Source organism: Miscanthus floridulus, chromosome 4 (genome assembly GCF_019320115.1).
Source record: "Miscanthus floridulus cultivar M001 chromosome 4, ASM1932011v1, whole genome shotgun sequence".
Lineage (NCBI taxonomy): Eukaryota > Viridiplantae > Streptophyta > Magnoliopsida > Poales > Poaceae > Miscanthus > Miscanthus floridulus.
Genome location: NC_089583.1, coordinates 113,542,091 through 113,612,836, shown reverse-complemented (window position 1 = coordinate 113,612,836; position 70,746 = coordinate 113,542,091). Strand labels below are relative to the sequence as shown.

Here is a 70,746-nt window from a genome sequence, read left to right as displayed (position 1 = left end):
TTTCAGGTTAACGGAGGCGGGCAACGCAACCGCCTTGTCGGATACCATAAAAAGGGGCACCCTAAGCAAGAACCGAAAATATTGCTTAGACCTTACAAATATCAAAGCCGAAGGATAACCACGAGGCCTCGACCGATTCTCCGATTCGCCCCGCCGAGGCCGTCTCGCCGAGCCCCCTCGCCGAGGCCGATTCTCCGATTTGCCCCGCCGAGGCCCTCTCGCCGAGGCCGATTCCCCGATTCGCCCCGCCGAGGCCCTCTCGCCGAGGCCGATTCTCCGATTCGCCCCGCCGAGGCCGATTCGCCCCGCCGAGGCCCTCTCGCCGAGGCCGATTCTCCGATTCGCCCCGCCGAGGCCCTCTCGCCGAGGCCGATTCGCCTCACCGAGGCCCTCTCGCCGAGGCCGATTCTCCGATTCGTCTCGCCGAGGCCGATTCTCCGATTCGCCCCGCCGAGGCCCTCTCGCCGAGGCCCTCTCGCCGAGGCCGATTCGCCCCGCCGAGGCCCCCTCGCCGAGGCCGATTCGCCCCGCCGAGGCCCTCTCGCCGAGGCCGATTCCCCGATTCGCCCCGCCGAGGCCCTCTCGCCGAGGCCGATTCGCCCCGCCGAGGCCATCTCGCCGAGGCCGATTCTCCGATTCGCCCCGTCGAGGCCCTCTCGCCGAGGCCGATTCCCCGATTCGCCCCGCCGAGGCCCTCTCGCCGAGGCCGATTCCCCGATTCGCCCCACCGAGGCCATCTCGCCGAGGCCCTCTCGCCGAGGCCGATTCTCCGATTCGCCCTGTCGAGGCCCTCTCGCCGAGGCCGATTCGCCTCGCCGAGGCCATCTCGCCGAGGCCGATTCTCCGATTCGCCCCATCGAGGCCCTCTCGCCGAGGCCGATTCCCTGATTCGCCCCGCCGAGGCCGTCTCGCCGAGGCCCTCTCGCCGAGGCCGTCCCTCTGGCAGGCTGTCCCATCCATTTAATGCGCCTGAATGCACCCACTACGTCAGCCACGACCAGCAGGGTACAGCAACAGGAGCGATGGGACAACGGTCAAGTCTCCTTTTTACCATCCCTTACTGACGGTGCAGGGGTTACCATGCCCTGCGGCCACATGCCCTGCACTTTTCCACCTAAACCAGGTACGATGCTGACCACCGAGGCCCCCGCATCATACTCAGGTCACCTCCCAGGCCTCTGCACAGTCAGCCACAAACACCTGCCAGGCCTCAGCACGCCACCAAGTCAAAAATTCACAAGGCACAGCATGTCACCTACAGCGGAGGCCATGCTGACTAGACGTCAACGAGGACCCCTACGACTTCAACAGCCTCGGGCATGGCCGGCACGACGCACCAGTGATCAAGTACCAATTGCCATTCCTGACACTGTGCTGCTACAGGAATATGCCACAGTACTAGATCTTCCTTCTAAGGCTCCACGTGTAGCTCTCTCATGTATTCCTGGCTCCCTCCTTACAGCTATAAAAGGGGGCAGCCAGGGCCATTTCTGGGGGCCGACTCCGAGGCGCACGCACCGCTCCACGCCGAGACCTGGGACTAACTCCCTCTCTCACCTAGTGTAAGGAAAATGAACCCTAAGCCCATTTACTTTAGATTTTAGTGTTTGATGACCAACACAACCAAATTAGACTAATGAATTTGCAAGTGTTTGTTTTATAGTCCAACAGGGTGCAAGACATGACTTGGACGAAGGCGACGTGATGATCCGATGATCAACACCTTAAGGAAGACCTTAGGAGCACAAGAAAAGACCCAAGATATCAAGCAAAGTCCAAGCATGAAGATAGGAACCAAGCCGTACGCAAGATCACGAAGAAACGAGCTCGTAGAGGCGACCGGACGCTGGACCGGACGCGGGAAGCGTGACCGGACGCTGGACTGGTGGCTCGGTAGATAGGCGACTGGAAGCGAGGACCGGACACAGGCGGCAACCGACCGGACGCAGAAACACAGCGTCCGATCGAGTACAGAGAGGTTCTAGGCGCGTGAAACTACGACCGGACGCGTCCGGTGGCAGGCGATCGGACGCTGGCAGCGTCCGATCGGTAGTTCGTGGCTGCAACGGTCGAGACGACCGGACGCGTCCGGTCAGGATGATCTCAGCGTCCGGTCAGTAGCAGAATTGCGGGAGTTCGACCTCAACGGCTACTTTCTCAGTGGGGCTTATAAATACAACCCCCAACCGGCCATTTGAGACGTGTGGAGCTGAGGAAACATACCAAGAGTGTTGATACACCATTTAAGTGATCTCCACATGCATAGTGCTTAGTGTTTTATTAGGTGATTAGCATAAGTGCTTTGCGAAGTGCTTAGGTTGATTAGACCACCGCTTATGCGCTTGCTCTAGGTGTTTGCCTAGTGTTTAAGTGAGGTTTGCATACCTCTTGCCACCCCCGTGCTTGCGAGCATAAGTGTTGTACATCTGAGAGGCTTGAAGTCTTGCAAGATCACACCAACCATGTTTGTGGTGTGGCCACCACCATGTACCGGAGGGAACAAGGCCTGCGGCGTTTTGGCCGGAAGCTTGATAGTGAAGACGGCGGGGAGCATCCGGGAGAGGCTTGCCGAGAGGCACATCGGAGACCCACTTGCGCGTGGGGAAGGCCCGAAGCTATCCACGGAGTTATCCAACCGGGAGCTTGGCCCTTGCGAGGGATTCCTTGTGAGGGGCTCCAACGAGGACTAGGGGGAAGCTTACGCGCTTCTCGATACCTCGGTAAAAATACCAGAGTCGTCGACGGGAGTTTGCATATCTCTACCTTGCTCTTTAGCTTCTGCATTTACATTGTTTACATTACTTATTTTGCAGTAGAGATAGCTACACACTAGCAAAACTATAATTGCACATCTAGATAGCTTATCTATTGCATAGGTTTTGCTAGGGTTAGAAAAAGAGGCCATAGTGTAGAGTTAGAATTTTAAGTTGCCTAATTCACCACCACCCCTCTTAGGCGTTATGGTCCCTTCAATTGTTATCAAAGCCGGTTGGCTCATATTTGGACCTTTGGCTTAACCGCTGTTAGGCCGACGCTTTTTTAGAGTGGTTGGGATAGATATCGCTAGGCCTCTATACTTTGACGGCACTAACTTCCCATACTATAAAGCTAGAATGGCTTACCACCTTGAGGCGGTTGATTTAGGTGTATGGAGAGTCACTCGTGAGGGGATTAAACCCATTAAGAATCCCAAAAAGGCCCACAAAGAGTGACGAAAAAGAAATGCATTTTAATGCTAGAGCTAAGAATTGCTTGTTTGAATCTTTTAGCATGGATGTTTTTAACCAAGTGTTTACTTTAAATACCGCTCATGAAATTTGGTTAAAACTCCAAGAGCTCCATGACGGCACAAGTAATGTCCGTGAGCAAAAACATTGTCTAGCTAAGCAAAATTATGATTCTTTTGCTATGAATGATGATGAGCTTGTTCGTGATATGTATTCTCGATTGAATCTAATTATCAATGAGCTCCATTCAATAGGATTATTAAAGCTAGATGATGCGGACATCGTGAGGAAGATCATCTCCGTTCTACCACAAAAGAAATATGCAAGTATCATCACCATTCTTCACAACATGAAGAACTTGAGCAACATGACCCCGGGCATTGTCATTGGCAAGCTAGTGGCATTTGAAATGTCATGTAAGATGGGTCAAAGAGAAGCATCTTCATCAAGCAAAGGCAAAGCTCTCGCTTGTAGCGAGAAGAAAAAGATGAAGGGCAAGAAAGTTGAGTCAAGCTCAAGCTCAAGCTCCCCAAGTGAAGAAGATGATGATGATGATGATGATGATGATGATGATGATGATGATGAACAAGAATCAAGTGATGATGATCAATCTTCCTCCTCCACCTCTGACCTTGATGAAGAATCAATCAAACTTATCAAAAAGGTGGAAAAGATGATCGTAAGGCTCAATGTCAAGGGTGTGCCCATCCAAATTCAAGACCTCGTTTTCACTAATCAAAGAAACGAGCAAAGAAAGAGGGGATGCTATGGATGCGGCGAGTTGGGGCACTTTGTGGAAGTTTGTCCAAACAAGCCCACACCCAAGGCAAAGAAGAAGGTGTGCAAGAACAAAGCCCTCACATCAATAAGGTCATGGGATGATTCTTCAAGTAAAGAAGATCATCACAAGAGGCGAGGGCGCAAGCACTCATCATCAAGCTCTTCTCGTGTGTGCCTTATGGCACGAGGTAATGAAAGCTCATCCTCTAGTGAGAGCGATAGTGATGATGATTTGCCTTCTTATAATATAATTGTGCAACAAAATCTTAAATATGCTAAAGTTTGCACTAGTCAACAAAAGAAGCTCAAAAATTTAAAAGAAGAGCTAGGTAGTTCACAAGAAGCATACAAAAATTTGCTTGAACAATATGAAAACTTTACAAATCTCAATGTTGAACTATCTACTAAAATTGAGCAACTTGAGGCTAGTGCAACAACAAATGCATGCACAATCAAAGATAAGCAACTTGAAAAGAAAAATGAAAAATTAAAAGAAAAGTTAGCTAGCTCACAAAATGATTATCAAAGTTTGCTTGCTAAAATGGAAATCATGGGCAAATATTGTGATGAGCTAACAAATAAAGTTGCTAATCTTGAGGCCATAAAAAATACCCCCACCAAGGCATCTAAAAGAAATGACATAATTAAAAAGGATGCCTCTACTTCTTGCAATGATTTATGTTTAGACTCACCTTTGTGCAACCAAGTTTGTGTTGAGAAAGTTGTTGTAGATACATGCACACAAGAGGTTGCAAAGGAGAATGAGCAACTCAAGCAAGAAGTAGTTCGCCTCACCAAGGACTTGACTCAAGTGAAAGGCAAAGCGAAGCAAACCCAACTTCATCAAGATAACACCGTCAAGGGAGTGAAGAAGCTTGATGAAGGACAAACTGTGGTTTGTTACGTGTGCCACAAAGAAGGCCACAAGTCCTATGAGTGCAAGGTAAAGAATGGGGAGGAGCAAAGAAGAAGGAGAAAAAGCAAACAAGCAAGCTCTCCAACACCTACACCAACAAGGTGGACAAGAAGGCCTCCACACCTTATCTCTTGAAGAAGAAGAAAAATGACAAGGTGGTGGCCATCAAGGTGAACAAGCAAGCCAACAATGGGGTCAAACGTTTTTGGGTGCCAAAGAAAATCATTTCCAACATGAAAAGCACCAAGAAGGTTTGGATCCCGAAAGGGAAGTAAGGAGTCCGCTGGATGTTGGGGAATTTGGAGACTTGGCAAAAGTATGGTTGCATTTCATGGGGTGCATCTTGATGGACATAGTCATTGCCAAGTAGGTTAGTGAATACTATGGACCCAAATTCCCCTTCCCATGTTAGGTAACTAGATGTCATTACTTTCTATTAGTATTCATTTCAATTGGTATTATCCTTCAATTGATATACTCTTAAAGCATCTAGTTATCTTTCATGCCTATGTTTGCATTTACATGCTTAAATCCTTTGTCATGCATTCAATAGGTACATCATATGGTAGGCTTGCTCGGTTTCATTATCAATCCTTGGAGCAAACCTACATGGTTTAAAAATTGTTTAGAAACACGGCACATAGCTTGTTTTACTATCATTTATCTAATATGTGCCAAAGTCCAATTTGTACATAATCTCTCCCAAATATCATCTTTCAAGTGGTATTTTGATACTTAAATCAATGTGCACAAATTTTACAAGTATTCAACACTTGTGTGCACAAATTTAGGGGGAGCTTATTCTACAACTTGGATGCTTTGAGACTAACACTTGTTCAAATGGTATCAATTTTTTTTTCAAACCTATCACATGTGTAGTAGTCTCATTGTAAGGAAATTGGAGTCCCCGGAGTTAAGCATCTTTCTTCAATTGGCATCATCATGTTGTTTACTTTTCTTCTTTATATGCTTTCTCCATGCATTATATAGATTAAACTCTCTTATACAATAAATTACTAATTATGCATATGCTTTGCTTTCTACCATATGTATGCATACATTCAGGGGGAGCTTAGTCTATATAATATATGAGGGTTAAATTTTGTGATCCTTCCCTCCCTTGTTGCTACTAATGTCTTCCTTTTCGGTGTTTGATGCCAAAGGGGGAGAATTTGAAGGACCAAAGGCAAGCATCAAGTTGATGTCTACAGGTGGTAATGGTCCGAGAAAGGGAGAAAAGTGAATTATGGATTAGTCTAAGTAATGGGAGATTTTTTTTAGAAAGATAGGCTTTAATCCATAACATCACATGGGGACATTTGCAAGGGCAAGACATGGCTTTTAAGTAAAGTTTTATTTGGTATCTGTCAATTAGTACCATATAACCTTGCCCTTTGCGTTGCATCCTAGCAAGTAGGTAGTTTTTAAAATTTCAAAATCTCTATCATTTGCTTGCTTTGGTCGTATTGTCATCAATCACCAAAAAGGAGGAGATTGTAAGGAAAATGGACCCTAAGCTCATTTACTTTGGATTTTAGTGTTTGATGACCAACACAACCAAATTGGACTAATAAATTTGCAAGTGTTTGTTTTGTAGTCCAACAGGGTGCAAGACATGACTTGGACGAAGGCGACGTGATGATCCGATGATCAACACCTTAAGGAAGACCTTAGGAGCACAAGAAAAGACCCAAGATATCAAGCAAAGTCCAAGCATAAAGATAGGAACCAAGCCGTACGCAAGATCACGAAGAAACGAGCTCGTAGAGGCGACCGGACGCTGGACCGGACACTGGAAGCGCGACCGGACGCTGGACCGGTGGCTCGGTAGACAGGCGACCGGACGCGAGGACCGGACGCGGGCGGCAACCGACCGGACGTAGAAACACAGCGTCCGATCGAGTACAGAGAGGTTCCAGGCGCGCGAAACTACGACCGGACGCGTCCGGTGGCAAGCGACCGGACGCTGGCAGCGTCCGATCGGTAGTTCGTGGCTGCAACGGTCGAGACGACCGGACGCGTCCGGTCAGGACGATCTCAGCGTCCGGTCAGTAGCAGAATTGCGGGAGTTCGACCCCAACGGCTACTTTCTCAGTGGGGCTTATAAATACAACCCCAACCGGCCATTTGAGACGTGTGGAGCTGAGGAAACATACCAAGAGTGTTGATACATCATTTGAGTGATCTCCACATGCATAGTGCTTAGTGTTTTATTAGGTGATTAGCATAAGTGCTTTGCGAAGTGCTTAGATTGATTAGACCACCGCTTATGCGCTTGCTCTAGGTGTTTGCCTAGTGTTTAAGTGAAGTTTGCATACCTCTTGCCACCCCCGTGCTTGCGAGCACAAGTGTTGTACATCGGAGGGGCTTGAAGTCTTGCGAGATCACACCAACCGTGTTTGTGGTGTGGCCGCCACCGTGTACCGGAGGGAACAAGGCCCACGGCGTTTCGGCCGGAAGCTTGATAGTGAAGACGACGGGGAGCATCCGGGAGAGGCTTACCGAGAGGCACATCGGAGACCCACTTGCGCGTGGGGAAGGCCCGAAGCTATCCACGGAGTTACTCGACCGGGAGCTTGGCCCTTGCGAGGGATTCCTTGTGAGGGGCTCCAACGAGGACTAGGGGGAAGCTTGCACGCTTCTCGATACCTCGGTAAAAATACCAGAGTCGTTGATGGGAGTTTGCATATCTCTATCTTGCTCTTTAGCTTCCGCATTTACATTGTTTACATTACTTATTTTACAGTAGAGATAGCTACACACTAGCAAAACCATAGTTACACATCTAGATAGCTTATCTATTGCATAGGTTTTGCTAGGGTTAGAAAAAGAGGCCATAGTGTAGAGTTAGAATTTTAAGTTGCCTAATTCACCCCCCTCTTAGGCGTCATGATCCCTTCACTTAGCTTGTAACCCCCTACTACAAGCACTTCGGTGCAAGGAATACGAGATCGATCTCTCGGACTGGACGTAGGGCATCGATTGCCTGAACCAGTATAAACCTTGTCTCTTTGCATCACCATCCGGGATTAGGAGCACGTAGTTCAAATTCACTGGTTGGTTGAGGACCCCTCGGTCCGAAACACCGACACGCCTCCATCGAAAGGCCTCAGTAAATCATGAACAACCGGGACGGTTAATATGCCTGCCTAGGTTAATCAATAAAAAACACCAGCGAGCCCATCGGTGAGGCCCGTTGAGCCCATTCGCGCGTGCGCCGCCACTGCTTGACATGCCCGAGCCCAATTCGGCGCTCCCGAACGCGAGCCTGCCGTGTCGTTGCCGCCGGAGTGCTAGATCGAGGGCGCCGCGCCGCCGGAGGGAGGAGAGAGAGGGAGAGGAGAGTGAGGGGCGCTGTGAGGGAGAGGAGCGTCGCGCTCGGCAGGGGAGGGGCGCTGTGAGGCTAGGGTTAACCCTAAGTCTGAGTTATATATGAGCCTGATAGAAGGGTAGAGTTGGGCTTTGCCAGGGCTCGAAGTTGGGCCAGTATTTTCAGAGGTGGGCCTTATAGTGTGCTCGCCTCTGAAAATAGATTTACGAAAAATAGAATATTTTTTGAGGCAGTTATCTAAAAACGACCATCTCAATAAATCTATTTTTGGAGGCCGGTATTTCCTAACCGCCTCTGTAAATAAAACAACAATCTCTGTAAGTCTATTTTGCGTGAGGTCATTTTTTGTGCCTCCATAAATAAAAATGACCGCCTCAGTTAATCGCTGAATATTTTACGAGTCTGTTGGATTTTGTGTTGGGTGGTGCCTCATAAAATCATTTTTGTAGTAGTGTCGACTTCTCTGTTTAAGGGAGGTAGGCGAAAGAACAGAATGGCGGAGGAGAAGGTGGGTGCACGCGGGGCGTGGGCTAAACACCCCCACCGATCAACGGTCCACGTTGCGTCAGCATGCCGAATCCACGATGGACGCCACACATACAACCACGTCACCTAACGGGTCAAGTATAGACCTGTTGGATGCCCGATGAGACTCAAACAAACTTCAGGGACTCAGAAATTAAAAATTGAGACTTTGGGGACCTAACTGACACTTAAAGACAAGTTTACGTACCTGGAGCGAATTTCACTCTTAAAAAACGTTAGGATGAGCCCCATCTCTATGGGCACTCCCAAGAAAATGAACCCATAAATCCCAAGAATAATGACATTTCAATGTATTTCACTGCATGCACAATTTTAACTGCCCCTTGAGCTCACGTCATGTATACTAGAAGATTTTTGGTTGTTTAGCCCACTAAACTCATTGCCACAAAGAACATTCCTAACCTTGTTTCGCCTCAGAGAAACTCTAATCTTACACATAAACTCCTATTCAGGGGCAGCTCTAACATGCATGGGGCGAGGATGGGGGCTCGTGCCCCTACCCTTGCGCTCCATGTTAGAGCAAATATAATAAAGCAATGTAAACAGGTTTTATGCTGAGGTGGAGAGAACAGGAAAAAGAAGAGAAGCAAAGCAGAACGGCTGAGCTCTAAGAAATTTTACAAGAGAAAGGAGTTAGCCATGTGTTGATTATTATGAAGTATATATGCTCTAGTAACCAACTAGTACTATAAATGTGTCTGATAAATAGACCGTAAATGTACATACAATGAACAGTGAGCTGTATTATTAGCCATACCGTTGCTGCTCCTGTTATGTTGTATTGAATAAATGACGTCAACCTATACAACATATATATTCTCAATCTAACACATCAGCAAAGGTTAGACTAGTAACACTATCTATCTGCCACGTCACCGAGAGAGCAATTAGATTGGAACCAAAGAGTAAACTGAACTCAAATTCGACAAGAACCTCGCCCTCATTTGTGACCTTGAAACCGAAGCCCCCGAATTGACACGTTCTAGAAACTCTTTTTTTTAAAAATATGATCACATGTAATGTAAAGAACATGCACATACTAATGACAGTCATCTGCAGGTGAGCGACAGGTTACCCTCGTGATGGGAGAGATACAGGTTAGGTTCGCCATCTTTTTCCATGAAGAGCTCAAATGTCACACGACGACCCGTTACCAACTGCTATAGTCACATATTTGATATATGCATGGTCGAGCTGATCGAGCTTCCCATGCACCTCTTCTTTTTCCCCGATTAGTTTTCTGTGTTAATTAGCAGATAAACACGCTGGCAGGTACAACCACAGGGTTATAAGATATCATTTAGGCCCTTATAGTATCTGTCATTTTCAGCTAAACATTCTAGATCAATGGCCCTAGCTTGATACGAGAACAAGCATAGGAGACAAAAAAATGTATCTAGTAGCTAGGGCTCTTGATTTTGTTGAACGAAAATCCTTGTGATTTAATATGGATCATTCATGCTCTCCGACGTGAGCACATATTCTGCATCAGGTTTCTTTATGTTGAGAAATGGGAATTGGATAATATTAATTAGTGATGACTATTCGATATCCCCTGTAGGCTGTAGATCTGCAGTTCTGTTGGGATGATACATCAATCTTACTACGCATACGTGTTACAAATGCTGGTAATTAGTCGGCGCGGGCATCTCTTAGTTGTTCTGTTGTATTTCAGTCTGTCGGCTACAAGCAAGCAAGGTTCTACAATTGATAGCTAGCCCGATTACTTGGACAACTATATATCTTCAGCTTGATTTGGTCGACCATCACATACACTGAACTGAATACACACAATTTCTTTTGTTTTTTGAATGGGGATACTCACTTCTTCAATAGACAGCTTACTTGACATTTGAATTTGAACCCAACAAAAGATGTCTCCTAGCACAATTTTTTCTTTTAGACTAGTTCCACAGCAATTTATTTTATCCTGGGGATTGAATCATAATTGATCTTCTTTTTTTGTCAAAAGCAGAGGCTTTATGTTTTAAATATAGGCATTTAAGTAACCTAACTCCATTAGCAACAACATCCTTTGGCATATAGTCATTACTAATTGTTAGTGTAAACTTTTCATGTCAACGCATGCTTTTGTGCCTTGATTATCTTTTCACGACGACATCGATCGATTGAGCAGCATCTGCTCCCAACTTCCTATACACTGCATGTCAACAACAACCTCATGTAGGTCATGGTAGGTGTGCCTTGAGTTCTAGACTTCATAGACAAGAGGTGGCAACCAAATACAAGGTTATTAACACCGATAATGGTTGTTAGCTCTCCATTGTGAATGACAAAAATTCTGCGGAGTGATATCCAAGTAACACTCCTTTTCCCTTTCACGAAAAAAGGCAGACATAAAGGAAAGAAAATATAAACTTTAGCTCGGTTCGCAAAACTAAGACTGAATCTAGCTTCTTAACAAAATACACGTGAAGTCGTGTTCTAAAAAATTGATAATGATGCCACCCGGGCGTCCGTGCGGCCAGACGCGTCTTCCCACTCGCTATGCTCGCTCCCTCTCGTCCGCACCCAGCCGTCCGCCTCCACCGCGCAGCCCGCTCCCACTATGCTGCGCCGCTGCCCCGTCGCGCGCGCCCGCCTCCACCAGCCGATGACGACCGCGAGCCGGCGACCACGCTCCTCGGCACCTCCCAACCGTCTTCTCCACACTCCTGCTCCCTCCCTGGCCGCCGCCGCCGGCCTCCTCCCCCCCCACACCGGCGGCGCCCTCACTCACCCCAGCGCGCGTCCTCCCCAACTCAGGCGTCCTCCTCCCCCACGCGCGTCGCACAAGCCGTGCACCCCGCTGCCTCCCTCTCCCTCCTCCTGCTCCGACGTGGTGGCGGCCCCGGTGCAAGCACGAGCTCCGATCCACGCAGCCACCCCCGCACGACCCCGTTCCTCTTCTTCGGCTGGCCACCCCCCCCCCGGCCTCAGCTCCGGTGCTGCGATGGGCGTGACCCCGACTGTGGCCCCGGCGCGGGCGCGGGTGTGCGGCCCTGCTCCAGCCCCGAGAGCCCCCAATGCCCGTAGATCTGGTGGCCATGGCACTTTCCGCGCCAGGCCCCCCATGTTGCAATTGTATGTTTCAATTGTTTCAGACATTTTAGAGGTATGTTGCGGTTGAATCATATGGATGTTGCAAAAGTAGATCGGGGATGTTGCATATGTTGCAATTGTTTTTAGAGGCATGTTGCAATAGTTTATTTCGAGTGTTTCAGATATTTTAGAGGTATGTTTTATCTGTTTTTCTGGAAGCATGGTTCAATCATGTTTATCTGGATGTTGCACATGTTTCACACATATGTTGCATGTGTTTTATTTGGATGTTGCGTATGGTTGCAATATTTTTTCAAGTGTGTTTTAGGTGTGTTTTTCAAGTGTTTCAGAAGTATGTTTCAAGTATTTCAACTGCATTCAGACGTATGTTGCAACCGTTATTTTTGGATGTTTCAAAAGTAGATCTGGTGTTGCATCTCTCCTCCTCCCACCTTCTGCTACATCTCGTGGTTGGGATCAGGGGCACAGGCGCGTGGTGACGTGGGCGCGGCGGCCGGGGTCTCCTGTTGCGCGGGCACAGCGGACACAATTCTATTTTGATTTTACGTGAGGGGTCGGCGGGTTTGCGAACGGGAGCCATGTACAGACACAGGCGTAGGGCCGAATGTCCGGGCGCTAGGCTTGCCGGAAAAAAAAGAGTCAAGCTAGATATTTTTTGCTCGTTTTTCGACAAGCAAGCTTGTGGTGGGTCGAAAAAGTGATAGTGCAGCTTAATACTTTTTCTGTTGTTGCTTCTCTACGATGCATGGCTTTCACGTGGATTTCTTGGCATCTTGTCGCCGACTCTCGATCGGCTACGGTTTTCAACCCTCTGCCATTTGTTTTTGTGCCTTGTCCCATAGTTGGTCTGGAATTTGCAAGGGGACGATGGACCCATGTTTGTTTGGCATTTCCCTTGGCCATGGTCCACTTTCCAGATGTGTTGTGTGGCACGAACTTGAGCCGCGTTGACACATACAGGCTTATGGAAAAAAAATTATGCCAGCATAGATGAGTTGAGCTTGACATGACTCATGCCACACAATAATAAAAAGATATGCTACAAGTGATCCCATTTAGTATTATAGCACTGACTCGATATTTTTATTAGGGATTTTCAGTCCGAAGTACTCGCTCAGTCCCAAGTTATAAATCATTTCAACTTTTTTTAGAGAGTCAAAACATCTTAAGTTTGATCAAAATTATAGAGAAAATTATAAATATTTATGACATAAAATAGGTATACTGTAAAAATATAATTACCGATGAATCTAATGATACTTATTTGGTATCATAAATATTATTATTTTATTATATAAATTTGGTTAAACTTAAGATGCGTCGACTCTTCAACAAAATTAGAATGACTTATAGTTTGGCATGGAGGGAGTACAACACAAATAGTTGGATTAACCAGTGATGTGTGTGCATCCGGCTCCGGCACGCAGGTGTGTCGCCGTGGCCTAAATGTTTATTAGGTCAAAGAAAAAGATGGAGCAAGGGAGAGCAACCTCATGCCGGACTCCACAGCTATATACATGCTGCCTTGTCATATGTCACAGTCCTACAATTTTGTAAAGTGCTAGTGCTATTCTTATTTTCCGCTGTACCTGTAATAAATACCAGGACAAACATTGTACGAGTTCAAATTCTTTGGAACACAAAATAAACAAACACTCTAGGAGTTCAAATTCTTTGGAGCCCAAAATAAACTAATGTAGAAGCAGCCCATTTAAAGGTTCATGTTTTTTTTTAAACATATAAGGGGAAATTGGTTCTGGAGCATCGAAAGATCGTGACTTCCATAAAATACCACAGAAAGACATCGGTCCCGTAAAATACCACTGAAAGATGCACACGTGAACTGAAAGTACCATTCTGTTAGATTTGAGCGTTAGGTCCGTTAACTTAGACCAAAATACTCCCAAATCGGTACAAGAGCTCTAAAAACATAATAACCAAGCCCCAAACCGGTACAGGAGCTCTAAAAACATAAGAATGAAGTACATGGCATGAACTGACAGCATTTCAACACATACAAGTCACCATATGCACTAAATATTGACCAAGCACATGAAAAATATTCTGGACTAACTGGTGTGCCTGGTGGTCTTTGGTCAGTTGGTGTAGAAACAGAAGCTGCCATCCTTCTTGTTGTTGGTCCTGGACTAACTGGTGCTTGGATGGCTAAGGAAGTAGAGGGGCTAGCTGTAGCTGTACCAGGTGATTGAGTGACTAAAGAAGTAGAGGTTATTCCTGTATCATTCTTTGAAGTACCACCTCCTTCCTTTCTTTTCCTACATAACAGCAATGTAATCAAATCATTTTGCATGTAGGGTAATTCAGCTAAAACATGAAACTTGAAGTTCAACTTACCTAGGTTCAACAGCAAGTTCAGTAGGGGGCTCAGAAGAAGTAGAGGTTCCTGTAGCATTCTTCTTGGACTTTTTGGAAGCATTCTTGCATTTTGAAGTACCACATCCTCCCTTTCTTTTACTACAGAACAGCAATGTAATCAAATCATTTTGCATGTGGAAAAAAAAGAAATCGATTATGTGGTACAGATCTCATTTTATCCTTTGATGATATGAGATAAACCGAACACATTGATGTTTTGACAATGTTATTTTGCTTCAACTTCACCTACAGACTTATATGTTTTCACAAAAACAAAATGGTAAGACCTGTCAATACTAAAATCGTGTAATATGTGAAGAATTCAGAATGTGTTGAATTGTTGAAATTGATTGCACTTTCATTGTTTTCCAGCCAGCCTTGCCGATGCACAGTTGCAGACTAGCGCTCTTTGTATAGTAAAATCTCTTCCCTCACTCTGCTTAACACAAAACCTGGCCGAATACCTTGGTACCAGTCTATTGTTTTCTACATCAATTGATATATGAACTGTTTTCATTAGCTTAATCGGCTACTATCAGGGTGAAGAGGACAGAAATTAAGTTTGAGGGAATCTAACTTAATGCAAGTGCCCAATATTCAAGCAAGACACATCTACTTGACATCCCTTTTCTACTGCAAGCTGCATGGCGGGCCCAAGATCAATGTTCAGTGCAAAAACCACCCTTACCTGGACGATCTAGTAGGGCGCGGCAAAGCCACGCCTCGGTTTCTAGTTGAAAGCCTTGCCAGTGTGATAAAATATTAGTTTCTGATATACTGTGAGTGCAGACTTATGGCTAAATTCCTTGATAGCTGAGATCGCATGATTCAAAATACATAGAATTGCTGCAACAAATTAGATATAGTCGCACACAAAGCTAAAAGCTTAGAAGTACCTTCGGATCAAGAAATAATTTCAATTTCCTGATACAGCTGCATCTCCTAAGGAGATGAAACATCATTGCCAGAAGAGCATGGTGATTCGCCATGAAATTAATAATAAGGGATTCACATATTGGAAGCTTATCCATTTCCTGCAGGAAGGTCACATATCCAGCTATTTCCTGCCATATGCACAATTTTCATTAAGTTTAATGAGAAGATGAAATCAGCAAATTATCAGTAGTTTTATTTGCAAAATTACCAATGTTTCAGCTCTAATTCTTGAAACAAAGTAATTAACATTGGCCCTATTGATGAATTATAAGAATAGAATGATAGAAAAGTTGCTCTTAACTCGTGTCTTCAGAATAGCTATTACGGTTCTTAAAGATAGGGAAGTAATGGCTTCAGGGCAAGCAGCAGGGGTTTTCACTAAGTTGTGTCCAAAATTATCAAGTTTTACATTGTGTTCAGCTTGGCTACCTTTTACAAAATTGTAAAATCTTTTCTCTAGTTTGCAGACATAACATTTAACATTGAATTTGTCATGAAATTTTGTGCATAAACAAATTACCCGATGAAGTGCGAGAGAAACTATCAGCCCCTTGGCAGAATCATATCTCTCCATCAATCCTGTGGATGATATGAGTATTCCAAGAAAGGTCGAGTGCATGATATATAGTGACTGAAGATGACGCCCGGACACAGCAAACTGGTGGAGGCTTTGAGCATTGGGGATTTGATCTCCAGCTTCCCGGTGTCCAAGACGCTGTAGTCGAGACACTCGAGAGATTCCGAAAAAATGGAGACGTCACAGACGGGGCCGAGATTAGACACAGAGATACCGAGCTTCTGCAGGCGCGGACACTGCGCACTGGAGGAGTAGTCACGGCCGGCGCAACACACAGTCGAGGAGGAGGAGGTGGTGGACGGCGCAGGCAGTGCGGCCTCTGCGTGACGAGTGGCCCACGGCGGACGGCGTGGCCTCCACACGGGGAGCGGCCTGCGCGCGAAGAGGAAGCCGCGGCGGCCGGCGTAGGAGGCCCTCGGAGCTCCCAGGCGGCCGGCGGACGGGCGGAGGCGGCGCGGCCTCCGCACGACGAACGGCCCGCGGCGGACGGCGCAGGCGGCACGGCCTGCGCGCGAGTACCAGCCCGCGGCGGACGGCGCAGCCTCCACACGGGGAGCGACCTACGCGCGGAGAGGAAGCCGCGGCGGCCGGCGCAGGAGGCCCTCGGAGCTCCCAGGCGGCCGGCGGACGGGCGGAGGCGGCGCTCCGCAGGCAGAACCGAGCGCGGCGCGGCTCTCACTTTCCCGTACGAGGATAAGGAAGGGTAAAAATGTCAGCTAACTTTTGGAGTTTAGATCAAATTAACGCTCCTAAGTGTAAAACCTGACGGAGTGCTATTTTCAGTTTACGGTGACAACTTTAGTGCTATTTTACGGAGCCAAACTCTTTCAATGGTATTTTACGGAGGACGTAACCTTTCGATGCTACAGAACCAATTTTCCCAACATATAAAGGCTCATGTTGCTTCTCCACCCAGAGCTAGGTTTATGATTACAATACATTATAGACGCCGCGCTTCTTTTTTCCACTCAGCGCCTTTGAGATTGGGAGCCAAATTCTCCAGAAGCTAATACTGTAGTGGTTAAAAATCTGAGCAAGCGATAACAGGCAGGCCTAACATGCCCCCCCCCCCCCCCCCTTTTTTTGAAGTGTTCTGTACGTGCTCCATTATCGAACATGGGTCATGGAATTGCCCTGTTCAATAACATGGGTCATGGAATTGTTCTGTTCGCTTGACTGATAAGCCACGACTGAAAGTAGTGTTGACTGATTTGTTGTGAAAGAAAATATTGTTCATTAGCTGAAAAAATACGGCTTATAAGCCAAGCGAACAGGACGATAGCATTTGCAAGTACCAATAGCAAATAACAGGCTTTGTCATCACTACATCATCTATCTGTTCTTTAAGAGTACCACAACAAAGCTCCAATCTATAACAATGATCTATATAATAGTGACGTTGTGAACATCAAGCTTTTATTGTATTTTTTGGTAATAGTACAATGCACATTTATACTTATATTACCACGGTATTATTTTTCCATTGCAACATACGGACATTCACCTAGTAAGACTAAAAAACAAACTTTGGTCCTAGCTTTTAAAAATTATTATGCGAAGTGTTTCTTATGATGAAAAGACAATGTGTGCAACATACACTCCTTAACATGTTATATGGTACACCATCCATTTCAAATTATAAGATATTTTGGTTTTTCTAGATACATTATATATATATATATATATAAACATAATGTATATTTAAGTAGCTTAGCCACTGGCGGAACCAGGGGGCAGCAGGGGCCTTCCTCCCCCCCCCCCAAGCACAGTGGATTTTTTAAAATGGCTATAAAACATCAATTGCATAGTAAAAAAAAGTTATTATTTCACTCTTTTTATGATAAATATTATGTTTTTCGTTATGAGTACTAAATATATATGTAAAAATGTTGATAAGCTATTGAGACATATACTTGTTGTACATATTTATCGTGTTTACGAGGTGTCATCGTATTGTCCGCCCCCCCATTGATCAAAAGTTCTGGTTCCACCACTGTACTAGAAAAGCCAAAACGTCTTTATATATATAGTAAGTACAATGTATCTAAGAAAGCAAAAACGTATTATAAGTTGGAACGAAGAGAATACTAAATATCTTCTTTTCTGAAATCAGTATGCCAAGAAATGTATTAAAAACCGTTGCGGCCTTGCCGTGCAGTGCCTGTATTATGTCGAAGTATTATAGTTGATACATAATTTATTTCATGTACAGAGTAATAATAATTGTATGCAGGTAGAAGTACGCTTTTTTAAGCTACTTGGCTTCGTTATTTTCGCTTAGGTGTCATGGTTTGCAACAAAACGTCCGTGAAACGATTATCGGTGGAAATTATGTTCACGTGAATATATACAAATGTTATTGTATGTATTTAAATTACCTGTGTAGCCCTACAACAATGGATGTTATTTATATATATTGTGTTAGTCATATAAGCAATTTTTATATGAAGTATATAATTTGCAAGTTTTTTTTGAATTTTGTAAATGCCCAACAACGTTCATAGACGTGGTTATTTAAGAGCACGAACACACGCATGGATTTTAACCGGTGGTAATAAACCTTTGGTTGATTTGGTTTCGCAAATATTATTATACAGATGCCAATTGAAATTTGGAGCATGAGTGTCTGAAGGTAAATGATAAAAATACTTCAATATGTGAAATGGATATAGATGGAGAAACTGAATTGTTAGTGTTGAATATTTGAAGCTGCACTAATGTGTGCGATATTACTACCTCCGTACGTAAAAGAATGCAATTATGGGATGCGTGTCGGTCAAAGAAGTTCAAGTTTGACCAAGTTTATAGCAAAAATTATTAGTATTTATGTCTCTAAATAAATTTATTATAAAATATATTCTATAACTAATCTAATGGTACTTACTTTGTATCATAAATGTTTACACTTTTTTATATAAATTTAGTCAAAGTTCAAACTATTTGACTTCTCAAAAAACGAGAATTGCATTCTTTTATGGACGGAAGGAGTATCACCCTGTTCGCTGATGCTAAAATTTGGCTTATGTTGATGCTTATGCTGAAATATTGTGAGAGAAAAATACTGTTCCATAGATGAAAAGTAGTTCTGAATAAACTCAAGCGAACATGGCCTATATATCTATTGCATAGTTCTATTTATGAGAAACAAAATAGAACTTGTTTTTATTTTATTTTATGAATTTTGTATGATTTTATATAGATTTTTAAACTTTTAGCTGATTAAAACCCGAATGAAAAAGGAAAACCTAATAGGACAAACGTTTTGCACCTAGGCCCATGTACTTTTCCTTATTCTCAACATGCTCTGATGTGCTGTCAATAATTGTTTTAATGAGTCAGGAGTTTAGCATTGGGAACCCGGAAAAGCTTCTATTCTCCTTTCCTCATCCACGAGCTCACAGCAGAGCGCAGCACGCACGCAGGGTGCGCAGCTCGGTTGTGACCGTGGCACGGCCGCCAGGGATGGCCGGGAACGCCACAGCAACGGCGCAGGCGGCGCCCGCACCCCGCTCGCGCTGGGGCCGCTGGCCACCTGCCCGCGTTATCGGGGTTCGACCTGGGCCGTCCACATGCCCGATCCGATGGCCGGGAACGGCGATCGACGTGGCCACACTCACTGGCTCGCTTTTGGTGCGTAAATCGTATTAAGAGAAGATGTGCGTAAATCCCTTTTGCCGCGTATCGTGCTCGTATACCCCCACCGAAACCGCAGTCGAGGCCACGAGGGTGCAAAACACAAACCCGTCAACTTCCCTTCTCCGATTCCCCAATCGGCCGACTTCCAATCCCTAACCCTAGTCCCATCGCCGCCGCGATGCTCCGCTCGCCGGGCAATTCGCCCCGCCGCCTCTCGCCGTCGCCGTCGCCGTCGCCGACACCCGCACCCTCCACCCCTCGCCCGCCCTCCCCGACCCCCTCCACCGCCTCCGCCCTCGCCACCGCCTCTTCGAAGCGCCGCCGGCCGGAGGTGCTCGACGAGGACACATACGTCGCCGCCATCGAGCGCATCATCGAGCGGGACTTCTTCCCGGACCTCCCCCGCCTCCGCGACCGCCTCGATTGGCTCCAGGCTGTGCGGTCCCGCGACCCGCTCATACTCCGCGATGCGCAGCTCAAGATCCTGGACCGCCGCCGCCGCCTCCAGCGCCGTGGGACGGGGCCCGTCCCCACCCCGACGCCGGCCACCTCCACTGCGCTCCGCTCCCCGTCCTTCCTCACCACCCCCGCCGGATCCGTTGCCGGCGGCGTGGGAGCTCCCGAGGAGGAGGACGACGACCTCACGGACGCGCTCTCCCTCGACGGCTTCTTCCGCCACTTCACCAGCGAGGACAACGAGTCCTTCTCTCGCATTCTAGACAAGGTAAACCAACGCCGCCGCGAGCGCTACGCCCACCTACTGGAGCCTGCCGAGGCGGGGAATAAACCATTGTTGGAGGACGCCAAGCTCGATAGGATAACAGATGGGTATGGTACATCAGGGCAACCACCGAGTACACTTGAAGGCGCCAAGTTCGTGGCAAAGAACCTGCTCATGTATTACCCGGCTGACCGTGGGGAAGCGCCTCTCACAGAGGATGAGCGTGCAGAGCGGATCAAGGGGATGACCAAGGAGATAGACAAATCAAACACTAGATTACATGGCAGAGCCACGGCTGATGATGCAAGGCCCAAGGAGGAGGAGGCTGCCATATTGTATGCGCTAGTTGCAGGCTCTACTCCAGGGGGGATGGCCTACCATGATCCTGACAAGTTGAAGAAGTATGATTTGGAGGATCTGAGGAAGACGCCGAGCCCTTTCTATCTTGAGTCAGACAAAAAGGCCAACAATGGATATAGTTTTGTGAGGACACCATCACCGGCACCTGGTGTGGATGAGTCGCCGTTCATGACATGGGGTGAAATTGATGGAACGCCGCTGAGGCTGGACCCTGATGAGACACCAGGTGGTAGTGAGAGAGCACATTTCAAGATCCCACCACCTCCTGCTCGTGATGTCAAGGCACACCTGCTTTCAAGGGATGCTGCTAGGAAAATAAAGGAGCGTTCTAAGATCTTCCATAGGCCGCCCTTACCATCCCCTGTGAGGGGAGGCAGTGCAAGCCCCAGAACCCTCTCACCAGCTGCACAAAAATTTGTCAGGAATGCCATCTCAAAGTCGGCGAAGTCCTCGAACACCATTGATGAATCTCTCCGTGCAAGCTACAGAGGTTCAACCCCATCTGCAAGCACTCCCAAGACAAGGTTTTCAAGAGACCCAGGCCTCGCATCGCAGTCTCCATCAACAAGGCAGGGTTCCACCCCTCCCTGGTGATTTTTAGTAAGCCTCTTAATGTTATTTCAGAAAATGGATAAATGACCCATCTGTACTGTAACAAATTGTGTAATGATGAAAGATTGGAAGTGATGCTTATTTACTTTCAATATCTGAGCCACCCTAACAAATCACTGTCATGAGCATATATTTGCATGCTAAGTTCCAACATGCACTTCAATTTTCAACGGTTTAACATCTGTTTCAAAGGCTTAGGCGTCTGGGCAGACCCAGCTCGCCCTTTGTCGCCTTGTTGCCTTTAGAACAATGACTTCAACAAAAAACTATCATGGCATCGAAATACATGGTAAATTCACTCCTGTTGAACGCCTGTCATTTCAGCTAAACATTCTAGATCAATGGCCCTTGATATCAGAACAAGCTAGGAGCCAAAATAAATTGTACCTAGTAGCTAGGGCTCTTGATTTTGTTGAATGAAAATCCTTGTGATTTACTATGGATCATTCATGCTCTCCGACGTGAGCATATTCTGCATCAGGATTCTTCATGCTGAGAAATGGGAATTGGATAATATTAGTGATGATTATTCGATATCCCCTGTAGATATGCAGCTCGGTTGGGATGATGCATCAATCTTAATTTGCATACGCGTTACAACCCGGGAATCTCTTAGTTGATCTGTTGCATTTCAGTCTGTCGGCTACAAGCAAGCAATGTTCCACATTAGCTAGCTAGCCTGATTACTTAAATTAGATAAAGCTTGATTTGGTCAACCAGCATATACGCTGAACTGAATACCGGCAGTTTCTTTTGATTTTTGAATGGGGATACTCACTTCTTAAATAGACAGCTTACTTGACATTTGAACTTGAACAAGAGAAGAAAATGTTACCTACGCACGCACAAGTTTTTTTTTTTCTTCCAGACTAGTTCTACGCCAGTTATTTTATCCTGCCATAGTTGATCTTTTTTGGCCAAAAGCAGAGGCTTTATGTTTTAAATATAGGCATTTAAGTAACCTAACTCCAAATAATACAGCCGGCTTACTAGCTGTAAGGCTCTTTGTAGCCTTCTTTTAGCCCACTCATATAGTAGTTAGATCTTCACTGTTAATACATGACTCACTTGTCTCTCTCGCAGTTTCTTGGTTTTTATGCCCAAAACGGCTGTAAGCTTACAACTTGCTTTTTCTCTCTCCTTCCCTTTCTTCTTCACCTCAGCATTTAGCTAATTTACAGCCTGTTATTATACTTGCTCTCAGCAACATCCTTTGGCATATATAGTCATTATTAATTGTTAGTGTAAACTTTTTCAGGTCAACGCATGCTTTTGTGCCTTGATTATCTTTTCACTATCGGCTCAGCAGCATCTGCTCCCAACTTCCTATACACTGCATGTCAACAACCTCATGTAGGTCATGGTAGGTGTGCCTTGAGTTCTAGTCATAGACAAGACGATCGCAGCCAAATACAATAACACCGCTAATGGTTGTTAGGGCTCCTCTGTGACAAAAATTCTGCGGAGTGATATCCAAGTAACACACCTCTTTCTCCCTTTCGAAGAAAAAAAGGAAAGGAAAGAAAATAAAACCTCTTTTAGCTCGGCCCTGTTTGTTTCGCTGAAATTTAGCTTATATCGGTACTTACGCTGATTTGTTGTGAGAAAAAAATACTGTTTGTTCGCTGAAAGGACGTTGAAGTATGCAGATATTTTTTTTCTCGTTTTCTCGACAAGCAAGCTTGCGGTGGGCGGAAAAAGTGATGGTGCAGCTTAATACTGTTTCTGTTGTCGCTTCTCTGTAGCACGGACTTGAGCCGCGTTGACATAGAGAGGCTTATGGGGAAAAAAATGGTCCGGCATAGATGAGTTGAGGTTGACAACTCATGCCCACACCATAAAAAGACATACAAGAGATTCCCGTTAGTATTATGGCAGTGAAGCCGATATTTCATACGGATTTCCAGTCCGAAGGACACCAGAAATAGTTGGATTAACCCGTGATATGTCATGTGTGCATCCGTCTCCGGCACGCAGGTGTGTCCCCGTGGCCTAAGTTTTTGTTAGGACAAAAGAAAAAAAAATGGAGACCAACCTCATGCCGGACACTCCACAGCTATATACATGCTGCCTAGTCATATGTCGCAGTCCTGCAGTTTTGTAATGTGATCGAGTCTATTAATATTTTAACGCCGTACCTGAAAAATATCAGCTCAAACACTCTTGAGTTCAAATCCTCTGGAGCCCAAAATAAACACACTCTAGGAGCTCACACTCTTTGGAGCCCAAAATAAACTAACGTAGAAGCAGCCTATTTGAATGAAGGCTCATGTTGCTTCTCCAATCAGACCTAGTTTTAGGATAACAATACATCATCGACATCACTCTTCTTTCCACTTAGCAACTTTGGGATCGAGAGCCAAGTTCTTCAAAAGCTAAACTCTAGTCTAGTGGTTAAAAACCTGGGCAAGAGATAACAGGCAGGCCTAACATGGACCTTAGTGTTCTGTACATGCTCCATTACCGAACAGGATGGGCTAAGATAGGAACAGATCAACAAAACTTCCAACTGTTGAAACAACTGCAACATGGATCATGGAATTCTCCATGAGATATAACATTTGCAGGCACCAACATGACATGCTCTGTCATCACTGCATCATCAGATTGGAGAAGTTGGCGATAAAATAATTTATGAACGCAAATCGGAGAATTAACCAAAAAATATATGTACATCACCCCAGATGGCAATAGGGGGTGCAAAAACCGCTGCCGTTTCTCAAAATTTGGTATAACACAACTCACAACACAACAGGCGGTGCGACAGTTTTTGTCAGGAAAAACACAGCCTACACAACACTCTTTTTGCCCCTATACCAACTAGTTCACTGGAAGTACCTTGCAAAATTTCAGGCCCAGACAGCATAACAGACTGATTTGGGGAGAAAGGCCAAAATAAGAAAATAGAACCCTGTATTTCCTTCTTAGGAGAAACTATTGCGGGATGAATTCCCCTGCATCTTAGATAGAATACAATGAATAAGGAGGCCACCATGGTTGCCAGACTTGGTAAAGATAATGCCGCAGTAAAACATCTGCAAAGCACAAGGGTAAGTTATGATAAATTGCATGTAGCCAAAATAAACTGAACTGAGAAATAAGAGTGAAATCGCACAATTTTCTTCGGTGGTGGTGTAAAAGCAAATGATGCATTTAGCCAATTGTGTTACACCCAGCTAAAATAGCCATTAGGGTCACAAATTCACAAATCTAAAGCCAGACAATGCATGCAGCAACGTGCTTCTGCCACTGGGAGACAAATGTATGGAGTCGCTGAATGACTCCACACATATTGAACTACTCGAGTTGAATGCTCAGAACAACAGGAAAAGTACCCGAGAAGATGCATAGGAACAACAAAACACGCCTTGGAGAGTTATAACCAAAAGAGATGGATAAAAAAAGGTAGATAGCTTGAATTGCATTAGAGGCAAGAGATTACCTTCCAATCTCAGAAATGGTAGCTCTATGTACATTGATGGCACAACTAGCCTGCAAATTATAAGGAATTATGCCCAAAAAATCAGAAAAGAATACAAAAAGCAAAATAAGAAACAAAAGGATAGTAATAACTACCTATAATTGAATAACATAGTCGAGGAGTCTTTTGGTGGAAAACATATTGAAAATGAAAGAACGATGCTATCTGAAAACAAGACTCCCATTCCCTTGTGGTCTTATCTTCTCAACAAGCGATTGATAAAATGACCTGAATGCCTTGATATCATTTCCCTGTCAAAACAGAAAGGCACACATTACAACAAGAAACAGTCTTTTTAATCAATCCAAAAGAAATTTGCTATTTAAGATCCCACAGGTCAGCAACTTCTCACAATTCCACCTAACAATGAAATTGCCAAAAAGAACATAGGGCAAACAGTAGATGGGCTACTCATTCACTCAATTAACATTGAACTTAAGTTATTAATGTTCACTGCGCAAACCACCATTTGTTTTGTGATCCTTGCTGACAAGCATCCGACTATGAATATTCAACAGCACAGAAACAAAGTTTACCCACATCTGAGTTCACTAATTTAAGAAAAACTGATCCATATGGTAATGTCAAGCATCATATCAAGACAAATGTCAAACCAGGTGAGGTTAAAGAGAGAAGTAGCATACCTTCAACTTCTGGTAGTACTGTTCAGTTAGGTCCGGTGGGCAGTGAACTTCAGGAAGACCTTTTGCTACAAAGTTCACAACGAAATCCTCCCCAAATCTTTCATACATAATCTTCTGGGCCAGCACAATTTCACCAAAAAGGACAAGCTATAAAGAAAGAAACAAGTCAAATGAATGAAGCTGTTGAAGAAAAGTATCAATCCACCAGCCAAAAATACATTCACAATGCTGTTAAATTGACAAAACAGGGCATTCTGAGGGCCTGTTTGGATAAACTATGGCTAGCTAGTTGGCTAACAACCAGTTGAAGGCTTGACTAAAAAATTAGCCGACCTATGAGCCCTCCTGTTTGGATGCACTAGTGCTAATTTTATCTAATTTTTAGCTAGCTAGCAATTAGCTCTTGTATCCAAACAGCACAACTGTGGGTTGCCAAACATGCGGAGAACAGATATGCCCTAATCAACCTGAAAAGGTAATGTCAGCTGAAATTGGAATTGCCATTTAACCCAAGTTAACTTAAGTTATTAGACAGTGGTCAGGCACTCACTGATTTCACCCTTTTGTGAGACTAGCACTGGGCACAAAGCTACCTATAAATCCTATCAACATTTACGGAAGCTACTATGATTCAAACAAAGCCAAATACAAAGGGCAAATGGAGGTCCATTTTCATCAACACAGAAAATGTAAGTATTGCCACTTCCCATAGTAGCTAGGTGAAATATCTTACCGAGTTTGCATCGCGTAAATCAAATGATTTATCAAGGACACTGTATAAACAGCAATTAGTAGCAAACTTCTCAATCATAAATACTCGGAAGCCAGGAAGCTGAGGAAACAAGAGAGTAACAAAGGAAGAACCATGTGAGCAATGAGCAATCCAACTCAATGTCAAGTAATGATAGTTAAAAAATTCATGACATAACAGGATTACCTTATCTTCAGAGTTAGAGCACCAGTCTTTTACAAGATTCACGAAAATCTGTACACATGCCTAAGAAACCATGGCCAAGGTGTGAGTAAATGGTGTCCACGGCTTAACTTATAGTCGAGCTCGAGAATGCAGATAGATTTAAAAGAAGATAAAAATCAAGTTAAACCAAAATCCTCACCTTGCGTAGTAGTATATCTTTATGTTTGCATGAGGTAAATAAAAGCAACTGCATTATGGTCTCCAGATACTGCCTACAGCTAGGAGTAAGGAGGACTGTAGAAAGATCATGCGTTGCCATAGCATGCAAGAATGTGTATAATGTCCTCTGCAGCTCTTGCAGTTCTCGCATTTCCTGTAGTGGTGAGACGAAAATATATTACAAAAAGAAATATATCCTGTACGGCTGTACCTGGACAACCCTATCCACCTAAGCTAATGGAATTCATGCCAAACAAACAAGTAAATAGATAAGAACTTATATTAGGCAACAGCCTATCACACTAGCCATACCACGTAAAGTGGAGTGCGTATCATGTCACTTTTGTTCCTTTAGTGAGTATTGAGAATCGTGCAAGAAATATTTGCTTTGTTGAACTGTATTGCATTTGCCACATGTTATAGCTAGAGTTGCATTATCATAAGTAGGAAAACATAAAAAAATAGCAAAATAATTTAGTATATCCCCAAAGTTAGCACATTTCAAAGGCATTAGCATTCTTGCAATATGGAGACAAGCAGAAACATAAAAAAAAGTATACTAAGTATAAGCAGCTAGAAAATAAAGTAATATACACAGTGGCCTGTTTACAGAGGCAATCAACATTACCTCGGTATTGCTTGCAGGACCGGCTGAAAATGCATCTTGTGATAATATCACAGACAAATGACTTGCAATAGTAGGAAATACTTCCTCCAATATGGCGCTAGCCGACGATTTAAATTTGCAGATTATTTGGTTTACCAATACGAGAAATTCCACCATACCTTTAGCCTGTATGAAAATAATAATACTGTGAGAACTGAAATATGATGCAAGATAAAATTAACAATAAGATAGAAAAGGAGAAAGAAACAAGACAAACTAGAAGTCTTTCAAGGCTAATAACAGGCTAGAATCACACATTTTTAGTTGTCTTAACTGCCTATAGGGAGATAGTTACGTGACACGAAACAAGTGCCCTGCCCTAGTGATCACACCCGTAGTCTAAGCACCCTAAGACAACCCCTGAATGAACTTTGCCTAACTCAATTGTGCAGGAATGGTGCTTCTATTGTAGTTCAACCTGTGCTCCACATCAGTATAGTACTAATAATGGTGTTTCCTACTACAAAAGGCAAAAGAAGCAATGCTGGAACAAAGAAGCCAGTCAGGCAGCAAGTAACGGAACATAGGAGTCAGTCAGGCAGCGAGTGATGGAACTTACAAGAAAACAGACATATCTGAGTATGGCAGAGTCTAACAAACCATGAAGCCAATAGGTGTTGTATTTATGTCCATGAGCAGAGAAAGAGGAAAACATGGGGGTAGCGCCGTAGAGGTGCAGAGGATTTGTTCCTATGCTTTTTGGCCACCAGAAAAAAAAACACAAATACGTTCTCTAGTAACTTATTCTAATTTCTTTAGGGCAAGTAAGACTACTTTTAGGAGCACATTGAAATCTTCAGAATGGAAAGAGTGCTTTGTTATTAAGGCACTGCCTGAAATAGCAACATGCAGTTCACAAAGTAGAGAAGGGGTAATTAAGAAATTGCTAATGGCTATCTATGGCCTAATCCTGTGTGTGGCTCAATGGTCTCACTTTGTAATCAACAAGTTCCTTTTGGTTACCTTTCCATTTTAAAGGCTGAAAACCGATTTTTTTTAAACCATTAACACTATTATTTATACAGCAAGACTCTCTCAAGCAGAAAACCAAGAAAACAGAGGCTTGTCATTAAAATATAATTGAAATACCTCGTTATCAAGAAGCAATTGTCTCAGTGCGATTGGAATACATGGAAGCACTGAGATACCTAATATCTCGATCATACGATGCAGAAATGATATGACCTGCATTTCAAGCATATGGAGAAGTTATGGAATGGTTAATCATGTTATCAAAGCACGGAAGTTACAAAGATGCTTAAGGAACAGGTTCAGATTTACCTTAGATCGCAGAGATCTCACGCTAGGAAATGAAACAAGGACTTGCAAAACTACATCAAGGGTCTGGGAGAAGATGATAAAAACAATTTATATCAGAAGAAAGGGCAGAATGAAGACCACAGATGTGGGGGCTACTTAAACATGTAGTAATTGAGGGCTAAAAACTAATTCCACCACTGGCTAGTTGCATATACCAGATGCTACATGGTAACAAGCCAGAACCATACAATATGTGGAATATAGGCAAGTTCACAAAACTTACTTTCTTGAACATGACCCCAATAGCTGGCCTATTTACCATCACAAGGCGCTCATTAAAGCCCTAAAAAAGGCAGTGTACAGAAACAGTAAGTATGAGGTGTAAACAACTTCATGCACAGAAGAATTATTACATGAGAATAAATCGACCACAGGCAGTTTCCCATAGTGTCAATACCACATTTTAGAGAATATTTTATACGCATCCTTGCAATGGTGGATGCAAATTACCTTGCTGACCATATTCAATGCAACAATAATTTGTTGAAGACTAATAGCTCTTGGTGATGATTCCTCAAGCCCTCGTGCTTTGGCATCCATAATAAGCGACTCGATCTGGGGGGTTGGGGGGATGTTACCCGCATCAGTAAGTCTCTCATGCTTTAGTGAAACTAATGCCATAATATTAAGCAAAAGGAAAATTAATCACCTGATGACAGAGAGGATTTAGAAGAGCAGTCAAGCACTGAGCCTGCTTCTCTGGTGATACCTCTTCAATGCCAATCAATAATCCAACAGCCTGAAATTAAACCATGAGTGACTGGTCCAAGTTAGTATTTCCACTGCACAAAACATAAACAAATAGGCACAGGTAAGTTAACCTATAAAGAAAAATAAACAATGCACCTCAAAAATTTGGCTGCCGTCCTCTGAGCTGGGAAATTTAGTATCTTTATTTGCCCAATCCATAGAAGTGAATTGACTTAGTACATCTTGCAGGCTCTGCTAACTCACAGATACATAGTATTAGCTTTAGAATAGCATAAAAGTTACGTCTCTACCAACCAACAGAGATAAGGAAAGACCTGCAATATGGTATCCAGGTAAGGCACTAGCTTTGCCTTCAATGACTTGACTGCCCTCATGAATAAGTATCCTGCACGACGGCTCACGTGGGCATTCTGATGGTGTATTCCACGGTTATCCAAGAACACGCCAAGCAGGTGTGGTACATACTGCACATGCTCCTGCATGAACTTCATGTAGCGGGTAACTGTCTCCAGATACACCAATGCAACTAAGCGGTGTGTGTGACACGAGAACCTCGCAGAAAGGAACATGGGCACAAGCTCCCTTAGCAGCCCTGCCCCAGTCCGAATCTCCTCCTCACCCACAGCTTCTCCAAGCCGGAAGAACAGGGTAAGAGCAACCTCAACATCTTCCACACTAGCTTCTGCAGACGAGAGAGCTGTCACAATCAACCCTCTTATGAACAGCTGAGCGGCAACTGGTGCAACACGACAAATGCTCCGGAACAATACAATCAAATCTTTCCGACGCTCCGCCATGAGGTCCTCCTCCTCCTTCCCTATCTTGTCAAGCACGTCAAGATGCCCCCTATATACTGGATCAAATGACATCTGCACCCGCACCACCTCCAAGATCCGTCCCAAGTGCCCCAACAGCTTCTCAGACGGTGCCTTCATTATGCTCACATAGCCAGATAAGAACTCAAGCACGGAACCAGAGTCCACATCTTCATCGTTACCGCTCTCTGCAGCTGCAAATACAGCTGGTAGCACCTCTTCCAGCATCTCCAATGCTGCAGCTCCATCAGCATCACTAGGACCAAGCCTGCGATGACATTCGAGAGCCTCGGCAGCATATGCTGTCACCAAGGATGCCATCTTCAACCCACTGTCTGGGCTACCAAGCCCCTGCTGTGCAGCCAGGAGTGACCTCAACAATCCCACCTTCGCCCTTGAGTCCATCCTCTTCGACGCCACAGCAGAAAGGCACCCCACCGCTGCAGCAGCAAGTGGAGGCGCGCTTCCCGGCGACATCGCAATGTCAAAGAGTAGAGGAACGAACACATCATTGGCGACTAGTCCGACATCGATCCACGAGATGCACCTGCGCGCCGCTTCAAGGGCCACCGCCGCAGGCGCAGGGTCGGCTATACGGAGGGTCACGGCGGCAGTGTGCCAGTGGCTGGCGATCTGGGACACGCACTGCGCGCGCATGGAATCCTTCACCCGCATAGCGTCGGCGGCCTCGTCAGAAGTGCGGGGGTACTCCTGGGAGAGCAGGTCGTCGTCGAGGGAGATTAGAACCCGCGCGAACATGTCCGTGGGGCCGGGCTGCGGCGGCGCGGGCGGGAGCAGGTCCAGGAAGTAGGAAGGGTAGACATGGGGGTAGTCCAGGCGGACGAGGAGCGCAACAAGCTGCGCGAGCTTGTTGCGGAGGAACGTCGGCGAGGCGGCGTGAGAGGAAACCGCCAGCGAGAGGAGAGAGGAGCGGAGCAGCGCGAGGTCGTCGGGGAGCACTAGGCGGCGGCGGAGGAGCGCGTCGTGGAGGGACTGGAGGCACCAGAAGTGGACCTGCGCGTGCGGGGAGGAGGCGATGCCGGAGAGGCACAGGCGGAGGAGCGACGACGGCGAGGACTCGTCGCGGGCGCGGGCGCAGAAGGCGAGAGCCTCCGCGCGAACGGACGGGGACGCCGCCGCGGCGGCGGGCGAGTCGGAGGCCAGCAGGATGGCCTGCTCGAGGTCGTCCATGGCGGTGCGGACTGCGGAGGAATCTGGGGGAACGAGGCGGAGACGGGGAAAGAGAGGGGAAGGGAGGCGGAGTTGGGGTTAATATACGAGGAGGGGAGGAAGAGAGGGTTTGCTCCGCCGTGAGCCCGTGCTCTCCTCCGTTGTTTGCGAGTATGGGTGGTTTTGCTGCTTGTTTTTGGGTTTGGCTCGCCGGTTTTATTATGGGTTTAAGGGCAGATTTTGGGTTTAGAGGTTTTCTACACTCTGATTGTTAGGCCTTTTTGTTTCATCTTGTCCAAGTAAACATCATTCCACATGATACATCATCGTAACATTATTTTAGTTCTCTTTTGTCTCGTCTCGTCAGCGCAGATAAGTCAAACTCACTCCCTCGTAAAAGCAAAGAAAAAACTTATGTAAGGAACGATACACTCGCTCTACTTCGGTTCTTGGCCTAGCAAGACCAGGGGACCTCTCACCTAAAAAACAAACGAATCCTGATTTCATAAAGAATATAGTGTTAACCACACTTATTTTATTAGCGAATGGATGCAAGTAATGGAGGTTATTTGGTTGCCCACTGGCACGCGTCACGCTCAAACTTTCGCGGCCATCACAAAAAGTAGTTATTGTTTGTTTATTGAGTTAAGTTCAACACGTGCTCAAAGTAAAGAGAGGGAAAAGAACACGGCGATGTTTTTCCGAGGTATTGGAGAGTCGCCACTCCCCACTAGTCCTCGTTGAAGCACCCGCGTTGATCCACGCAAAGATCAAGTGCTTTCTACGGGCCGATTCTTTGACACTCCGTCGCGGTGAATCGTCCACAACCGCTCACAACATGACTTCGGTCATCCACACGCTCCGCCGGATGATCACCAAGCTCCTAATCACCACCGAGCCGTCTAGGTGATGACGATCACCAAGAGTAACAAGCATAAACTCTCACTGACCAAGGCAAGCCTAATGAAAAAGGTGGATGCACACTTGCTATTCACTATGCACTAATGAGGTCCTTAATCTTGGATTATCAAATCTCAATCACCCCACTATGCACTTGCTCTTCTTGCACTCTAAAGGTGTTTCTCAGCTGAACAAATGGGTAAAAAACCTCCCATGAACGAGTGGAGTAAGTATTTATACCCCCTCATTCAAAACATAACGTTCGGAGGCTGAGTCATTACTCTGCGAGCTGACCGGACGCTCCGATCAGTTGTGTCCGCCACTATGTCAGAGAGAGCCGTTAAGTTATGATTGAACTCTGACCAGCGTCTAGTCAGCACCCATCGGACATGTCCGGTCAAGAAAAAGCCTCTCTAGAACCTCTTTGGAGTCGACCGGACACAGGCACCCCAGCGTCCGGTGCTCCTCCACTCAGCATTCGGTCAGTATCAGTCGACTGCAGTTGATTGATCAGACTCTGACCAGCATTCGGTCAGAACACACCGAACGCGTCCGGTCAAGAAAAAGCCTCTCTAAAACCTCTGGAGTGGACCGGACACAGGCACCCCAGCGTCCGATGCTCCTCCACTCAGCGTCCGGTCAGTACCAGACAACTACAGTTGATCAAATGAACTGACTGGACTCACCTTCCAGCGTCCGGTCACAATCAGGCCAGCGTCCGGTCAGACATTTGATCATCCATTCACTTCCAACACGAAATCCTATGTGAATGAAGTTGACTCCAATTAATCTTAGGGCTATTCCTGAGCTACATAGTGCTAGGTTTGATAAGTGTGCACTACACCTAACCCACTAGACTCACCTAGGTCAAGCTACTAGTCCATACCCCCCTTAATAGTACGGCCAAAGAAAAAACGAAGTCCTAAACTACTATACGTGTCACTTCAACTCCAAATGACACTTAGAACTGGCCGTCTTTAACCTTGCCGTCCATCATTTAAAAACCGAAACGAATTCCATCGACGGAGGCGTGAAAACCATAATTGTCCAATCAATTGCCATTACCATGACCTAACTTAAATTACCTCTGTAAAGCACACGTTAGTCATAATCACCGAAATCCAACTAGAGACCTAGATGTTTTCGGTCCCTAGTTGAGCCTAGAAAGACTATCAAATTGGCAACGTACTCTCAAACCAAGGCTCACGGTGACCGTGACAAAAATGGCCACGGAGAGCGTGAGCTTCGCCTTGGCGATCGCAATTGCGCTGTGTCAGTTGTCACTCCTCACGCGAACGTGGCATCGCTGCATCATGACAGGGAGAAACAGCTGGATCGAGAATCACACACTCAGAGCAAAAGCAGTCCCCTTTTTTCTTGAGACTTTTCCCTGTGTGCCCTTATAAAAGATCGTAATTCCCTGTGTGCCCCTGAAAAAATTCAGCGGTCTTCAGCGCCACTACTCCAACTTTTTCGTGTCATCCATGCCACTTCCGTCAGTTTGGGCTCTAACGCCGTTAAACTGCAGGTGTGAAAAGACGAAAATGCCCTTAAGTTCAAATATGTTATTAATTTTTTTTGAGCATCTTAACGACTTCAAATGAAAAAACTCAAAACTAGAAAGTTGTAGATCTCGTCGAGATCTATAATTTTCATATAAATTTTTTTTTTCATTTAATTTCGCAAAAAAAATATGATTTGATATGATTAATATATCTTAGAAAAATCATATTATTTTTTTTGCGAAATTAAATGAAAAAAAAAATTATATGAAAATTATAGATCTCGACGAGATCTACAACTTTCTAGTTTTGAGTTTTTTCATTTGAAGTCGTTAAGATGCTAAAAAAAATTAATAACATATTTGAACTTAAGGGCATTTTCGTCTTTTCACACCTGCAGTTTAACGGCGTTAGAGCCCAAACTGACGGAAGTGGCATGGATGACACGAAAAAGTTGAAGTAGTGGCGCTGAAGACCGCTGAATTTTTTCAGGGGCACACAGAGAATTACGATCTTTTATAAGGGCACACAGGGAAAAGTCTCTTTTTTCTTCCCCTTTCCTCTTTTCTGCAACTTGGGCCGAATTGCAATCGAGATGAATGAACATAATAAGGCCATTCCTTGGAAACAGTTGAAAGCCCAGATCAAGCGATCACCACCACCAGATCCAGGCCCAGCTCAACATCCCGTCACACCCCAGAGCAAAACCCTAGAGAGGCCTCATCAACGGCTCCCGCTCCCCCGTCCGACATCCAACGGCGGCCGCATCAGACGCCTGCCTTATAAGACCACGCCATTCCCAGCTCCTAGGGTTTCCTCCACTCCCTCCCCCGCCTCCACTACTCCCCTCCCAGGCGCTGCCCAGGTAAGTAGGCGGCGAGCGGCGGCGGCGGCGATGACGACGCGTTTCAAGAAGAACCGCAAGAAGCGCGGCCACGTGTCCGCCGGGCACGGCCGTATCGGCAAGCACCGGAAGCACCCGGGAGGTCGCGGTAACGCCGGTGGCATGCACCACCACCGCATCCTCTTCGACAAGTACCATCCGGGTTACTTCGGCAAGGTTGGCATGCGCTACTTCCACAAGCTCCGCAACAAGTTCTACTGCCCCGCGGTCAACATCGAGCGCCTCTGGTCGATGGTGCCTGCCGACAAGGCGGCGGAGGCCGGCGGCGACAAGGCCCCGCAGATCGACGTCACGCAGTTCGGCTACTTCAAGGTGCTCGGGAAGGGGGTGCTGCCGCCCAAGCCCATCGTCGTCAAGGCCAAGCTCATCTCCAAGGTCGCTGAGAAGAAGATCAAGGCCGCCGGCGGCGCCGTCGTGCTCACCGCCTAGGTTTCAGTCCTTGTTCGCCTCTTGGTTTTGAGATCTATATCTGAACTAGTAGTGCTTTCCTGTCTCAGCTATTTGTGTTAAGAAGACTTGTAGTTTTTAAATCTGTGTCTGCTGCCTGTTGGGACAGTGCTTATGAGGATTTTGATGCAAGTTCATATCAAATATTTCAGATATATTAAAGCTATCTGTGCTACCAAATTGTTCTACTTTTATCCGTGCAATTGATTTATGATGCATGTTGTGGGATCTTCGGTGTTGTGAAATTCGTAACTGTGTTTGCGCTACAAGATTGTTAGAAATGATGTGAGATACGTGTGTTGTTGAACCTTGTGCTGTAGATTGTTCTCTACTCATTAGTAGGCTATCTCCTACAACAATGCCCAAAATACAAGACCCATTTGTCCTTTGGTAGCGCTACAGGCAAAATGTTCAATACCTATTCGGCATCTTCTCTAACAACAAGACCTAAAAGAGAATCCTTTCTGCAAATGGGTTTCTATGAGAGATGATGTCCATATTTGGGTAAGCCTCTCAAGCAACCCAAAATAGATTTCCCGTATAGGGACTTTATTGGAGGCTGATTTTTGCTACCTATTTTAGGTTTGTGTGTTCATCAGTCTTATAGACTAATAAACTTGATGCGATTCTCTGAGTTGCGCCTGCTACTTATATTTTCATGACCTGGAAGTCTTAGTTTTAGTGATGCTTGTAGCCTTAGGCCTTGCAAATGTGTAGTGTGCCATGAATAATTTCACTGGTAATTTACTGTTGCATGAGATATATTTATGCCAAGATTTGGTAGCCTCAGAGTCTTTAGCATTGATTCCACGGCAAATACAACATCACAGTTTACCATTACTGTGTTGCATTTTGGTAATGCTGGACTTTTTCCTTGTTAATAAATGATGAGGCCCCTGATCGGTGAGACAGGGTGCATTGGGATATTTGCATTTAGCAAAGCCCCTGCTCGGTGAGACACAGGGGGCATTGGGATATTTGCATTTAGCAATGCAAGAATGCAAGTTCATATGAAATGTTTCGGTGCATTGGGATTTTTGCATTTAGCAATGCAAGTTCATATGAAATGTTTCAGATATATTGATGCTATGATTGCTGTCATCGTGGTGTGATTTGTTTCTTCCGTAATGCATGTTCATATGAAATGTTTCAGATATATTGTTGCTATGATTGATGTCATCGTGGTGTGATTTGTTTCTTACGTGTAAATGGTCATGGGTGATTTGTTTCTTCCGTGTGATTTGTTTCTTCCGTGTAAATGGTCATGGGTGATTTGTTTCTTCCGTGTAAATGGTCATTGGTGCATTGTCTTTTGTACGATGGATTGGAGTGGAAGTCATAGAAGTTATAAAATTTTTGCATTGTACTGTTGCTTGCTCTTATAAACTAGACCATGCATAATGCTTATAAACTAGACCAGCATGACAAGTGAAATAAGCCTCAGGTGTATTTCTTCAGTCCTCAGTATTGCAAGTTACTAGGCTGTCCAGGATACTTTACTTTTGATACTAAACGTGTTTCGTGTATAAATCCACAATACTGCATAATGCTTATTTTGTGTTGCAACATTTGGCTTATTCCGTATTTGTTGCTTCCTCAATAGCCTTTACACCTGAATCTGTGTTGATGAAAAATGCTCTTTTTCTCATTTTCTGGAAGTGTCATTCCAACCTTTCAATTTCACATTGAAAAAATGTTTATTTTTGTGTATGCTTTTGTTGGTTGTGATCTTGTGGATGGGTTTGGGTCGCTGCATCCAACTGTGATCTCGTCTTTCTTGCGTGAGATTACCGTGGATCGTTTTGTGGTGGCAATAAGCGATTGGTGCACTATGATTTGTGGCGGTCCTTTATTGCGTTTGTAGCACATCATGGATGGCACTCCCTCATGAACGTTCTCATTCCCATACCTAAATCTCCGCTGATGAAGTGATGATCCCCTGTATTCTGGTAACTACCACCTTGCCGACTGCTGAGCACTCGCTGACTGCTGAGCATCAGCCTGTTCTTTTTGGCTGAATTGATGGCTGAAAGTACTGCTGGCTAGTTTGGTACGAGAGAAAAACATTGTTCAAGCTGTGGATTATAAGCCAGATACGAGCGAATAAGCCGAAACGAACAGGCTGCATATGGTCTTCGTTTATCATCGTCCTGATGCGGTGACCCCTCTAGTTTGTACGTAACATCTTCCTGCAGGAACCTGTTGTCCCTGCCCACGCCACCTCCATCTCCAAATGTCTCCTGTCTCCTTCCTGTGTTACTCTCGTACATAATGCCTCACCTCCATCTCCAAATGTCTCTTCTCGTGTTACTCGTACATAATTCTCACCTCCATCTCCAAATGTCTTCTTGTTTGATGACGGCGTAGGCGGCATATAGGAGTGGCTAAGCAAGTCAGTGATGCTTAGCAGCTTTGGCTAGTCTTGGCTGGGCCTACTTCACATGGGCCACGTAATGTGGGCCGAACTACCTTAACCCTCCTCTCTGTTCTTCCCCGATGTGTTCATCATACGCCTGAACCAAATCCCTTGGTTTCTGCATTCCTGCAAAGATCTCCTTGATATTTCTCCTCTCATCATCCTTTCTATTTATTTCCCACTGTAATTTGATCAGAAGCTGTGTGATGTTCGCCAAAGTTTGGGTCAATCGCGTCTCTTCTTAATGATTTGATCGTCCGGTTGTGAATGTAATGATAGTCCCATGGAAAACACAGAGGCTTTTGATGGACATTTGAAGGCGCCCTCTTGATCTACAAGCTCCCAAAGATCACATATCTCAGCCATCAGTTTTTCAGCCTTAGATTGCAGCTCTGTGTGAGGTAGGTGATGCTTTGCTTGTTCGTCAGTTGCCTTGTTGATGCGGGTGTCTGCTTAGCAATAGCAGCCATGTTCCCGCTTCCCGGAAGGGAATAGGAATGTGGAATGGTTATTGTTCATTGTCGTTGTTATGAGATTTCGGACCAGTTTGGTCCGACTATGGTTCTAGTTCCATCGACAACTCCGGCACCGAAGTCGGAGTAGTTCTACCAAATGACACGACGTAGAGAAGCGCTTCTACACCCATCGAAGAGGAATCATAGCCATTTTCACTGTAGGAAGGCGGAGTTGCTTTTTTGGGCTCCGGCCGAAGTGCTTCGGCTCCACTGATGGTGCCCGTGCAGAGGAGCCCTCGGAGGGGCTCTCAATGGGTGGATCACACTTGCAGTTCCCCATATTTTTCTGATGAATGGGTTGAATGTTGAACCATTTTCGGTAGAGAAGATGATTTCAATCTCTACGCTCCGGTGGAATAATATAATGCAAAACAACAATTTAATTGAATCATGAACATGATTGCGAGCAATAAAATGCTAGTACTAGAAATAAATGAAAACCAATAACTCTAAATGACTACTCACACATAAATTATATTATATTTTTAGAAATACTTAGATTCTAGTTTATTTAAAATAAAATATTTATAAATTTAGGAAATAAATTAGCTTTATTATTTTCGTTTAGAAAATGTTTAAAATCAGTAATCCATTTGGGTGTTTCCTCCTGCTGAATCACGCACGGCGGCTCCGAGAACTGACACGGCAGACGCTGAACGGCACAGGCGCACACCGCAGCCCCGCACCCGGCACCCTCTCTCTGCAGCCTTGCTGAGCCGGCAACGCAAACCCTCCCCCGCACGCACAAGGAACCGAACCCGTGTGTGTCCCTCAGTTTTTGTCCGTTCCCAGTTCCCGCCGAGACGGCCGCCGTGCGGTGCGTCACACTTGGACGCTGGGGCCCACGTGCCATAGGCACGTTTTGCCGTTTTGGGACGCGCTTCCTGCAGTCATGCTTGTTGACGAACCGGGGCGTAGTTTCTACCCGTCGTTCTCATCCCGTTTTCTACTAATCCGAGTGATGTCCTCGTGCTGTTCTTCTCGGTTGCATTTTGCACGCAACACCATCTCGCATTCTTGCACAGGTACCCTTGAATTGCTCCAAAACATCAAGTTTTATACAACATATTTTATACTCCCCTGTTATAAATTATAGGCCTCTTTGACTCATTTGATACATCTATTTTGTTAGACGTTTAGATACAATAACATATCTAGACACGTTATAAATAAAAAAAAACTTATAATTCAAAACGAGGAGAGGGCAGAATATGAAGTAGTATTAGCATTTCTAAGGTGTAGACTGTAGAGAGCAAACGGATAAAACACGAGGGCCAAAGAGCAAATGAGCGATAACTTCCCCCCGGCTATAGTAACCACGCGCGAAACTAGGAAGCCCAACTCCCAAAATCATTTTCCACGACGCCTCTTGCATCGCCTCTCCACTCCTTCGCCTGCAAGCCAGTCAGCCTCCATTCGCGTGGCCGCCAACCGCCGGCGAGCCATGACACCGTCGATTGCCTGCCCGGTCACGTGCCGCCCCCACCCCCGCCTTGCCCCGCAGCCACCCGCGCCGTCGCTGGAGCTTCTGGCCGCTCGCGGCGCCCCGGCCGCCGGCGAGCTGCGGGCGAGCCGGAGTCCGCCGTACTTGTCTCTCTCGCGCTCAGCCGACTCCTTCGAATCCCGGGCCCCGTGCCGGGGCTCCGCGTCTGCCAGGCGAGCCCGCGCCGCCGTGGCGCTGGGCGGAGACGGCCAGTCCGCGGCGCTGATAGCCGGCGCACAGTCGCGGCACGCCATCTTCAGCGACGAGCTCGTGCGGAGGGCCTTCGCCGCCGCAGAGGCGGCTCACCGAGGCCAGGTGCGCGATCGTGTCCCGGTTGCTCGCATTTGCATTTATTCGGTCATGGTCTGCACTCCAAGCTGCTGAAGTGACGGAACTGCGTTTGCTTGAATGCGCGATTGGTTGCCCAATGTAAGGTGCGCGCGAGCGGCGACCCGTACCTACAGCACTGCGTGGAGACGGCGGCACTGCTCGCGGAGCTGGGCGCCGGCCCTGCCGTCGTCGCTGCCGGCCTGCTGCACGACACGGTTGATGACGCGGGGCTGGGCTACGGTTTCATCTCCGAGCATTTTGGTGCCGGTGTCGCCGACCTTGTCAAAGGGGTAATTACTTTGATCCCTTTCGATATGATTGACTGAGCACTGGCGATAATGATTTCTTGGTTTTAGATAATGTAATTTAACTATATGCTACAGTAACCTTGTTGAATGTGGTATTGCTGGTAAAACCCCCTTATTGCAGGTAGCATTATTATTCCACATTTTGACCACAACATAAAAAATACCACTATACCAGAGTATGTCATCGATGCCCTGCACTTGAGCGTAACATAAGTGGCGCAGGAGTGCAAGATCAGATCACAAACGACTGCAGTTCTACAAAGAAGCCTTCTCACGGACCCCTCTAGTTTTATTCTGGTATTTATTGGCTTTGTAGGGATTGCGTGCTGCTAGATCTCTAACTGTGACTGACAGAACTTATCGGTTGTTACTTTGTTCATGGAGCTTCTAGAAAGGATTCTTGTTATGTCTATCCTAGTTAGGTATCACGTTACTATCACCTCTATATTATTATAGTGGGCACTTGCTGAATCTGGGAATGACTTATCTTTCAGTAATGTAAAATCAGTCCCTGGTGGGTTAGCAGATCTAATCAGCATGGTGCTGTATGGTGTTTTATTTGTTTTCCATTCTTTCCCTTTCGTTTTCTTTGTTGACAGAATCCTTAGATTATGGTGTTACACCAATTTATTTGGGATATGGAAGTTTTTTGCTGTTGTTTGTTCTGCTAACAAACGATATGTAGGTTGTCTAAAGTCAACATTCACGCCTAATATATATTGAGGAAACTTCAGTTGCTTGTGACATCTTGGTTTATTCTTTTGGAGACGATGAGGATATTGTCTCATTTGAGTAAATCACTAAACAATAGTATTGTTGCCTTTCTTTAGGTTTCAAAGCTTAGTCATCTGAGCAAACTGGCTCGTAGAAATGATACAGCCAGTAGAATTGATGAAGCTGACAGATTACGTATAATCTTCCTTGCAATGGAAGATGCCAGAGCTGTGCTCATTAAACTTGCTGACAGGCTACACAACATGAGGACTCTGGATTCTTTGCCCAAGAACAAACAGCAGAGCTTTGCAAAGGAAACACTGGAGATATTTGCTCCCTTGGCGAATCAGTTGGGCATCTTGAATTGGAAGGAACAGCTTGAAAACCTTTGCTTCAAGTATCTTTGCCCAGATAAATTTGATGAACTGTCAACAAGCCTTACTGAGTTCTACAACAGAGATTTGATTGCAGCTGCAACAAGGCGACTTGAACAAGCCCTTCAGGTGAGAGGACTATCCTATTATGCCATATATGGGAGACACAAGAGCTTGTACAGCATCTACAGCAAGATGGCAAGGTAACAGGGAGTACTGTGCTCTTTTATTTTCATTTGTACCACTAGAATGAACAGAACAAAATTATTTCTATTGTTATGTAGTCCTACAATTTGTTCTCCCTTGTAACAGAGTCCTGACCAAGCTTTACTGAACAATCTGATGAAGATGGGAGCCTGAAATATATCATTGAATGTGCTCATGTGATTCCACTTCATTTTAGGAAGAAGCTGGTCATGGATGAAATTTATGATATACATGGGGTGCGTGTTATTCTTGAGGACAAGGCTGATTGTTTTGCTGCGTTAGAGATTATCCATCACCTATGGCCTAGAATTCCTGGCAAGTTCAAAGATTATATCAACAGTCCCAAACCCAACAGGTACTACTTTGTAAATTCATGCTACTGATTCATAATAGGATATTACTCCCCCCATTCCAAATTATAGTTCACTTTGGCTTGTCCTAATTCAAACTTCTCTAACTCCAACCAAGTTTATAGAAAAATGCATCAACATTTATAACATCAAATTTTGTTTAATTAAACTTTCTATGAAATATGTTTGATGGTGCATTTATTTGAACTTGTAGATATTAATATATTTTTCCAAAAATTTGGTTAAAGTTAGACAAGTTTCACTTAGGAGAAAGCCAAAGTGATTTTTTTTGAAACAATACAAGTGAACTATAATTTGGAACGAAGAGAATAATATGCAATAATGTAATCCACAATGCTTACTGAAGAATGTTTGCTAACTTGTAGATATCAGTCCCTGCATACAGTTGTTCTCACCGAAGAAACGCTGCCACTTGAAATCCAAATTCGTACGAGGGACATGCATTTGCAGGCAGAGTTTGGAATTGCTGCTCATTGGAGATATAAGGAAGTTGCTGCTAGGAGTTGCTGCACCTCTGTTTCTGAAATGGTTGAGTGGGTTAGATGGGTTATTACATGGCACTGTCAAACTCTGAACACAGACCATCCTTCATCACTTGCACGTGACGCTTCATCAAAGGAAACGCACACTATTCCATCTCACTCTGATGCCTGTCTGTCGTCTTACTCGAAACAATGCGATCACAAAGGGCCAGTACTAGTAATACTTCTGGAGAATGAAAAGGTATCTCTTATCTTTTGATGTTGTACCTTCTGATTAACCATAAAAGTAATTTTTTTATCTGTTTACAGATGTCAGTGCAAGAAATCCCCCAACATTGGACGATAGTGGACCTACTGAATAGGTCCTCTAACTCCGGGATGCCGTTGAGGCTGAGGCTGAACAGCCATGTCGTCCACAACTGGAACCAGGAGCTAAAAATGGGCGACGTGCTTGAACTGATTCCTTCAACCCCATGCAAATGCAGAGGTTACACGAGGGAGTTCCACCAAAAGTTTGATCACCGTCTCGCCGTTTCTCAATCCTGACAGCCGGAGAACACCCTACCTTGTAAATACATGACGTGGACCCATGTAAATCATCTGAAGTTTAGATTCCCCTGTTTAAACAAAATAGAAATGAGAAAGAGTCATCAAAGCTCTGTAACCGATATGTGTGACATATGGTATCCTCATTAAAGTCAAAAGAAGATAGCATGTAAATACATGATGCAGAGTTTTAGCTCAGGAAATGACAGTGTATCACCAACGACGGTGTGCTTACGGTTTTTAGCAGCAAAAAAGACATTTTGTCCTGCGATAATGATATAATTAAGATGTCCGTACAGTAGACGTCTCGCTTCCGCACGCGCCGCTCGTCCAGCGACCCTATCCGCTTGTCTCGTCTGCGCGCCCCGATGCTTGCTGCGCCGTTTCCTCCCGGCGTCGCCATACCCATCCGCCCACCACACTCTGCCTCGCCGCCGCCGGTCCCCCACCGTGCTGCCTCCTCCGCGCCGCATTTCCCACCGGGCACAGTCTGCCTTGCCCGCCTCCACCACGCTGCCTCCTCGCCATGGCCAACCCGCTCACCGCGGCCACCTCCACCGAGCCAGCGAGCCTCCACGACGGATGCTCCAGCAAGCATGCGAGGGCGACGAGATTCGCGTGACACCGCGCCAGCTGGCGAGTTGCCCGTGCCGCTGCCTCACAGTGAGGTCCATGTGCCGCTGTCGACCTCCGCGCCAGCGTGCCTCCATTTGTTCGAGCAAAGCCCATGTTGCAAGAGTATGTTTCAAATATTTTCAGATGTTTCATTCTTGATGTTGCAAATGTTTCATCTAGATATTGCAAAAGTAGACCGGAATGTTGCAGTGGCTATACACGTATGTTCGAAATGTTTCATCTTGTTTTCCAGACACAAGTGTTTCATCTGGATGTGGCGTATGTTTTCACACATATGAAGTGTTTTAGTTGTTTTTTTTTCAAGTGTTTCACACGCATGCTTCGAGTGTTTCAACTATTTCGTACGTATGTTGCAAGCGTTTTATCTAGATGTTTCAAAAGTAGATCTGGTGTTGCAGCTAGTGTTTCAGATGCATGTTTCATGTGTTACATCTGCTTTTCAGACGTATGTTGCAAGTGTTGTATCCGAATGTTTCAAAATAGATCGGGTGTTACATCTTTGTCTTCGCTTTTCTGCTGCCTCACCTTCGCCTTGGTGTTTCCTCCTCCCAGTGCTGGCTGGGCATCCGCCGCACCCTCCCCCTCTTCTGGATGCTGGTGTAGCCACACCTGCTAGTCACTTGTTGCAGCTGTTGGCCGCGTGCATGCGCGTGAGAAGCGGAGGGGGCGTGAGCGGAGACTCCCCACGCACAGTCGGGTGGCGTGGCCCGCGTAGGCGGGCTTGCGACGCAGGTGCGCGGGGGAACGGAGTGCAAGCGCGAGCGTCCAGACGTCCGAGCGCTGGCACTGCCTTTTTGTCTCGTGCTAAACTTTCTATTTGCACTTTTTTTCTTCTTCTCCGATCTCTAAAGCAAGGCAGAGCTCCTGCTCCTTTTCGGTTCAGGAAAAAAATAACTCAGCCAATGGTGAAATTTGGCCTATTCTTTTCAGACCAAACTGTATATGTTTTTCTTACTTAGTTATAAATTTTTGGAAAGTGAAGGAACCTGTTAAAATTTGGAAAGTGAAGGAACCTGATAAAATTTGAAAAGTGAAGCAATGAAGAGACGAGAGGGAAGGAGAAAATATATATTTTGCAAAAAGAAAAAAAATTCAAAAAGTATACGACGCCTGAGAGATTCGAACTCTCGCGGGGAAACCCCATGTACTTAGCAGGCACACGCCTTAACCACTCGGCCAAAGCGTCGTTGTTGGCATGTGCTGCTAAATATAATATAGAACTTATTCCATAGTAATCGGAATACTCAAACATGTGTCACTGTCACCCCGCCATACGCCCCATTTTCCCTCTCACTGCCCTAATGGCCGCCGCCGTACGACGCATACTAGTACGACTCGCCGGTGTTGTGCCGTTTGGAGGAGCACGCCCACCGCTTCCCCGGCGATGTGCTCAGCGAGGCCAGGGCCTACGCCGACCACGCCGGCAGGTATCGCTCATTCGCTCGAGGCCGAATGGCCGTTGACGTGCGCCTCGCCATCCGGGCCAAGTCCGCGTTCTCCCCTGGACCGCCAAGCCGCAAGGTAGCCCCGAGCAATCCCGATACACCGTTCCATTGTGTTGAGGAAACTGTTAGGTTGCTTGATTACGCCTACACGTTTCCTGGTGTTTGAATCCCTGCGCATTTCTGAATCTTTACTCACGGATCGGCGGAATCGCGTCGAAGTAGGGAGCCTTTTGACGGGAAAACTGTGGATGTATAGGTCTGTTTATCCATCGTTCAGTGTCTTGTATCGGTGTCTGCAGTTGATCTTGTGCACCTGGCCGGTATTTGCAAGAACACCAGATAATCAGAGTTTCAGACATGCAGTTCAAGCTTTTCCGCAATTCTGGAGCTGATGAATTCCTGGGATCTCAAACACAGAAGCCAAGACGGTTGTTGCTGGTGCATGGCAGATTTGTTATCGCTTCCCCTGTTTCTAGAAGGAAGGGCCACGAAATTCCGAAAAGTTTCCTCGCTGAGTTGCCCACCTAATGATCTTTTCACGACCTTTGTAGGGTCACACCTTTTTTCTTTTGTAAAAGAACCATCTTTGAAGTAAAGTTGGCTCGTGGATTGTAGGTTTGTCGTAACCTGACGAATGTCTCCACTTTGGACTGGATCTTTGAACTGGCACGTAGCAGGAATGCCACCCCTCTGCGCATGGCTACTGCCTACTGATCCTCCTGGATCGATCCCTCTCCTCCCTCATGACTCCTGAGGACACAATGCTGAGCCAGAACTACCTACTTGTTCGTCCCGTTATGCTGGCGGGGCTGATCAAGGTTGAGGAAACCGAGAATGATGATGATGGTTCTGATCCTGATTCCGGGATTTAGAAATAACACAGTGGCGGACTGTCAGTGCTAGCAAGCAGCAGCAGCAGCAGGGAGACCCCGGCTCAATGCCATGACTGCTAGCTGCAGCTGCCAGACAGCGAAGATGAAAGCTGAAAATCAACGGTTGGTCATGGGCTTGCCTTATTGGCTTGCCGCTTGCGCTTGTGTTAGTTGCATATATGATCTACCTGGTTTATTCAGCATATGTTGTTGCATGAGAGTTTATACAAACTAAAGAGCGCGCACCTGTTCAGGGAATGAGATATGCTAGTATATGTACCAGTGCGAAATAACCGAGACTCTCAATTCCTATTCAGACTCCAGAATCATGAAAACTGGAACTTGCCGATTTAAAATACCAATGTTTGTTGCCATGTTAAATACCTGCGCGCATCTATGAACATGCTGAATCCGTACTTTCCTGCCACTGTGAACTGACACGTGATTTTTTACGATGATGATAATGGCCCCGTTCGCTTGTTTGAAACTTGGCTGAAACTGGTTGAAAAACATTGTTCCGGCTGAATTGTTGTGAGAGAAAAACACTGTTTCAGCTAAAAAAAGAAGCCGAACAAGCCATTTTTAAGATAAGCGAGCGGGGCTAATAATAATAATAATAATAATAATAATAATAATAATAATAATAATAATAATAATAATAATAATAATAATAATAATAATAATAATAATAATAATAATAATAATAATAATAATAATATAAACGACATGTAGTTGGGTGAGAAATTTTTTAAGTGCCATCTTAATTAGCTTCCGAGCTTAGCAGCCGGAAACTTAGAACATGGTCACATTCCTCGTTTCGGGACGTCTATGTTCCCGATTTGGGAACATTTACGTTCAATAAAATAACACCTTAAATTCTCGTTTCACGTTTCAAATTATGTACTCCCTCTTCTTTCCAATTCCATATTTTATATACTTTCTATTCTATGTACTTCCTCTTCTTTCCAAATTATAATTTGTTTTGTCTTTTCAAGGTACAATAAATCTTGCTATGTATTTAGATATATGTTATGTCTGGATACACGACAAAACAACTTAGAATTTGAAAAGAGTACTTGTATAGGAGTAGTAGTGCACATGAACTCATGTTCGTTTGATATTTTCCGTCCGCTTTGACCGCTTGTGAAGACACAATCTGTTCAATGCTCTTCCCTACCCAAAGATAAAATTCGATCTTCTGGTAAACTGTAAACACCACACACGTGATCAATCGTGATTCGTGATCGTGACATTTGCAAACTCCCTTTTGCTACGGCCATGTTTAGATTGCAAATAATTTCAACCCGATGAATAGTAGTACTTTCGTCTTATTTGGTAAATATTGTTCAATCGTAGACCAACTAGGCTCAAAAGATTTATCTCGTGATTTCGAACTAAACTGTGCAATTAGTTATTTTTTTTACCTACATTTAATACTTCATGCAAGCGGCTAAAAATTGATGTAATGGAGAGAGAGTGAAAAAACTTAAATTTGGAGGTGGCCTACGTAAATTTTTTTGAAAGTAACCTTTTGCTACGTATATCTACTCATCGTCCAAGCTCTGTCCACTGCACCAGCGAAATTTATACGAGTAGTACATCTCCAGAAGACCAGAAACCAAAAGAACATGTGCCATTAATTGTAAAGTGCACGGACGGTCTCCATTTATAATCTGTCTCATCCATCCGGACTCCCGCCCGTCCGTAATGACACCAACCCACCTCTCGATCCAGGTACAGGGACGCCGCTACCCGCCGCCCTGCACCCACGCCACGCCACGCCATGCCGACGCTGGGCATCGCGCCGCTGCTGGACGCCTACTTTCGGCGCCGCTTCGCCGCGGCGGGCCTCGTCGAGGCCTCCGTCCCGCTGGACGGCGGCGCCACCACGGTCCACTGCTGGCGCTTCTCGCCGGGCGCCGCCGATGACGGCGAGGGCGACGCCCGCCCCGTCCTGGTGCTCCTGCACGGCTTCGGGCCCCCGGCGACGTGGCAGTGGCGGCGCCAGGTGGGCCCGCTCTCGCGCCGGTTCCGCCTCATCGTCCCGGACCTCCTCTTCTTCGGCGGCTCGTCCACCACGTCGGCGCCCGGCGCCGGGCGGGTCTCCGAGGCGCAGCAGGCGGAGGCGGTGGCGAAGCTCGTGGCGGCCGTAGTGGCGCCGGCGCCGGGCGCGCCGGCGCGCGTGTCCGTGGCCGGCACCAGCTACGGCGGGTTCGTGGCGTACCACGTGGCGCGGCTGCTGGGCCCCGCCGCGGTGGAGCGGGTGGTCATCGCCAGCTCCGACCTGCTCAAGGCTGCCAACGACGACCGCGCCCTGCTCCGCCGCGGCGGCACCGAGCGCGTCGAGGACGTCATGCTGCCGCGCTCCCCGGAGCAGATGCGGCGGCTGCTGCAGCTCGCCTACCACCGCCCGCGCCGCTTCACGCCGGGCTTCGTGCTCCGCGATCTCGTCCAGGTAACCGCAGACTCCTCCTCGATCCATGCCTGAATTCCTACACTATACAACTCAAAGCACTAGATAGAAATAGAAGATGCGATCGTGCTTCCGGTCAAACAATAAGCTCGATCGTTCGCGTGCTCGTCGTGTCGCGTTGGGATCGAGTCCTTCCTTTAGGCCATCTGGCTCGCTGCTCGGTTGCATCGGAGTGTCGCATTCATGCATGGCCAGATGGCCTGGCCTCCACGTCACGTCGAGACGGTGCCAACTGCCATGCCACGTCGCCTGGCGATGACATGGCCCTGGATCGGAATTCTTGTTTCTGACGCCAGGTTCCTCGTCTTCGGATCCTCGCTTCCCGGGTTTCCCAACTGCCACGCTGAATCGCCATCAACTCCCAGCGGCCGCGGCCTAGCTTCCGTTCGTTTCCCAACCGTTCCTGCGGCCGTGCCGCTCTTCCAATCAATCAATCCTGGACGCCCGCTAGATCCTTCTAGAACTACTAGCAGAGTAGCAGTACAGGTCAGTGACCAGTACAAGCGCGTCGTTGCATGCCTGCCTGCCTACCTGCATTCCAACAAACGACGACAGGCATCGCGGCCATCTTTTTCCCCGACCTCAGAGCGTCTAGACGTCCGTTCAGTAGGCCTTCCTTTGTTGACGTTGACGGCAAACTAGTGCTTGGCAAATGGGCAGACACAACCATTGTACTAGCTCGGCTGACATATTTTGGTATGCTACCCCATCGTAATTTCTTTGCAATTACAAGAACAGCCACTGCACATGTTCAGTATCAGTCTTGAAAAGGACCACGGTGCTGGCATTGTACAACAGCCGGTTCTGGATTCAATTGGAAGTTGGAACTTGAGAGTAGTCAACGTCAACAATGGAAGGCCTACTAAATCCAGGCCGTGGCTGAAGTTAGTAGTAGATTTCCTATTATAATGTCAATATACTCAATAAGTACTGAAGTGCAGTCTTATCTTTGGTTCTGGAGACTGAAACACAACACAGTAATCCGTTACTTATTGATAGGAACTACCTCTGTGATCTCAGCATGATTGCATGACTACGACCTCTAGATTTGAGTAACAGTAAGACTCTGCTGCAGTATCTGTACAGCGACAAAGTAGAAGAGAAGAAGGAGCTAATCAAGGGGATAACACTGGGTGACAAAGACAAATTCCAGCTTACACCTCTCCCCCAGGTACTTCCTAAATACTTAGCAACAGCAACGTATTATTAGTTATTACCATTCCATATTTGATCTTATTACCCAACATCTGTCCAATCTTTCAGGAAGTCCTTGTGTTGTGGGGAGAGCATGATCAGATATTCCCTGTCGAGAAAGCATTTGAAGTGGCAAGGTCAGTACATGCTGATCTCACCTTGTACAGTTTGATTTCACGTGTGGCATTTAAAACTTACGAAAGGAAAAATGCAAATGCAGGAAACTTGGAGCAAATGCTAGGTTGGAGGTCCTCAAGGACACTGGCCACATGCCTCAGGAAGAGGATCCAAAGCGGTTCAACGAGGCAATCCTGAACTTCTTGCTTCCAGCTCCAAAGTCCTCTTTGTAACGCGATATGAGTAGTTATTCAGGCCCAAGGATCACCGGGAGAGTTCATAATTTAAGACGCATTCTGCCTGATTAATGCAGTTTTTTGTTGGTTTGGTATCACCTCCAAGGTTGATGAAATGGGAAATATATGTTATTGGATTGCTATTTATCTGTCAACAGATTTCTTCCCCATTGAACGCTTGCATGTGTCGTTTCTTATGCTATTTAGCATGTTCTTGTTTGTGTTGTGATATCTGGAGGGTGAATGATTCGTGAGATCAAATCAATATATATTGCGCGACATTGGATGTGTGGGTGAAGGGAGCGGGCTTTTAGCAGCGTCGCGGTTGCAAAGGAGCAAAGGGCTGTTAGGGTTGAGGTGGGTCTCAAGAGCAGTTGCGCCCATGGCATTGCGGCAGACGCGTGTCGATCGCTAGAGTGGGGAGCAAATGGGGTGGAGAGAAGGGTCTGATCGTCAAGAAGTCGTGAAGTAAGACATCTCCGAAACCATGTATAGCATGTAGAAACTACGTTTCGAATGAATAGTTTATACAGAATAATCTTTTGCCTAATCGCACATCTTCCCTCTTCCTCATCTACTTATCATATCTCTTCGTGTAGACATGGTTTTTTTATTAAGAAACAATTTCCTCCTCTCTCCTCAATAAATCGCTTGCCACGTCAGCAATGCTTAGGTGGTAGGATAATTAATGCACATAGAAACTATGATAGTTTCTGCATTGTGAGTGCTCTTAGCTGCCTAGAACAAAGTTGTGCCTGTAGCATAGGTCGGTCATGGATTGGTGGGATGGTGCGGGCCGGACGATGACGAATATGGTGGCGACGATAGCTGAGGGTGGGGTTATGGGCGGGCCGTCGGTGTCGCTAGGGTCAACAAGGGGCGGCCATCGCCTTCTGACACGGCGCGAGTGACCAACCTTACATGAATTTCATTCATACGACTAAGTTCAATGCTCAAATCGTTCATAAAAAAAAGTTCAATTGCCAGGATTAGCGAGAAAATTTCGTCATTCCAAAGAGGCCTGACTTTTGTACATGCATACTGTTATAAGCAGAATGAAGTCAGCAAAAGTCGTCGTGCCTATGGCTCGCCCATACAATGATACAAACCACTTATCCGTCTCAGACTTTTGAGTGCCAACCACCGTGTTGTAATCATGCATTACACCGGCGCGCGCGTGCTGGTCTAACGCTCTCGGCGCGAGTCCAGTCCAGACCATGGGAAAAGCTCGCGCGCGCATCAGCACATGCACCATGAACCCCTTGTCGCTTATGCGCCACGCCCCATCAGCTCTGGGCTGGCCTGCGCCGGCCGCCACAGGGAGCAGAACGACACGGGCTGACCCTTCCACCGGAGCCCCACCGCTGCCGCCGCGGACGACGACGGCGGCACCAGCTCCCACCCGCCATCGTACTTCCTCAGCAGCGCCTTCGCCGTCTCCACCGCCTCGCCCCCGAACGCCGCTTCCTCGAACCCCGCCGCGGCCAAACGCGCCCGCCACGACTCCTTCCCCCCGCCCACGGCCGCTCCCAGCCGCGCCGTGGGCGCCAATGCTGTCCCGGCCTCCGCTTCCATCACCCGCCTCTCATCCGCATCCATCCCCTTGAACGCCGCCGCCGTCGAGTCAAGGAATCTCCAAAGCAGCTCCAGCCTCGCCGCGAACTCGCTGGCTGCGCTGTAATCGCTGCGGCGGCCGCCGCCGTCTAGCTCAGTGAGGACCATTAGCTCCGGGTTGAGGTCCCTGACCGTTCGGAGTATAGCTGCTTGCTCGTCGGCGGTGGCGAGGCCGAGCCGGAACTGGAGGCAGACGATGAGGGTCTCGCCGGGGGTGAGAGTGCCGTGCAAGGTGTCCAAACATGGCGCTTGGACGATGCCGAGGTCCAGGTCGATGGACTTGGCGTACCGGAGCAGCTGCGGTGAGCAGTCGTAGCCTGGAGGTGATGCGGAGAAGGGCACGGGTGGTGTGGCCGTGGGGCCGGCGACCGTGAGGCGGACGGAGGGCGGCGTGGAGCCCCGGGGCACGCGGGTGAGCGCCTCGAGCAGCGTCGGCCATTGGACGCCGTGCGAGACACCGATGTCCACGACGTGAACCTGGAGGGGCTCGGTCACCGCACCCTTCGTCGACGCGGCCTGCGCGATCGCGGAGTTGGCGAGCGCGTTCGGCACGGCAAACCATGGGCTGACCTCGTTGAACCTGATGAGCGAGGCTCGGAACAGGCGCGGGTCGACGCCGGAGAACACCGGCGTCGGGCACTCGCAAGATGGCATCTTCACGGTCGCCGCAGCCGCTTGGCCCACGGCTTGCGGGAGGCGTCGCGTGAGGGCGCGCAGCCCGTGCGCGGCCAGGCGGTGGTTGGGTTCGCCGGAGAAGGAGGCCAGCTCACCGAGCACGTACAGCAGGTGCTGCGTGCGCGGGAGGTTGCCCGCTTCGATGGCGGCCGCGCACGGGTTCAACAGCTGCTCCGCCCACCTCGCCTCCCTGTCCGAATTTGCTGCGGTACCCTTGCCACTCCCCTTCTTGCTCGGCTTCGACCTGACGCAGCTCGCTTCCCCCTTTTCTTGCTGACCGCCGCCAACATGGGGTCGTTGGCTGCTGCTGTGTCCAGGAGACTTGCGTTTCTTGGGCTGCCCAAGCTCCTGCTGCGAGGTCATCGGTGCCGACGACGCAACGCTAGTATCAAGGTTCAGGCTTGGATGGTGCAGGGTTGTAGCAGTAGGTGGTAGCGTCTCCACGATCATGCTGCCGACGTCGTGCTGCTCCTGTGCTTCCGATGCCGACAGCCAGCCATAGTCGTTAAAGCCGAGGTCGAGGTTGGCAGCTAGGAAGGCGATGGACTCATCGAGCCAATCTGAGGTCGTGGCGGCTGCCGGTTCTTGGTCTTCTCTCTCATTGTTCATGGCGATTATCCCTGAGCTCTCAAGCTTATCTGTGGTTCTGGGTCATGCAAGGGCTTGGTGATGTTGGCATCTCTGTACTGATACTCTGAACGGCTAACAAGAAGTATATACTTCCTAGCAGTGCAGTGTATAACTGCGGCGTTCCCTGCATTTTTATACCACTACCACCTCTTATTCTGATGGTAGCAGAGTGAGAGTGACAGCTTGACAGTGAATGCTTCAAGTTATATGTCCATCTCACCAGTTACTTGGAGCCACCCTACTAGGAATTCTCACACCCGTGGTCCATGATGCAGGCGTTGTGTTGTTGGACACTAATCTCACATAGAGGCATTGTTGTCTTCAGCAAGCAGAATTTTTCTCTCTAATTTCTTAAAGGCAGGTAGCTTAGGCTAAAATCTGAATCTATCTTTTTTTCTTGGAATGAAACTAAAATCCAATCCAGCCTATAAGGACTCGACAATTGCTCAGGTATGGAAAATTATTTTACATACTTTAGTTGATCATCCTTTGTATTCATGTACATTGTACATGAATACAACCAAAGGCATGCACACCAAGGGAATCATGCAGTTTGAGCCTTGATCAGTAGCAAACAAAAGTTTGCAGTTTTACAAAAGGGAATTATTCCCCATTAAGGGAAGGATCATGAGATCAACTAGTCCTATAAAAAAACCAGAAACTAGTAGTCTTAGTCATAGTTGTTTGAGATTTAATGATTGTAGGCAGCCAAATTACAACGGCAAGACAGAAGTTGCTTTCTTCCACAGTTTCACAGTTTATTCAGACTCTTACTCTCGTTGTGAGAACTGAGAAGATAGTGACAGTAACGTGCTTACCAAAGAGCAAACACTACGAATGGTAGTGTGTCGTTTATATTGCCGTGTGTAATTGAAATGCCTCACTGCAAGCCACCAGCTTTCTATGATCCTATCCTACACTCTGAAACACTAGATACTACTGCTCGAGACAAGTTTTGATGCCACACCTGTTACTAAAAGACAGTTTCTTTAGTTGTATTTAAGTAGTAATAGATGGATTGGCTTACTGACATCGATCAGCTGTCCTTGTCGAGTGCAATCCATGCTACAATACCATTTCTAATATAATGATGCCACATTAACAAATAGCACAGTGTTACATACCCATCATAGGTTCTTAGTATAACATTTCAAGAACTTCAATCTTCCGGAACCTTCAGTGGTTTCTCTTATTCAATTGCTACAAGTTGCCAAGGTGTTGGCCTATCGAACTCCACCCCAGTGCAGTTTTACTCGGCCAATTGGTACCAAAGCTGATGCCTAGCTATCCACCAGTTGCTTATGGTGTAAACAAAAAGAAGTAAATTGGAAGTAAACTTACACAAGAAACATCGCAGTGCTATTCCTCATTTATTTGGTGCTTAAATCAGCAAATTGGATGGTCATATGGCACCACATGCGTTCCTCATTTTATCATTTATACGTATCACTTCAAGAGGGGCAAAACAGGCTCAGTATAAACACAAGAAAAAATTTCAAATTCCTTATTGTTAATTGTTATGATACCACAAGTCTCCACAACTGTTCAGAAAAATAAATTATTGAAAATCCATGTGAAGTTTCTGGATCTCAAATATTGCAATTCCATTCCAAACATGACGTGTCATACAGGATCAATTGGGCTGTATTTTCACGTGCGGTGCCTCTATAGTAATGTGTGAGCTCTGGCATGTAAAGGCAGCCTAACCAACACTATTACTAACTAATCAGGGTATTAAACTAATAACTAGAGACACGTATGATGACCTAGCAGCATAGGAATATTAGAATATCCCTTCCTTAAATCCACCATGCGTCATTTCTAGAATGAACTATCGTCTTTGAACATTATTAGGACATCACTGAGAGAATGGATGTACATACAAGTTGTGATCTGTCCGTTCGGCTCGACTAGAATCTGAACATCGAATAGTATTTCTTTCCTGACAAATTGTAGTTCGTGATGATGTGTTATCAGTTGGTGACTTATGTGTTTCAGAGACAGTGAATAAGCATTGTAGTACTTGAAAGAGATATAATGATATGCAGCTCTACTGCTTGTTTGAGAGAAAAAAAAACAAGACAGGTATAAACCTTTTCAATAGAAGGTGGTCAACCATGCTACTCTGATTATATGAGTTTTTGTATTGATATGATTAAGATGTAAGAACAAAAGTTGATTCATTCTGAAGTGAGCAAATTTCATCAATTTTTTTTGTATTACAAGGTTCAGCTATCCGAATTCCTTGCAAACTGCAAACATAAAGCATCCTGGACTGTTCCACATGCCCAGAAAGACAAACCTGCTATCCCCGGTATATACTATGCAGGAGTAGGTGGATACTATATCTGCATATGACTACCATTCCACAACATCTTGATATTTTTTTTAGGGTTTGAACGGGGGATGGGGGGGTGCCGGGGTGGGGGGATCCCCACCTGATTTATTGCTTGATTAAGACAACAGCCTTACAGCATTGGCTTGACAGCCTACATGGTTTAGATTTTTCGTACAGGAAGTGATAGGATCTAGAATGTACATCATCAAGTACTAAGTCATTTGTATAGCGTCCTGAAACAGCTGACACCAGGCATTGGTAAGTTAATATGTATATACACTGACTTCTTGTTTAATCTCCTCACCCCCTCTCCTAAATCCTGTTTGAAACCTTGCAGAGTACAATTGTTCAAGTCGGCGCAAGCCTGCCTTGCATAGTTCCTCTAAAAAAACATGGCCGCATTTTTATTCCGACGTGTACTATTTGTTGAACCATGACGTCAGTTACATCAGAGAGTTTGTCATTACTATAAGGGCCAGTGGTTGGTCAAATCATCTACTCCAGTCTTTCCTTCCAGATTGTAACAAGTCATTCTAGCTTTTTTTAATACATAACTTTTACTATGTATCTGGACATAATATATATCTAAGCGCATAGCAAAAACTACGTATGTAAAAAAAAAGTCCTGAACAATTTATAGTTTGGAATGGAGGGAGCAGAATACAAGGATTTAATAGTGATGATGAGGCGAAAGTGAAAGCTAAATTGGTCAACTCTCTGCAGACGGTAATCTGGTTTGCCGCATTTGCCCTGTCCTCATCAGTCCATCTGAATCCAATTTTTTTTGATAAGGCGATGCATCAGTGCAAAAGGAAACTAGAACTTACGGAGCAGTGTACTGAAACAGCATTCTCAAAATTAAAGATACGGAGGATGTTGAGATCACTAGTCCACACGTAGGTGAGGAATGTAGCAGGTAAGGTTTCTCTCAGTCTGCTGGCCTTTTCTGTCTTGCCGTTTTTGCTACAGTACTCCCCAGCTGTTTTGTCGCTGTCTGTCAGTGTAGCTTTAGTTTTCTTCTGTGCTTACAGTGTGTTTTAACCTCGATTCCCTCGGCCTTCTGTGCTTACAGTGTGTTCTCACTCTCCCTTCTCCGATTCTCATCCTCTATAAGGATTTGAATTTCGACTAAACTGGTTCAGGTATAGCATCTTTGGACTTAGAGAACTTTTTTGCTTCTTGCCATGAGCAGTAGCTTCACCTTGTATTATTCTCGGTTCCTTTGTGAATCAGCGAGCCTACCTCATATCATGTGAAGTTTGCACTGTTCTTAACACAGCAGGGGCCATCAACCCATCAGACATAGATGTCATTTTTTTTAGCATACATGCATAGATATCATTTTCCTGGACTCGAGACTCAGCAGCGTCATCTGTTTCCCAGCATGAGCAACAAGGCACAAGGGCGAACGTCAACGTGGTGTATGTAGGGCGTGACGCAGACGCCGCCGCAACTCTCACCTGCCGTAGCAAGTGGCAGCTGATCGGCGCGCGTGCCCGTCACTCGTGCGTCCACTCGAGACACCGCATCAGATCTCTGATAATGAAACGCTGCAGCAAACTGAAATGCGAAACGCGGACGGGTATTTGCGGCACTTGGCAGGCAGGCTCTATTTTGACGGCCGGCCGCGCGGAATCCACCCGAACCTGCCGTGCGACCTGCAGGGACGCGTGGGGGACGCGTTCGGCCTCGGCCTCGGAGACGCGTGGGTCTAGGAACGCCGTGCAGGGAGACGTGCATCGTGCATGAGGCTGGGAGAGAGGGTGAATTCGTGTGGTCAGTGGTGTGATCCTTCTTCTGCCGCCGGACGACGGCCACGATTCTAGATTTCCAAATGGTACAAGTGCACGGGGCCGCATGGATCGAAGTCCAGCCCACAGGGACCGCGTCCCGCGCGCAGCAGCAGGTAAAGAAAGTGCAAGGATACTAGCAGCGCTGGGTTGGGCTACGAAAACGTCTCATCGCGTGGCGGATCTCCTAAGCGCTAGCGGGCTGGTAAAGCGCTGGGAACCTGCAACGTCTGGCCGCTCTCGGCCTCAGCGCTTTTTTTTTAAAGAATCGGCCTATTCACGGATTGTCACATCCCCATTCCCGATCTCAAGAAAGAGGCACGTAGAAGTTATAGATAGATCCCATCTCTCTCTATCAATCCTCAAGAATATCACACAAAAACATTCGGAGACAAAGTACATGAGGGGAGCTCATCTCTTCATTAGTCATTATAGGTACACATGTAGTGCCTTTATATAGATGTAGCCTTTAGGATATATATGGTAGCCTCGGCATATGATATGGACATATATGGTAGGCTTCAAGGCATATATGGTATGAGCCCATCAATCCTCTAATTAAGGAATTCTTAACACTCCTTGGACGAATACCATGACAAATATATGCTTCATTAAAACTCCAAAAAAACCCAATGAGAAAAAATATGGAGAAAGAGTACAATATTGTCACTTAATGCATTTGCACATTGTTGCCTCATTAAAAACCTTACACGAGAAACTTCAGAAAAACTCATCAAGCAAAAAAGAGTACAACATATGTCTTCAGGACAAATTGTGACATTCTAGATCATATCATTTTGAATTCTCTAGAATTCTAATCAAGGGTTAATATTCTAGGAAAGTTCTCCCCCTGAACCTTGCAGAACTGTCCCGCTATGCCAAGAACGCTTTCTACAGAAAGCGTATGCACATAGAGACTTAACAAGTATATCGCATACATTATAAGGATCATTTCATAATCTTAACCCCATCTTACTTCTGGAACTCGTGAGGTAAAAATATGAAGTGCACGTAAACAATAAACCCATTTTCATAAATGGTGTCACGATAGAGCCTCCAATAAAGGTTAGAAAGTCACCACTAGAATAACACCTTCTAGACATTGTTTGAGACTTTCAAAGTCTCGTGAATGACAATTAATGTCCTGTAAATACTCCCCCTGATGACAACATTCGGTGAAGTCAATCATTCTCATGGCATTAACCATTATTTAGAAATAAACATAGACATGGATAGTGCAAGTGAGATTACAAGATTTTCACAACATTTAGTCTTCATGACGTTTGTCTCGCTATTCTTCAAGAACATTGAGAATAGAGAATAATGCTGAGCGGAATTTATTATATTATATCATGCATACATCGAGATGCATATTTGTGCACTCCAAAGTTGCAATGACATGCATCTTCAAGATATGATCAGTCATTATAATTTTCTCTATTCATAATAGCGGTGACTCCTTCTGGGATTGATTCCATATTCTTCGAGAATCTTTATCTTTAATACATAGTAAGACATCACAAGTCTGTATTTCTAGCGTAATGGGGAAAGCATTACTAGTAACACCAAAATATATCATATCGGTTTCCAGAGGATACTTCAATTATTCCAAAACTTCAGGTGGAGAGCACATTATATCACAAGTATATATACACTCTTAGTAAAAGCTCATGAAATGCGCATGTCCTTATTCCTTCCGGTTCCTCTTTTCATTCTTATCTCTCAGGTCTTATATGGGTCTTTATTCCTTCCAAAGAATTCACGTATTTTGGTGCATTCAGACTTATAACCATATATTCCTTCAAAGAAAATCCTTCAGGGAGTTGTTATATTTATGGAGAGATCATCTCTTAAAGACAGTATTGGTATGAGATTTCAATGTCACTCTATATGGATTTTCAGAATCCCATAACTGCATATTTTGATTCATGCCATTAGCCAGATTCATTATATAGCGAAACTTATTTTGTAAAACTTATGTCAAAATTGGTCTCTATTAGGACCTTTTGAACCATCGCTTTTCACCATTATTGACGGTAGTTAACAACCATTATAAACCATCAACAAAACATATATAAGGGCACAATTAAGATCACCAACAAAGGTTTAGAGGTTTAAACTAATAAATTCCATGAGTTTTGGTGAATCTGTGATTTCTACAGGTTTTATCCAAAAAGCCGTCAAGGTAGACCTATAGGTCAGATTTAATTGCGCTTATCCACTGTGAAAAGGACACTAGAAGGTTCTAGAGGACACCACGCCGAGGCAGAGAGGCAGAGGCTGCCCTGGCCCCACCTGTAGGTTGCCCGACATCTAGGCCCACCTATCAGCCTCTGCGTTGCAATGTTGGTTCTCCATCGCCTCCTAGGTTGCATCTACGCCGTTTCTTAAGTCAGTTTGATCCAAGGGCTCACATTGGACTCTTTGGCCAATATATATCAGCCCTTGTCCCCCCTGAAGGCATCAAGTCATTTGAGAAGACAGAAACCCTAATCATCCTCAGAGCTCCAGCATATTCTAGAGCATAGCTAGTTAGGCTAGGTCTAGAGGGAGGCAAGCAGGATTCGCTTGGATTCTTGATCGTGTCAAGAGCATGGTTCGGTATAATCTTTATACACCTCTCTCTTTTGTATCTCCATTACTTTTATATGCTTGCTACAATTGTTATGACAATATTAGTATTCATCTTATCCATGTTCTATGTTATAATGTTCATCGTCTACTTTGATTATATACCTAGTATAGTTGGATTATCATCATATTCATGCATATGTTCATATAGCGCTCACCCTAAGGATCCATGGGTGGGTGGTCGACATTGTGTAAGCGTGGTGCTTATACGTTGTTTACCTGCGGATACACCCTATATTCCAGGTCATGCGGTAGATCGCAGACGTGACACTCCCGTTGAGTCCTTTGTAGTCCACTCCCCAATGTAGGTAGCACATAGGATCTGGTTACGAAGGGGGACAAGCTCTGTTCTTAATCTCCCTTAGTAATATCCCTTATGTGTAGATATGAAGATGATCTTAGCAATGACTATTAGGTGTAATTACACTACTCAATGTATGCTTTGACTTATAATTAAGAATGACTTAGGAATTATTCCTCTAATATTCTACCTGACCATGCTAATGCCATAGAAAGGAGTACTATGAGTGATTTATCATTATCACTGATCAATACTTATCATATATATATTTTATCCTATGACTTATCCCTATTATGAGTAGAATATTAGTTATGGTTTACTTCTCCATCAATAGTATAAGTTATCAATACTTATCCATGCTAGACCTTCTCCATGGTAAAAATATAAATAATGATACCTGGAATACTCCCAGGTGAAATGCTACAATGGTATATTATCTGTGTGCTTGCAGGTCCCTTTTTATTCATATATATTCTTTCTAGTCACATAAATTAATAAAGAACTACTTAGAGTTATTCTAATAGTAATGCTAGGTAGTACCAACAAGTGTCTCTAGCATCATCACTAGGGATGACAACCTAGTAAAGTAATGTTAGGAGATATAGGTTTATAATAGGTGGCTATTAAAACAAGTGATAAGTTAATAAATACCAATAAGCATTTCTGGCACCGTTACCGGGAAGGTAGCTAGGCAAATGAAGTATTGATAAACTTATACTTATTGATATGATCGAGATAAACCATATACCCCTGCTCAAGCAGGATTACCCTTGTTTTGTCTACTTTCATATCTTATGCAGGGTAATGTATGACCGGTTTTGACCTTCCGACAAACTATGTTGATGATCCATAAGCACTACTTAAGAGGACTAAGGCTAAACTAAAAAAGTTTCAGCTTTAAAGTCAAAAGACAACAATATAAGGCGAAGCTTAACACCAGAATTTGAAGCCATGGTTGACAGGACTCTCCGTGAATTCTTTGCTCCAACCACTACCAACATCTAGACTAGACCCACAGTCAATGTGGGAGACAATGGATTCGAGCTCAAGCCGTCTCTCATCAACATGGTGCAAGCGAGCCAATTTTGTGGAAAGGCACATGAAGATGCTAGTGCTCATCTCCAACACTTCCTAGAGATTTGCAACACTTTCGCCATCAAGGGAGTAACCAAGGATGCCATACTACTTTGCCTCTTCCCACTCTCACTCTTGGGGAAGGCAAAGCAGTGGTTCTACGCCAACAAAGATAGAAACACTACATGGGATAACTGTTCCACTGCCTTCCTAGCAAAGTTCTTTCCCACAGGTAAGACCAATGCTTTGCGTGGAAGAATTTCAAGTTTTCAGCAGCAACATGATGAATCTGTCCCTGAGGCATGGGAACGCTTTCAAGACTATATATCAGAATGTCCTTATCATGGAATGGAGAATTGGCTACTCATGCAGACGTTCTACCATGGGTTGACCAACAGTAACCGTGAGACCATGGATGCTGCTGTTGGAGGTGCATTCTTGTCACTTACACTTCCAGCTGCGACCACTCTTGTGGAGAAGATGGACTTCAACCAAGGCTAGAATGAAGAATGTGTTCAGACCCACAAGAGAGGTGGAGGTATGCATCAACTCAAGGAGGTAGAAATGCTATCTGCCAAGATGGACCTACTAATGAAGAAGCTAGAAGACTGAGCTAATGAGAAGCAAGAAGTTATGCACATTCATGATTCCCACATGACGTGTGAAGTATGTGGCAACACTAGGCATTTAGGGAACAGCTATCCTAAAACCCAAGAGGATGTGAACTTTGTCAACAACAAACTACTATCATCCTCAATAGAATCAAGGATGGAACCAACAACAGAGGCCAAACTACCAAGGTAACCCTTAAGGAATAATTATAATAACTTTAATCAACCACCCTCGAGAGAATTAATTGCTGGCCAATCTAGACTTATGGAAGGATTATCTAAGAAGGCAGCTACCGATGATAAAATTCTAGAAAACATAAGTAACAGAATGGATAGCTTTGCTTCTACCATTAATAACCAGCATAGCTTTAATAAAATGATAGAATCACAAGTAGCTCAGCTGGCGGCTGCTGTTCCTCCGTCCGACAAATATAAGATTCTGGGGCAGCTAGAAGATTTAGAAACTGCAAATCTTGTTGATATTCACAATGTAGCTTTCTACTACACGTAACCATAAGAGGGAAGGTGGATAGATTACACCCTACCCGACAAGAAAGGTGATCCAAGGAGACCTGTCATCCCTATAGCCATTGGACCTCACCTCTTCTAGGAAGCTGTCTGTGACTTTGGAACAAGTGTCAACATCATGCCTAAGTTAATTTATGATAAAATTAATAGAGATACTTTGTTGTACCCAAATATGCATTTGTAACTTGCAGATCAGTCACTCTGCTACCCCAAGGGAGTTCTTGAAGTTGCCATCATCCGAGTGGGACAATCATATGTTCTCGTAAACTTTGTGGTTTTGGAAACAGGTGGAGATGAAATGGCACCCATCATCCTAGGCCGACCTTTCTTGAGCACCGCAAAAACCATCATCTATGCGTACAGTGTCTAGATCTGTTTCACTATCAAGGATAAAAAGGAGAAGTTCTCTTTCAAGAAACACATCTTGCAATCTCCTAATCATCCACAAAAGGCATACCTACCCAAAGAGACAACAGTGACCAAAAAGAAGAACAACCAAAGGAGGAAAAACAAGACTAGTCAGCCATAAGAAGAAATGGTCAACATGATCAACACACTCCGGTCTGAGTATGACCACCTCCTCGCTTCATCATTCCTTGCTAAGAAGGATGATCCAGGCGTACCGACGATCGAGTGTACCATTGGAAAAAGAATCTTCCACAAGACCTTCTACGACATTGGATCGGGTGTCAATATAATGTCCAAGGTAATGTATGAATATTTATTCAGTAATGAACCTTTGTTCCCTACATATATGCAGTTGTAGATGGCAGACCAATCAATCCGATTCCCTGAGGGAATAGCGAGGGACGTTATGGTAATAATACAAGATCACTATGCCCCTACCGATTTCATGGTCCTAGACATGGGAGAAGAAGAAGACGATACACCCATCATCCTTGGAAGACCGTTTCTCAACACCACCAACGTGATCATCTACATCGGATCTGGACAAGTCCACTTCCAATTCCCTGGAGAAAAGGTACGTTGTTATTTCAATAGTTATACTACTTATGAATAGCCCAAGAAGAGCCGCTCCAGGAGGAGACGTCGATCATCCCAATGTCAAAGGAACCAACCCCGATGGAATGAATGGAAAGATGAAGAACCTAAAGCGCCTATGAAAGATGAACCTACTCCGCCTAAGACAAGTCCACAGTCTAGGCAGGTGTGGAAAGAAAAGATGACATCATCATCAGAGCCACCATCACTAGATGTGCAGCCATCTGGGCCTCCACCGCTGAGACTAGATGATGCACCCAAGGAATGAAGGATTTCTCTCCAGTCAAGTTCTGTCCAGAGGACTTAAAAATCAAAACCCTCACCATGAGGATGGAACATATGATCAAGAGCAAGTTCACCCGATCATCTTCATCTCACTCCACCCAAAGTACATCTTCTCGAATCAATTTCCAGATAGGTGAAGGCCAACCGCTGGCAAACATGCTCTGAGAAGGATCACTTAACTTTCAACATTCGACCACGACAACATCCAGCTTAGGGAAGGAGCATCCCCCATGTATCTAGCTAAGTATTTCTTCCCTTTTGTTATCCTTAAGTTTGCTCTACATTTGTTAAAAAAAGAGATGCATTACTAAAAGCAAAATAAAAATTTATCTTTGTCTAACATATATATATATATATATATATATATATATATATATATATATATATATTAGTAAGGTGTGATCTAAAAAAGTGAGAAAATAAAATAAAAGTGTGTGTCTAGTTTTCTGTTTTTAAGAGCTGAATAAAAAGGACTCTGAAGATAATCTCTTAAAATGGAAATGATGAATAGTTATTCTATTGTAATTCTTTTCAAGTACCTAGTTTTCAGCCTTGAATTCTCCAGAGTTTTAGATACGACTGTTTTGATATAAGAATTTACTCTGAACTTGAAACTCGTGGGTAGCATATGCTTGATCTAAGTCTAGGTAATTGACGGATATGATGTGAGAAGGTCTAAGCTGTTGTTTATCTTGTTCCTAATGATACTAGAGTTCCAGAGATTTATCTTTTGAAAAAAAACATAAAAATTCGACATGATGAGTTTCTTGTATGACAAAGCTTGAATTCCTACCAGAGCCATATATGATATTTAGATTATGAAAACTTTCACATATATGCTGCTTGCATTGTATTAAGTTTAGTCAAGCTTTGTTGACCCTTATAAGAGGTTTGTCATGCTCTTAAAATCAAGATCATGTACACACCACCTACTTATGCACTACTCCTACACTAGGGGTAGGCGCAACAACATGCCATTCCATCTAGATCCACCTAAAAATATTTTACTCTTACACTAGGAGTGAACACAAAAAATATACCCTATAGGATATCCACCAAATAAATGTTCCAAATTCTTGTTGCTATCTCTCAAAAGTTTTGTTGTAATCAAAAGAAGCATGAGGCTATGCAAAAGTTATTCATGAAAAGAAGAAAAAAGTATTGAAAAAAATGGACCATTGTTTGACTTATATAAAACAATAGGTACTCCGATTCCCGCCTGAAAAAAGAGAAGAGAAGAATAAGATAGCCCATGTTTTCTTGCAAAGTTGTTTCCAAGTTTTAAAAGAGAGATATGTTTTCAAGGAGCAAAGTAGAATTATGTTAGCCACCATATACATCCACACACATGCACATCTTGATTTGATTGTATGACTTAACTCTCTTTGGATCTGAGGTTTGACTTTACAATATATGTATTGTAAGTATGCTTTTTCCACTCCTATGGGCTCCACATAAGCCTTAGTTGTAGGAGGAAAAAGGCATAACATTATTATTGCCTTGGTGAGGATCCACAAATACCACATATATTGAGAGACTTGAGAGTGTCATACAATGGAAGCTCTGAGTTTTATTTTGAAAACTTATAAAAACTCCAGAATAATGGTTGAGCAAAGAACTTGAGACATAGTGCTTGACTTGATTATTCTGTCTTTCAATTGCTCAAGACCCAAGTGAACGCTAAGGAGCCCCATAGTTGAAGGCAATATGGGTAAGTTTGAAAGTCAGATTGGTTTATTTTAATCCAGAAGAGAATTCTTGTTTGAACGCATGTGTACTTTTGAGGAGTGAAAGCATTATAGCAACTCCTGATCCATTTTGTTGAGTTTAGCTTTGCTAAGGTACTAGCAAAGGTTAAGCTTGGGAGAGTTTGCTGATAGTAGTTAACAACCATTATAAACCGTCAATAAAACATGTATAATGGCACAATTGAGATCACCAACAAAGGTTTATGGGTTTAAACTAATAAATTCCACGAGTTTTGGTGAATCTATGATTTATGCAGGTTTTATCTAGAAAACCGTCAAGGTGGACCTACATGTCAGATTTAATTACGCTTATCCACCACGAAAAGGGCACTAGAAGGTTCTAGAGGACACCACGCCAAGGCAGAGAGGTAGAGGCTACCCTGGCCCTACCTATAGGCGCCCGGCCCCTAGGCCCACCTGTCAGCCTCCAAATTACAATGGTGGTTCTCCATCGCATCCTAGGTTGCATCTATGTCGTTCCTTAAGTTAGTTTGATCCAAGGGCTCATGTTGGACGCTTTGACCTATATATATCAGCCCCTATCCCCCCTGAAGGCATCAAGTCATTTGAGAAGACAGAAACCCTAATCATCCTCAGAGCTCCAACATATTCTAGGGCATAGCTAGTTAGGCTAGGTCTAGAGGGAGGCAAGCAGGATTCACTTGGATTCTCGATCGTGTCAAGAGCGTGGTTCGATATAATCTTTATACCCCATCTCTCTTTTGTATCTCCATTACTTTTATATGCTTGCTACAATTGTTATGACAATATTAGTATTCATCTTATTCATGTTCTACGTTATAATGTTCATCGTCTACTTTGATTATATACCTAGTATAGTTGGATTATCATCATATTCATGCATATGTTCGTATAGCGCTCACCCTAAGGATCCATGGGTGGGTGGTCGACATTGTGTAAGCGTGGTGCTTATACCTTATTTACCTGTGGATACACCCTATATTCCAGGTCATGCGGTAGATCGCGGACGTGACACTCCCGTTGAGTCCTTTGTAGTCCACTCCCCGATGTAGGTAGCACGTAGGATCTGGTTACGAAGGGGGACAAGCTCTGTTCTTAATCTCCCTTAGTAATATCCCTTATGTGTAGATATGAAGATGATCTTAGCAATGACTATTAGGTGTAATTGCACTAATCAATGTATGCTTTCACTTATAATTAAGAATGACTTAGGAATTATTCCTCTAATATTCTATCTGACCATGCTAATGCCATAGAAAGGAGTACTCTGAGTGATTTATCATTATCACTGATCAATACTTATCATATATATATATGTTATCCTATGACTTACCCCTGTTATGAGTAGAATATTGGTTATGGTTTAGTTCTCCATCAATAGTATAAGTTATCAATACTTGTTCGTGCTAGACCTTCCCTGTGGTAAAAATATAAATAACAATACCTGAAATACTCCCGAGTGAAGTGCTACAATGGTATATTATCTGTGCGCTTGTAGATCCATTTTCATTCATATATATTCTTTCTAGTCACATAAATTAATAAAGAACTAATTAGAGTTGTTCTAATAGTAATGCTAGGTAGTACCAACAAGTATCTCTGGCATCATCACTAGGGATGACAACCTAGTAAAATAATGTCAAGAGATATAGGTTTATAATAGGTGGCTATTAAAACAAGTGACAAGTTAATAAATACCAATAAGTATTTCTGGCACCGTTGTCGGGGAAGGTAGCTACACAAAGAAAGTATTGATAAACTTATACTTATTGATATGATCGAGATAAACCATATACCCCTGCTCAAGCAAGATTACCCTTGTTTTGTCTACTTTCATATTTTATGCAGGGTAATGTATGACCGGTTTTGACATTTTGACAAACTATGTTGATGATCCATAAGCACAACTAAGGCTAAACTCAAATTTTTTTTGCTTTAGAGTCAGAAGACAACTATATAAGGCGAAGCTTAACACCAGAATTTGAAGCCATGGCTGACAGGACTCTCCATGAATTCTCTGCTCCAACCACTGCCAACATCTGGACTGGGCCCACAGTCAATGTGGGAGACAATGGATTCGAGCTCAAGCCGTCTCTCATCAACATGGTGCAAGCGAGCCAATTTTGTGGAAAGGCACATGAAGATGCTAGTGCTTATCTCCAACACTTCCTAGAGATCTACAACACTTTCACCATCAAAGGAGTAACCAAGAACTCCATACTACTTCGCCTTCTGTACTTAACACCTGTAGTTACTGATATAACTCATTATTTACTATAACAATTCTTCAGGGGCTAATGCCCACCCATTGTTGTATAATTAATGATCAATCTATCCATTATGTATATTGACCTTCTAGGTCATATACATGAGAAAAGACAACTAATGGTGGTATTGCGCTTTCCGGCGTGTTAGGATTGGTGTGCATAAGTATGATAGAAAAAATATGGCATTTAGCCGTGGTTACCAAGCAGAAATTTTGGATGCAGAGTTATATCATAGTCCAGCTCTTTACTTTATTGCCCAAAATTTTGACGCAATTACTCATGCTATATAGTAAAAATTGAGTCATTCTATTTATTGCAACATATTTCATGTTCTATAAAGCATGGCTTGGATCAATTCATTGTTCAGCATGAAGAGAAGCTTTTAAATAGAACAGATAAGACCAAGAATTTTCATTTATCTAAGAAATATTATTTTACTGCAAAGTCATTGAATTAAGCAAAAAAAAATGCCGCTTTCGCAAGAGCAACAATGACCGATATCCTTCTGGGATAAACTCTCAACTGATAGCGCAATTTTCGTAGGTAAAAGATACATGTAAGAAATATATGTAGTCGTCAAGATCCATGTGGCCAAGCCTAGGATAACTACTATGACCAATAAGATTTGAGATTCTAACTTGTTTACCTGCTTTCCATCTTCTCGTAGTTGGCAAGTAAATCTTAATAAGTAGGTGGGATGTGACATATACAGAGCTACTAGCCAATATATTGTCGCATAGAGTAGTCATGCTACATAGCTACCACTTTAATTATATTATCCTTTATGAGTGAACCCCATATCATTTGGCTTACTTTCCTATATACAATACAATGGTTCCCCTCTATGATGCTCACTATCATTTCAGTGACTATGGGTACTTCTAATTCTGTGTCCTGATATGCACTTCGGGGCTTCACTAGTCCAAGAAAGGATAGACAATGTTCTTGATCGGGAAGAAGTATTGTGCTTTCACACTAATTAGGAAAAAAATCTCAGAATATTAATTCTTTTGGTATTTTTATAGCAACTTCATGTCGCCTAGGGGAATGTATTATATATCAGCTTAAAGTCACAAAATGTTGGTTTGAAACAAACCTCAATTAGGATGACACCTGATGTTTGTTCTGCAGAAGAGAGAAAGGAACAAACACACCGACTTCAGATCTTGTTGACCAGACTAGCGTTGTAAGCTTATATCAGCATGTTTGGCAAAAAAATACCATGCAAGGTATTAGTTCCCCTTGAGGGAAGTTACAAATGAATCCCAATTGGAGATGTCTAATATACCAACAAGTCTCATGTATTGTTTTTTTCTTCAGGTTACTTCAGGACCTAGTTGTGGCTTCTGTTGGTACTTAGTGTATGTGTGAGACTGGAGAGTTGTGAGAGTGTGAGATTTGAGACTTGAAAGTGATTTGTTATCTGCATCTGAGACATTTGAACAATGATGAAAGACTTAACTAAGAGCTATGCTGCACTCTTTTTCCCTTTCTAGGGTTTCTCACAAGGGTGAGTTTTACCTAGAAAGGTTTTTAACGAGGCAGCATTGCACAAACAACTCATTTATCTTAATTGTCTTGTCTGCTTTGGTGCTTTTGGTTAGAAGTTACAACTTAGAATCTGTGATAAGTTTAGAATGTTATATTTGTGATTGTGAATGAGTTTGGCTAATGGCTTGTGAATGAGTGTGAATGAATTTGTGCAAATGAGGCTGCATTCGCTGGGCCAACGCATGTGTGAACACCTTGCAGGCGTGCAGTCACACGAGCTCAGTAGCCACCTTTCGGTGAAAAAAAATCTCGTTAAGTCACTAATGCGCCGAAACATAGCAAGGGCCTGGAGGCAAATCGTCTCTGATCTATGTCGTGCAAAATAAGCCCCGGAGGGCAGCCGTGATGACTGCAGGTCTCAGCTAGCATGAAATGATGGCAGGTCAAACCTCTTGTTCGGCCGATAAGCCTGCCTGTCGGGGGGCGCTGTTCAGGGACGTCGGCTCTCCAGTTGCCGATAGGTCACAAATCGGCAATCCAGCGGCCGGCAGCTACTCTTACAGCCGCTGTTCCTCTTGGCGTCCTCCCATGGCGCAGGCACCTGTGCCGAAGACCCCATGTCCAGCTCTCCTCCAATCATCAATCACCAATCGTCACTAGCAGATAAGAGCACAACATTCACCTGGTTCCTACCCATACTCGAGACAAACCGAGCCGCATAAAAATGTAAGCATTAAAGGAAACACATGCTACGTCCAAGACAAGACTCAATCAGGTAGCATGCACGGCAAGTCTAATCACGCATGCTACGTGCAAGACAAGTCTAACCGGCAACCAATCTGCAGGGGTGCCAAATTACTCGAATGTATGTGAGGCAAGATGGTAATCAATAAAACATTTCGCAATTCTCTGAAAATGGAACCAACAGGGTTGCCAAAATGCTCGTACGTGATGAGCAGGAAGTTGCGCTGTTTCTGGTCGCAGCGTGGCCAACTGCGGGTGGTGCACGACGAGCGTGTAAAAACATGGTTAGCTGCAACAAGGCAGTAAAAAAAAGAGATGCGCCTGTGGAAGAAAGGCTAGCATAAATAAAGCAAATTAATCTGCTGGATTAAAGACTTTATTATGGCACGTAGGTTGTACCATGCTCAATTCAGTGAGCACGTTGACCAAATGCTCGATTCAGGGAGCATGTTGACCGGCAGGTTTGGAGAGGCCTCGATGCGGTGCCAAGCTCGTCGTGAGCGTTGTGCGAACCACCGTGGCTAGCTAGCTAGTCGCAGTGACCATCACATCACCACAGATCAAGTTCGGCCACTAGTAAGTAGCAGATCGTGTGATTGATTATGCATCTAGCGAAAATCGTAATCTACTAGAAACTATTATATCTGCTGGATTTAATCTAGTAGAGAAAGTCATCAAAAACATTTGACCATGCATACCGTAGCCTGTTCGTGATCTCTGATGCATTTCATGCCGCGTAGGGCGTATAGGCTGTTGGAAATGAGTGACTAATATATATTCCAGATTTTGTTTGGAGGAAAAACTCATAGATAAAAAATGATGCAAGCACATAACACAAGTAAACAGGCAACATATTGACTAGAACAGGATTGCGCAAGGAAATTACTCAATGATCCCGCGCAAAACGTAGTCGAACATGTTGAAGTAGATGTTGCAGATCACCAAGCGGTCGCGTGTAGACGCTGCCCAAAAACCTGATTGCCGCCCCGTGCAGGAGTCTCGCGGCAGTGGTTTTGGAGATCCCGCTCTCTTCAATCCGGTGCACGCCGAACTCAAAGGTCGACGAGGCGCAGCAGCGAGAATCTCAGCACAGCGAGTAGAAAGGTGATCGTGTGAATCCGTACCCTTCAACCAGGACGTCTCCTGGTTTTATAGGCCTTCATAGTGCATCAATTCCCTTCATCAAGCAGTAAAAACTGCTCAATTTAATGACAGAAAATGCTGCAATCAAACAGCAGAAACTGACACACCTTATTACTGTTTAAAACGACAGTTTCAATCACAAGTCACGCGATTTTTCACGCGAAAATGCGCGCGAGCTGCGCGTACGTGTAGCAACAGTCTTCTTCTCTCTCATTTTCACCTATTTTGCATAGAGATGAGACTCCCATATTTAAGCAAGGCAACCTCTCCTTAAATTAACAATATGAGACTATAGATTGTGCATGCTTTAGAATTTTCAGATTAGGTCAAACATGGGCCTAAATCCGGCTTGGCCATTGACCTGCTTGTGTGACGACAAGTTGAGGCCGACCGAGA

At 45.0% G+C, this 70,746-nt stretch overlaps 6 protein-coding genes and 2 non-coding genes across 8 annotated transcripts; 4 read left to right on the top strand and 4 right to left on the bottom strand.

Moving 5' to 3' along the window:
- Positions 1–19,444: 19,444 nt before the first annotated feature.
- On the top strand, positions 19,445–21,162 carry LOC136552691 (uncharacterized). The gene has a single exon (XM_066544254.1). The coding sequence runs from the start codon at positions 19,567–19,569 to the stop codon at positions 21,061–21,063; it is 1,497 nt and encodes a 498-aa protein (XP_066400351.1). The 5' UTR covers positions 19,445–19,566; the 3' UTR covers positions 21,064–21,162.
- Positions 21,163–23,632: 2,470 nt separating this feature from the next.
- On the bottom strand, positions 23,633–31,188 carry LOC136550375 (exportin-T-like). The gene is made up of 15 exons (XM_066541923.1): positions 29,354–31,188; positions 29,175–29,270; positions 28,978–29,067; positions 28,779–28,883; positions 28,552–28,611; positions 28,290–28,352; positions 28,098–28,193; positions 26,970–27,134; positions 26,322–26,495; positions 26,144–26,203; positions 25,940–26,038; positions 25,207–25,353; positions 24,658–24,813; positions 24,524–24,573; positions 23,633–24,116 (listed from the first exon to the last, which is right to left on the bottom strand). Exons 1-13 carry the CDS (start codon positions 31,043–31,045, stop codon positions 24,724–24,726), a joined length of 2,937 nt encoding a protein of 978 aa, XP_066398020.1. The 5' UTR covers positions 31,046–31,188; the 3' UTR covers positions 23,633–24,116; positions 24,524–24,573; positions 24,658–24,723.
- Positions 31,189–34,234: 3,046 nt separating this feature from the next.
- Positions 34,235–34,965, top strand: LOC136550374 (large ribosomal subunit protein uL15x-like). Its single transcript, XM_066541922.1, has one exon. The coding sequence runs from the start codon at positions 34,322–34,324 to the stop codon at positions 34,757–34,759; it is 438 nt and encodes a 145-aa protein (XP_066398019.1). The 5' UTR covers positions 34,235–34,321; the 3' UTR covers positions 34,760–34,965.
- Positions 34,966–39,055: 4,090 nt separating this feature from the next.
- Positions 39,056–42,707, top strand: LOC136550373 (probable GTP diphosphokinase RSH3, chloroplastic). The gene is made up of 6 exons (XM_066541921.1): positions 39,056–39,506; positions 39,626–39,811; positions 40,660–41,120; positions 41,321–41,479; positions 41,861–42,218; positions 42,287–42,707. The coding sequence occupies exons 1-6, from the start codon at positions 39,153–39,155 to the stop codon at positions 42,521–42,523; spliced, it is 1,755 nt and encodes a 584-aa protein (XP_066398018.1). The 5' UTR covers positions 39,056–39,152; the 3' UTR covers positions 42,524–42,707.
- A 1,556-nt stretch (positions 42,708–44,263) lies between these two features.
- TRNAS-GCU (transfer RNA serine (anticodon GCU)) lies at positions 44,264–44,345 on the bottom strand. Its single transcript has one exon. It is a non-coding gene; the product is annotated as a tRNA-Ser (tRNA).
- A 2,818-nt stretch (positions 44,346–47,163) lies between these two features.
- On the top strand, positions 47,164–49,655 carry LOC136552690 (uncharacterized). Its single transcript, XM_066544253.1, has 4 exons — positions 47,164–47,931; positions 49,025–49,120; positions 49,213–49,280; positions 49,364–49,655. The coding sequence occupies exons 1-4, from the start codon at positions 47,260–47,262 to the stop codon at positions 49,491–49,493; spliced, it is 966 nt and encodes a 321-aa protein (XP_066400350.1). The 5' UTR covers positions 47,164–47,259; the 3' UTR covers positions 49,494–49,655.
- Positions 49,656–50,765: 1,110 nt separating this feature from the next.
- LOC136549115 (protein NODULATION SIGNALING PATHWAY 1-like) lies at positions 50,766–52,394 on the bottom strand. The gene has a single exon (XM_066540405.1). It carries the CDS (start codon positions 52,392–52,394, stop codon positions 50,766–50,768), a length of 1,629 nt encoding a protein of 542 aa, XP_066396502.1.
- Positions 52,395–60,792: 8,398 nt separating this feature from the next.
- Positions 60,793–60,899, bottom strand: LOC136553021 (small nucleolar RNA R71). The gene has a single exon (XR_010782928.1). It is a non-coding gene; the product is annotated as a small nucleolar RNA R71 (small nucleolar RNA).
- Positions 60,900–70,746: the final 9,847 nt, after the last annotated feature.

Excerpts from the sequence above, each read along its gene's own strand:
- LOC136552691 (XM_066544254.1), top strand. The coding sequence starts at position 19,567 with ATGCTCCGCTCGCCGGGCAATTCGCCCCGCCGCCTCTCGCCGTCGCCG.
- LOC136550375 (XM_066541923.1), bottom strand. The coding sequence starts at position 31,045 with ATGGACGACCTCGAGCAGGCCATCCTGCTGGCCTCCGACTCGCCCGCC. Across the intron at positions 26,039-26,143 it reads GCTCTAACTCTGAAGATAAG|CTTCCTGGCTTCCGAGTATT; the intron begins GTAATCCTGTTA and ends TTGTTTCCTCAG. Across the intron at positions 24,814-25,206 it reads AGTACTACCAGAAGTTGAAG|GGAAATGATATCAAGGCATT; the intron begins GTATGCTACTTC and ends CTGTTTTGACAG.
- LOC136550374 (XM_066541922.1), top strand. The coding sequence starts at position 34,322 with ATGACGACGCGTTTCAAGAAGAACCGCAAGAAGCGCGGCCACGTGTCC.
- LOC136550373 (XM_066541921.1), top strand. The coding sequence starts at position 39,153 with ATGACACCGTCGATTGCCTGCCCGGTCACGTGCCGCCCCCACCCCCGC. Across the intron at positions 41,121-41,320 it reads ATCTACAGCAAGATGGCAAG|GAAGAAGCTGGTCATGGATG; the intron begins GTAACAGGGAGT and ends ACTTCATTTTAG. Across the intron at positions 42,219-42,286 it reads TACTTCTGGAGAATGAAAAG|ATGTCAGTGCAAGAAATCCC; the intron begins GTATCTCTTATC and ends ATCTGTTTACAG.
- LOC136552690 (XM_066544253.1), top strand. The coding sequence starts at position 47,260 with ATGCCGACGCTGGGCATCGCGCCGCTGCTGGACGCCTACTTTCGGCGC. Across the intron at positions 47,932-49,024 it reads TGCTCCGCGATCTCGTCCAG|TATCTGTACAGCGACAAAGT; the intron begins GTAACCGCAGAC and ends ACTCTGCTGCAG. Across the intron at positions 49,281-49,363 it reads AAAGCATTTGAAGTGGCAAG|GAAACTTGGAGCAAATGCTA; the intron begins GTCAGTACATGC and ends ATGCAAATGCAG.
- LOC136549115 (XM_066540405.1), bottom strand. The coding sequence starts at position 52,394 with ATGAACAATGAGAGAGAAGACCAAGAACCGGCAGCCGCCACGACCTCA.